The sequence below is a fragment of the Marmota flaviventris genome, chromosome 3, assembly GCF_047511675.1.
Source record: "Marmota flaviventris isolate mMarFla1 chromosome 3, mMarFla1.hap1, whole genome shotgun sequence".
Lineage (NCBI taxonomy): Eukaryota > Metazoa > Chordata > Mammalia > Rodentia > Sciuridae > Marmota > Marmota flaviventris.
Window position 1 is genome coordinate 173937590 of NC_092500.1, and position 72089 is coordinate 174009678.

At 51.3% G+C, this 72089-nt stretch overlaps 1 protein-coding gene and 1 long non-coding RNA gene across 4 annotated transcripts; both read left to right on the forward strand.

Annotated features, from left to right (window-relative positions):
- Positions 1-19279: 19279 nt before the first annotated feature.
- LOC114079319 (beta-defensin 103A-like) lies at positions 19280-29086 on the forward strand. Of its 3 annotated transcripts, XR_011706950.1 has the most exons (5): positions 19280-19441; positions 19973-20003; positions 25544-25654; positions 27232-27368; positions 28876-29086. XR_011706950.1 is itself a non-coding variant. In XM_071609259.1 (4 exons), exons 1-4 carry the CDS (start codon positions 19309-19311, stop codon positions 25914-25916), a joined length of 318 nt encoding a protein of 105 aa, XP_071465360.1. In that variant the 5' UTR covers positions 19280-19308; the 3' UTR covers positions 25917-25948. The 3 variants fall into 3 exon arrangements, 2 of the variants coding, with proteins under 2 accessions (XP_071465360.1, XP_071465361.1); XM_071609259.1 differs by lacking the exons at positions 27232-27368; positions 28876-29086 and adding an exon at positions 25874-25948; XM_071609260.1 differs by lacking the exons at positions 25544-25654; positions 27232-27368; positions 28876-29086 and having other exon boundaries at positions 19973-20890.
- On the forward strand, positions 26096-26949 carry LOC139705059 (uncharacterized). Its single transcript, XR_011706949.1, has 3 exons — positions 26096-26323; positions 26427-26658; positions 26836-26949. It is a non-coding gene; the product is annotated as an uncharacterized lncRNA (long non-coding RNA).
- Positions 29087-72089: the final 43003 nt, after the last annotated feature.

Sequence of the window (72089 nt, forward strand, 5' to 3'; positions counted from 1 at the left end):
CCCAATACCTGGGCTGGAGCCTAGTTCCACATTCTCCACTGAGCATGAGCCCTGAGCCGCAGTCCCTGACCTGGGCCTTATGTTCCTCAAGAATTAAGTGAAACTCCTGGGCTAGAGCTCTGAAAGCCTGCCACAGCTCACCGCCTGTGGGTACACAGTCACTCTACCTCTGTGGCCCTGGTAGGTCACCATCAAGGGAAGTGACAAGAAGGACCCACCCCATCATCTTGCCCCCGTTGCACTGTTGGGTGAAAGCTGACAAGGAGCCATAGCAGAGGCCAGGATCAGACAGTGCAGATTTGCACAGGCCCTATGCTACAGGCACACTGTACTGTTTAATATTCTTAAGATGGAAACTGGGCCTATTTGTGAGGAAATGTTATCTTGATCGAATGTGAAATTTCTCTCGATCATCTGTGTGCCTCAGTCATATGTGGTAGACAAGAGGCACCTGTGGCGCTTGCCACAGAACAGGCTCCAGGAGTTCTGGCTGAGGTTCTCCAGAGGCAAACAAGGAGCCAAGGTAAGGAAGAATAGGGCGTATTTGGAAGAAGGCTTTGGAGCTGATCTCATGCTTTATTTTATCCTATGAATAATGCCTCTGGGTCAGGCTCATTCACAACCTGAATGAGCCCCAAGGACCAGATATAGGGTCTTGTTCTGTCCCTCTGGGGGTATTGGGAAAGTTAGCTTAACTCCATAACATCAGTTTCCCAGTATGCAAAGTTAAAAGATGTCCTGGAGTGGTTCCAAGAAGATATGAATCCCCAAGTTCATTTTCCAACCCAGAAACATCCTTGGCCAGAGAACAGCCCGTCAATACCAACGTTTGCCGCCAGAGGGCGCGCGGCCACCGCCAATGCCGACACAGGCTGTGGCCGCGCTGTGCGGAGCTGGCCCAATTGGCCGGAAAGCCCGGCGGGGAAGGCAGCAGAAAGCCACAACCAAGCGTCTCAGCCTCTCCCCTATTCCTTGGATAAGAACAGTAGTGACTCGTTATCTCTGCCCTGCACAGAGTAGCAAAGCCCTGTAGTTTGTGGAAATGAGTTCAGTTCAGACGGAGACCAGCAGGATTTAAAGCATCTGTGCGCTACTCTTACTGGCACAGCAGGGCCCAGGCAGAGGAAGAAAGCAGACGCTCCCCCTCCCCTGTTTTCTGGGGTTGTGACCCCCATGTGCTGAGCATCCTCAGACACCAGGAGTCAGCTTGAGGGCAGCAGAAGCATTGCAGGATTTGTGGGTGCTCACCAGGCCTGGTCTGCCCTTGGTTGTGGGCGTGAACTGCCTCTGCGGTCTGTGCCAGAGATCCAGATAAGATCAGGAGTTGTGTAGGGAGAGAAAGCCGAGGCTGTTCACTCAGCCCACCTTCAGCCCCAGGTCCACCTTCAGCTTGGGGACTTTCCTGCCCTGCCCTGGCTCTAAGACACTTTGAGCAGTGGCCAGGCATCTAGGAAGAGCTGCAGGGAAAGTGGGGCTTTGCAAGCCTCCTCTTTAACACACTATTGCCACCTTTCTGATCTAAGGACTGGGCGACCCAGGGACATTCCCCTGAGACTGGCCACATGCTGGTCAAAGCCCAAAGCCCAAATCCCTGTCTTTTGTCTCACAACCTCCAGACTTTGCTGATCCCCCTCCTCCTCTGTCCCCTTCCCCTTCCCCACTTGGAGTTCCCTGTAAAATCCAGCCAGCAGATGGACAAAGCCCTGAGCAATTCCCCCCCCCCTCATGCGACCTCACAGTGCAGCCTGCAGATTCTCAATGGAGCACATGATCCATGCATATCCAGGGATAATGGAGGCAGCAGAATTAAAGAACAAGGATCAAGAAGCTGAAAAGTGCCCACCTGTATCCCCAGCCTCTGATGGAGCACCTGCCTCTTACAGTGTCACCTGCCTCTTATCAGGTCCCCGATAGGCAGCACAGTGCTGTTCAAAGAGCCTGACCAGGGATCAGAACACCCAAGTCCCTCCTGAAGCCACAGTCCTCTTTGCCACTGGAGCCTCACAGGCCTCCTCTGTAACTTGAGCAGAACTGTTGAGTTTGTTGATTTCAAATGACAAAGCATGAGGGAGACTGTTGGTGAATGATGGGGGGAGCACCAGGTGGAAGATACGGATGACTCTGTTACCGTTGGAACCTTCTTAAATCAGATGAGACACAGCAAAAGTGATTTGGAATTATTTTTAAAGGTGGAAAAAGCATATCTCCCATTTGAATACCATGTGTAGAGTGATTTAGTGGTTAAAATACACACATGCATACACAGGTACACCTTTACAGGGGGAGATTCACTATACAAGGGTAATCTGAGTGGATTTTTAAACCACCCACATGTGAAACAGACCCCCATTCAAACTCAATGTCTTTAACCTTTGAGACTAAAGCTGAATTCTGCAGACCAGGGCAGCTGCATCTGTCTTCTTGGAATCTTTGATAGACCAGAAATGCAGAAATGTAATGGGCTTGTCCCATCACCCCCCTGAGAATGATATATGTCACCTGATCCCAACCCATGTTAATGCTGTGGACAGAGAAGCAGCTAATCCGGTGCAGACTCCTCCAAGCCACAAGCAGACAGAGTCAGGCAGCCTAGCCTCCCCTGAGCCCAGCCAGAGTCAGCCCAGCCAGAGATGGCACCTGTCCTGTGGAGGCACTGCAGTGACAAATGGACGAGATGTTTTTTACAGAGGGAAATACTCCTCTCAAGAGACCATAGCTCATACACTTCTAACAGCTCAAAGTATTAAAATTCCTCTTTTGGAATTGCCCTCAGAAACCTCTCCATATGGCACAAAAAGGTCTCTCTTGGAAAGTACAGCTTAACACCAACACTTATTCTCAGTCAAAGAAAGTGAGACCTCTGGGACTCAGGAAGAGCACTCACACCCTCAGCCACCTCCTTTGCTCCAGGGAGAAGAAAGAGTTCACTGGAGGGCCATAAACGAATCTCTAAACTCCTGCCGGTCCTCAGGGAGGTTGGATGCCATCCAAGCACATGGTTGCATGTTGCCTCTTCATGGGATGCCAAGCATGTGTTAGATCACCTGCAGGTTACTCCCAGGTGACATCACTGGAGGCTGTCACATGTCTCACCTGCAGGGAAACATGCCTGTCTCAGCTAAGTCCAGAATTCACACTGAGTGGTCTGCTCCACAGATGGGGCAGCAAGAGCAGAGTGACCTCTCTGGTTACCCACAGGGAGGCCTCTGGGGGTACACAGAGAATCACTATAGCCTGGGCTGGGGCCATGCAAGACTCAGACTAGATACGCCCAGTATCCAGGGCAAATGAATTCTGGTACTAGCCTCCAAGGGACCAGGCACATTCTCCAGGAATACCCAGCACCACCCTGTTGGTCAGCTTTATGCTACTATCATAAAATACCTGAGATAAGTAACTTATAAAGAGAAAAAGTTCATTTTATCTCATGGTTTTGGAGATTTTAGGCCATGACCCAGTGGCCCTGTCACCTTTGGGCCTGTGGTGAGACAGCACAGGCAGGAGCATGTGGCAGAAAGAAGGGGCAGGGCAGAGTCCCAGAGTCCCCTTCAGGCATTTACCCCAGTGACTGAAGGCCGCCCAGTAGGCCTCACCTCCCAAGGGCTCCACCACCTCCCAGCAGTGCCACCCTGAGGACCAAGCCGGAAAGACACAGACCTCTGGGGAACATTCAGGACCCAAACCACAGCAGCTGCTGGGGCCTCCTGAACAGTCTGTCTGCTCCAGCTTCTGGGATAAGATTCATCTCAGTTCATATTGAACGTGCCACCAGGCAGATGAGACCCCTGAGGTGGAGAGATGTGAAGTCACCCCCTGGAGCCACACAGCTTGGGCAGAGCAGCTCTGTTCAGATCTGCCAGGGAGTCAGCAGAGATGCTACTTTAAGGCTCAAGAAACTTGCTTGAGACCATAGGACAAGTCACTGATGGGCCCAGATGGGTTACCAGTCTGCCCCGCTGTCCCTAAAACAGAGGCCTTGTGGTGTTCATGCACAATGTCACTTCCGGCTCTGTCTTTTTAATAAATGGAGATGGTAAGAGTCACCGTGGTCAGAGCATTGATAGTCGAAGACCCTGAGTCAGGAATTGCTTTGCATGTCACACGCTGCATCTGCAGTGGGGTGCGGGTCATCACCCGGACTTGAGAGAGAAGGAAATAGGAACTTAACCAAGGTAAGAGCTGCTCAGGACTGCACGGCTCATACGGTGCAGTAGGAGCTGACGTGACCCTCCCTTCTCTCCTTGGTGAGCATGTGGGAAAGGACTCAGGTTCCTGCCGAGCCTGGGGTATTCCTAGATTTGCAAGGTGGGAAATGAGCTCTGGGCTTTATGCTGCTATGACCCTGGAGAGTCACCTCGAGGCATTTAAAAGTCACCCTAGGACTAATGGATAAGGGACCTGTCCTGTCTTAGAAGAGAAGATGTCCACAGGGGCCCGGCAGGACAGTTCTGGAAAGCGGGGGATGTGCTTCTGCAGTAGCTGGGCATCGGGAGCAGCTGCACTGGAGACTCCACATTCCCAGGCGCAGGCTTCTCTGCCATTCCCACCTCCACGAGCTTGGACCTCCTTCATATTTCCCCATTGAGAACTGAAGGGCCTGCAGGCCTTGCACCGCTACCCTCTCGGGCCTGGACCTTGGTGGGATCTGCACGTGCAGCCAGCAGCAGAGGGAGCAGGTTTCTCTCAAGCAGGGGAATCTCTCTTCACTTCAGGAGAGGCAGGCTGTTGGGTGCAGGAGAGGAGAGGGAAGGCGGGTGCAGCAGCAAGGCCAGCAGCCCGGGGGCCCTCCGGGTGGGGCCTCCCAGAGTGGGCAGCTGGTTCCCAAGCGGGTCCAGCCTGGCAACGGGGCATGGCAGAGAGGAAGACTGAGGACCCCAGGGAGCGAGCCTAGGGGTGGGGGTGGGGGCGTCTGCAGACAGCAAAGCCAAGCTTTAGGAGCCCTAGGCGGGTGGGAACTGAGGTGGCCTTGAACCGAACCCCCTCCTCAGCAGCTAACCTGACCACCACACAAACAGCCTGAAGCTAGCCACAGGATGCTCGTGGTGCTAGGGGCTGGCCCCAAGTTCCCCAAGGTGGCCTCCGAGGCCCCTCCTAGTACTCCCACCTGCTGCTGTTGCCGGGTAAGTCCAGCCCAGAGTGTCCTGAATGTCCAGGCTGCTTCATTTCCCACACCTGGCTGCTCCTGCTCCCCATGCCTGGACCCTCCCACCTTCCCTCCTTCACCCCTAGGTCTCAGCTTTGGCCGCGGCTCCTCTGAAAGGCCGCTTTCAAGGCCCGGGGTGGCCTTTCTCGGCAGCTGAACCTCTAGCCAGCATCTGTCACTGCCCAGCGACTATCTCCCCTGGTCGTTTACCCTCCCCAGACACCCAAGGCACCCAGAGCTGCGACCTGCACACCATGCTTTCCTGACACTGAGCTCCACATCTACTTTACATTTGTGGAAAGAAGGAAGAACGGGAGGGAGGAGGAGGAGGAAGTCATGAAGGATGGACCTTGAGAGCCAGCCCCCGTGGTGGCCTCTGGAGGGGTGACTTGTACCAGCTCCACCAGAAGTGGGGGGTGGGGGAAGGACCCTGCCCTTTCTGCCTGCATCCAGTTGGCTCAGCACCTGGAGCAGAGGGAGGGAGGGAGGGAGGCTGTGGAGGGACACACTGGCTGCTGGCCAGGTAGGGACAGCCAGCCGAGGGGAAGGCAGAACAGCGAGCAAGGAAAGCCTGGACGCTCCCGGCTGGTGCAGGGCGTGGACGGGGAAGCAGGAAAAGGGCTGAAGCCAGAAGACGGCATTTCTGCGCCTCTGTGTCTTCCTTCCTCGAAGGAGGGAGTGTCTCTCCCATTCCTTTCACAGGACTCACGTGTGCTCCCTCCAGGTGAGGCAGACACCGCCGGCCGCCGTCAGCATGACAGGGAGCACAGGAGGGAGGACCACCCAGGGACTGGAGTGCAAGTCCACATGGTGGGACGGGGAGGGTCCTTTCCCAGCGGACAGACACCATTGAATGAGCCAGCCCAGGGCTTCCTGGAATCCACGGTTGCCTGGCCAGGTGACAGCAGAGAGTCATGGTGACTCAGAGGACAGGAGGCTTGAAGCTGGGTGTGGTGCCCTGCACGGGTGAGCATGACCGAAGGAACTAGAAAAGCCTCGCATTTCACTCATGCCGTCACCGTCACCGTGTGGTTATAGGGAGGGGCCCGGAGGGGTCCAGGAGAGCTCCTTCTCTAGGCTGGCTCAGCATCCTTGCCCTTGGGGAATCCACCCTGTGGTCCTGCGGCCCTCCATCCCATCTTTAGGATCACTGTGGCCAAGGCCCTCCATCAGGACCTGACTGAGTGACGTGCCCGTGTGGCTCCTGAGCTATTTTTACTAAGATGCCTGAGTGCGCTCATTGCGTCTCCAGAGCCGAGAATCATCACCTGAAGTCATCATGGTCCCAGCTGCTGAGGGTCTTGGGTGCCTGCCCTGTCCCTGGAGCTCCCTGTGGGCCAGTGGGTGCTACCCTTGCCAGTGGCTTATGGAGGACAGTGAAGGCTCTGCCCTTGCCACACGTCCCCAACCTGCCCACACTCCTGCCCCAGACCCGTCTACCTGCACCGACACACGGGTGTCTCCCTGAAGTCTCTGCACATTTCTGTAGAGAAAGGCAAACAAATTTTCCATATTGGTTCCTCCTGATTCTAAAAGGAAACTCTCTCTGCTGAAGTCCTGTAAAAAGCCACTTTTCCCCCATGTGCTCGCTCTTGTTCTTGCCCCAGAGTGTCCCTCCTCCTCCAGCCGCCCTCATGCTCTCCCCCGATCACTGGGAATCTACACTTCTTCCACAGTGCGGCTCACCTCTCTCCTGACCCAGCACCGTTGAACAGGCTGGAGCGGTCACCAGGAGCAGGTGCAGGACAACCGTGAGCTGTTAGGGACCCTCCAGCTGCGAGAACCCAGGCCTCGTGGGGCACTTTCGAGAGTGGTGGGGGCCCAGCCCCTCGGGCTTCCCTCAAGCCTGCTCCCCCGCGCATTCATTTAGCTCACAAACCTGTTGGATGGAGCACCTGTGCAACTCCCAGACAGGTGTTTGGTTTGAGGATCGTCCCATCATAACTCACAGTGAGGAAGGAAATATTTCCCTGATTACTAACATGCTTCTCACTCCCCAGGAGCTAGGAACCCATTGTTCAGGAAGCAGCCCTTGGTTTCCCTTCCAGGTGGGCTGGGATGATTATGGCACCACACCGTCATCCTCTCTGTCCCTCAGGAGGCGTTGAAGTGGGAGTCAAGATCCAAAGAAGTGAAGGTGTCTTCCTGAGGAAGATGAGGAGGGTGAACCCGGGGAAGCTCAGACCTTCCAAGAAGAGCCAATAAAACACAGTGTAGGGAACAAACTGCCCCTCGCTTATTTTGTGAAATAGCCTCCGTGGAAAGAATGGGCCTCTTAAACAGGGGCTGTCTCCCTAGGACAGAGAATGGCCACACGGCTGCCTGCCTGTGCTTGGGAAAGACACGATGGAGCTTGAGAGAAGAGGAACAGAGCAACCTCCATTCCCACTCTCAGAACCTCCCACCTCCAAACAACAGACTCCAATATCTTTCAGTGAAAGATTGAAACACATTTTTGGCTTGTTGATGCTCAGGGGTATGAGGAACTCATTACTCAGCTTAAAGATGGCAGCTAGTGCTGAGGTTGAGCACCTAGGCCATGGCGTGATGTTCTTCATACACAGAGATGGAACCTCAGTACCTTGAATTCATCGGCAACTCGTACTAGTCCACGTTTGCTGCTATGACAGAGAGCAAGGGGGCGGAACACATCCCTCTAGACGGAACCCATGAAGGCACTGGTGCGCTCAGAGGCAGAGACTCCATGGCCTCCTAGCCTCCTGTTGGGCCCCACCTCCCAGCATTGCCATGTTGGGGTTCAAGTTTTTAGCATAGGAACCCTGGAAGACACATTTAAGTCAGAACACAAAGGAACCGTGAAACAGGAAGAAACCGGGTGTGTGATCCACCCCTACATTTCCAGCAACTGGAGCTGAGACAGGAGGATCCAGGTTTGAGGCAACTTAGCAAGGTCCTGCCTCGGAATAAAAAGGACTAGGGTCCATCTCAGTGGTAGAGCACACCTGGGCTCAATCCCCACTACCAGAAAGGAGAGGGAGGGGAGCACGAGGAGGGGAGGAGAAGGAAAGAGAAGAAACAGGAAAACAATGTCAAAGTGTTAATAAAAATCTTCACCTATCATAGTTACACAGAATGTGAATGGTAAGTCCTCCAACCAGAAGACCCAGAGTGACGTAATGATTTGAAAAGAACAACAGGATCCATTTACATCGAGACTCAGGCTGAAGATGAAGAGATGGAAGACACCCCCAGGCAAATAGAAACCAAAGGAGAGCAGGGCCACAACACTTCTATCACACCAAACAGATACTAAGCAAAAGCTGTGCAGGGGGCACAGAAGGTCATTAGGCAATGATTAAGGGAACTTCATCAAGAGGATAAAATGATTGTACATTACTAAAGCAAGTGTTAGCAGAACCAAAAGAAGATATAGACAGGTTTTCAAGATATAGACAGGTTTTTAGTCCCCTACTTTCAACACTGGTTGGACGTATGTGGGACTAGCGTTATGGAGAGCAGTATGGTGGGTCCACCATGAACTATAAACAGAACTGTCCTGTGACCCCGCAATCATATTTCTGGGGTACTTTTCTAAGGAATTGAAGTCAGTATTACAAATAATTAATTGCACTCTTATGCTTGTTGCATTACTGATGATGACCAAAATATGGGAACTTCAATGTGCCTTAACAGATGAAGTGATAAATAAAATGTGATATATACACACAAGGGAATATCAGCCATGGAAACCAAGAGAACCATCCCATATGCAACATCACGCATGGACCCAGAGAACATGATCCTATGTGACAAGACAGCCACAGAGACAAGGACCGCATGATCTCACTTACATGGAGAGTCTAAAGCCGTCCAACTCATAGAGCAGAGTGTGGGCAGGGAGGACCAGGCCAGATGGCCAGAAGCAGGAGGCCGAGCCCGAGAAGGGGGGGGGTACAGTGGGAGTCAAAATAGAGGAGCACGTTTGGGATATACCAAATAACATGTTTGGCCACGCTGTATGCTCTTCTGTCCTATTTCTTAGTTGAGCAAATGTGTGGGGTTTTGTGGTGGTGGGTAGGCAGGGGTCTGGAGCCTCTCTCCACGTGTGCCCAGGGCAGAGGCCACATTAAAAGAGCCGGACAGTGAGACTCTAAAGAGGAACTCCAGGGAGCCGAGTGGGCCAGCCTCTGACACTGTGCACCTGTCTTGAAAAAGACCCAGTCTGGAGAAGCTAACGGAGACCAACAGGTCAGAAGTGACCCACCCTGGCTATCCCAGGGCCCTGACCTGCCCAGTGGGCACAGGATGTTCATGGCGAAGAGGACCGGCAACCTTTGCCCCTAACTATCAAAATCCAGGCCATTATCAGAGTTATCCTTCTCAAACATGTTCAGTGTTTGAGAACATAGGATACTCGATTGATTTTCCCCCAGATCGTATAGGCTGTCATCAGGCACACAATTGAGCATGTGTCGTGAGCTATGCACACATGTGTACGGCTTTCAGAGTGTGAGAACAGCCTTGGCACTAGGCCACGGCTTTTTGGTTTTGCTTTTGTTCTTTTAAACATTTTTTGTTGTTGTAGATGGACACAATATCTTTGTTTTATTTATTTATTTTTTTATGTGGTGCTGAGGATCGAACCCACATAAAAAAGGGCTCAAAACCACTGAGATACAACCCCAGCCCTAGGCCAGGGGTTTTTAAAAATGCACATTTCTTGTGAAATGTTTACAACAAAACACAAATATACTCTCAAAACAAAATTTCAGTCATTATAATTTAAATATATATATATATAAAATCTCATATGTGTATTCCCATACATATATGACTAGAACACATTCTGCATGAGCTGATAATTCTAAGCCCTCAAAAGAATGTGAAATCTGGTGCAAACTACATGGATAAATAAAATATATATGTACCACATGACAGTAAGGTGGAGACGGGGTGAGGAACAAGAAGAAGCAAAGGGAAAGAGAAATCAAGTATTCACTATGATTGTGAACAAGAATAACTTAATCATGGAAGAGGCCACTGAGGACTCAAAGGAGGTGGAGAGCTCTAGTTTATATATCAGGGACAAAGGAGGTTCCATGTGAGTTGAGTGAACTGTGTAACTCCGTGCATGCTGTGCACGGCTGGTGAGTGCATGCCAGGTGTGTCTACATATCCATGTGGGAGGAGGGGGTGTGCACAAGTGAGTGTGCGTGTCCCTGTGAAGGTGGAGGGAGGGACTCTGGATCTTCTAGATGTCACAAGCACACTGACTGTATGTCCTGCTCAGGCTCCAAGCTAGACTTCCCTGTATCAGTGTAGCAGAATCTGTGGGTTGAGATCTTATGATAGCAGCATTTTACATGAGGCCCATTGAGGCAAAATTGCCCCTGCCCTGGCTCCAGGACACAATCAGATGGTAAAGAGCAGCATTGCTCTGTCTGAGATCTCAAGGTAACATCAAGCATCATTTAAGTGCCCCCTGAAGTCCACCAGAGCCAGAGAGAGAGTAATCAGGGTGTTGAGGCTCTCATCTATAGAAAGGCCAGAGATGTTTTGCTGATCATTAGTGTTACCATGTAGAAATGTAAGTCCTTATGGTTGAATCATTATATTTTTCTGAAGAAAGCCAAATCTAGAAATCTAGATTTTTATGCAAAATATTTAGTCTTTTAAATGTTGACAGTTATTACCAAAATATGTTGATGGGCACCCACCAGTGTCCAGTGAATGACTCTGGATTAGATGCAGGACTCGGCCTGACTCAAGGATCTGAGAAGACTAAAATTCGTAATAACCTCAGGATTCCATGATTCCCATCCCTTTTGTAGGCAAATGGGGAAATGGAAGGCCAGACCAGTTCAACAGCCAGCCTAAGTTCACAGAGCAAATTGGTCAAAACACTGGGACCACAAGACAGTTCTCCAAATCTCTTCTATCACTTGTGCTGTTCCTTACTATGTAAGTTATCCACTGTTGCTCAACAAATCACCTCCAAAACTTAGGGCCTGAAAACAACCAACACTGGTTCCTCTCTGGGGTTCGTGGATAACAGGGATGGCCCAGCTGGGCCTTCTGGACCAAGGTCAGCCGTGAAGCTAAAGTCAAGCTGTCAGCTAGGGCTGCAGTGCCACCCGGAAGCTGCACAGGAAGGGCATGCAGCTAAAGTCAGCTGCTGACAGAGGTGAGATCCTGCAGGATATTAGAGCGAGGGCTGTGTTACTTGCGATCTGTTGCCAGACCCCTCCTCCAGTTCCTTACCGTGAGGGCCTCTCTGTAGAGCAGCTCCAGTCATGGCTGCTGGCTTCTCTCAGGAAAGTGAAAGAGAGACAACACCCCAAACTGGACCCTCGGTCTTTATAGAATCTAGCCTCAGAATTAGCATCTTGGCACTGCCACCAGATTGTAATTGTTAGGAATGACTCCATGAGCCCAGCCACCATCCACAGGAGCAGAGATCACCGGAGTCTGGCACAGAGATTGCTAACCCTACGCACTGCCTCATGAATGCACGCCAGCAATCAATAAGCATGGCCTACGGGCAAAATCCAGCCGCCACGTGTTTTTGTAAATGAAGTTTATTGGAACAAAGTCACGGCCATTTGTTTACATATTGTTATGATTGTCTTTGCACTGACCTGACCCTGCAGAGCCGAGTACTCACAACAGAAGCCACATGGCCACAAAACCTGAACACGTGCACAGGCCTGCCCTCTATTCAAGAGGTTTGCTAACCCTATTCGATGCAATCCTAAAGCTCTTTTTTTGAAGAAAATGGAAGAGCAGATTGAGATAAAGATGCCAAATTCATCATTTGATTGAATTCTCTCGGAGCACCAGCATGGCCAATGTCATGGTGTACACCTCCCTGAGGCGGTAAGCTGGGAATTCCCAAAACAGAAGGAGCGCTGTGGTCTGCATCAAGAGGGAAGGAGTGGCTTCACTTCCCCAAACGCTGTATCATTTGTTCTCCACCAAATGAGGTTCGTTTACCTTCACATTGGGAAACCACTCTTCCAAAACTTGAGATGAAAAGGTGAATGTAAAACTCAGCTGTAGTGGCCTCAAGTGGTAGAGTGGATGGTTAGCACAATAATCTGTGATCCAGGGGATTCTAGGTTTCAGATTCGAATTTCAGAAAGTTATTTCCAACTTCTCTTGGCCTTGGATTCTATTTTTGTAACACACAGATCGCAGCACTAACTCCAGAATAATAACTGCAGGGCCAGGCCTGGGAGAACAGCTCCGCAGATGCCAGCCATCCTAAAGCATTTAGCGATTCCCTGCTGCCTAATGTGGTAGGGAACCAGTTCATGGCAAGCGCCAGTTCTGATTAAGTGACAGTGGCATAAGTCCTATTTGAAAAGAAAATTCCCCTGGGCCCCCAGGATACATCATGACCCTCACCCACATTCCCCACCCATGAATGAGCTGACCCCATGGCTGTTGTACCTTAAGGTGTACTTTAAGGTACGGAGTCCTCTGTACCTTAAAACTCCTGTCCAGGGAAGCAGCCAGAAGGCCGTGGTGTCTAGTGGCCACAGGTGCTGGGTGGTGGGTCTTCACTGGGGCCAGGAGTGAAATGCAGTCAATGAATAAACAGACACATGTGGCCACTCCTTTCCATTTGGAATGACGCGATTGCTGCCTGGACAGCAGGAGAATGTCCTTGGAGTGGCCTTATATGGATTATATCTCCCTCCTGACTTCACCCTCAGGATCTGGGGAGTCAGCCCCGCTGGCCGGGTGAGATTCTGAAGACTGTGGGAAAGGCCTGGGGCACCACATCAGGCTAAGGCTTCAGATTCCTGAACGAGTTGGAGCCTGTTAGAAGGTGGGGTGACTGCAGCCAGGCTCTCTCTCCAGATCACGCCTCCATGATAAAGGGTACCACTGTCCACGCTGTCCCCAGAACAGAACCCTCCCCCTTGACGCCTTGACCACCACGTCAACGTGCCATCCCATCCTGTAGAGGCCTGGCTCTCGTGCCCCTCTGTTCATCCCCTTAGAAATGTGGCAGCCTTCTGTTCAGCCCTTGGGCTCCTTAGTCGTGGTCTCAGAACCCTCTAACCTTCCTCCCTCTTGTGTTTGCTGTGAGCTTCTTTCTAAAACATAAATCTGCTCAGGTCGCTCTGTTGTTGACCCTTGGTTGAACCTGCATTGCCTGCTGAGGTTCCCTCTCCATTCCTTACTCTTCTAGAATGCTTTCTTCTTGACAATACTTGTCCCAAGTATCCAAGTTTGGAAACATTTACTTTCTCGTTCACATAAGGAAACAAATGAAAGTACCCCTACACCTTCTAGAGAGGCAGTGAGAGGTGTCCACAGGTCCAGACCACGTTCATGAAGGAGTTTGGCAAAGGCTCCAGCTGTGAGGCAAAGCATGCTCTGCATGACTCCTGGGTAGGGCAGGTTGGCGGGTGGCCGTCCTCAGTGGAGTTTGACACTTGGCCTGGGCTCTGTAACCTGCACAGACCATCATGCAGAAACAACAGACAGGATGGAGACTGCATGTCAGCAGTTAGGAAAAGAGGAAAATCTGAAAGAATCCAATTCCCAGCCTCCATCACCCAGCAACATGGGGAGTGAGGGTGACGTTTATGAGACAGGCACAATCTTACTCTAAGCTGAGGTGATGGTGAGGCACTGGATGTTATTAAGGTAGTGATCTTGGAGAGGATGAAAGATCAGCCAGGAAAATCTGGAGTGGTCCTGACTAGAGATGAAGATGGAAGTCATCAGAGGTCTATATAATCCACCTCCCAGGCTCTGTGTGGGGCGAGAAGAGGACCAGGAATTAGGTCTCTAAATTCTTCAAGAGAAATTATGCTAAAGCATGGAGTGCATTACCTCCTTCTCTAAGCTGCCATTTCCTTATCTGTGAAATGCAGATAATAATATCAACTTTCACATGACTCACATGAAATAAATGCACATAAAGTGTTCAGCATCGTGCCTGGCACACAGAATTTGCTGAACAAATATTAGCTGTGATGACAGTGAGGAGAAGGAAGGGGACAAGGTCCACCTTCTTATTATCATAGTAATGTCAATCTCTCTCTCTCTCTCTCTCTCTCTCTCTCTCTCTCTCTCTCACTAGGGATTGAACCCAGGGCACTTAATCACTGAGCCACATCCCCAGCCCTTGTTTTTATTTCTTATTTTGAGACAGGGTCTCACTAAGTTGCAGAAGCTAACTTTGAACTTGTGCTTTTCCTGCCTCAGCCTCTGAAGCCACTGGGATTACAGATGTGTGCCACTGCACCTGGCCAATAATGTCAAATTCTTGAAGCTGTCCCATTTGGGGGACTTTGGAGATAGGAGAAGAATGAAAAAGTCCATGAAGAATCAAAGACAGGCATCAGAAGTCCAGGAGAACATGGAAAGCATAAGTCTTTATTTTGCTACCATGTCAGTGTCTACCGGATCTTCCTTAAACTTAAGACTTGGAAATAGTGAGGAGCACAGAGCCCAGAAACAACAAGATGTCTACCTGTGTCAGTGCCAGGTCCACACGCCTGACAGCCAGTGTCCACAGTGTTTCCTAGATGATGAGCTGAAGAGGAACAGGTTTTGAGAATGAGTGTCCTCACAAGTCACATGCTGCAAAAAGGCAGAGTCAGATGATCCCCTGGATTGGAGGTGCAACGTCACTGTTGAATTTGGAGGAGAGCTTTGAATGGGTTCATTGAGACAGATGCCAGGAAGCCACACATTAAGGGGCAGGTTTGGAAAACAGGTGATCAGAAGAGACCACCGCACAGAGTAGAGACCACTATCAAGGAACTTGACGGTGAATCAAAGGAAAGAATGAGGCAGTGGTTTTAGGAGAAGAAATGGGTCAAGGACAGGTTAGTTTTAAACAAACAGCTGAACTGTCATGGGCCACGTGAAGGAGCCCCTGGGGAAGAGACAAGAGGGACATGGGTTGTGGGGCCCACTGCAAAAGTGGGTTCCACAAGTGCGAGCTGACTCCTGGGAAGGAGACCTGCTCCACCCTGAGCAACGCAGGAGCAACAATAGGTGGACGTGTGAGCTTATGAGGAAGATTCCAGAACACGGAGGCATGATTGGGAGAGCCGGCCCCTGCTCCCCTCTGTTCCTTTAAAGTTAAATTGCCTGGTGGGAGAGAGAGCAGGGAGCCCATCAAACCACTGAGCCATGAGACTGGGGATGGGCCACGTCCTCTCCCAGAGGTGGGTGCCCCTGTGGCCTGGTAGGGCCACGTCCCTTCCCTGCTGGGACCCTGTGTGCAGCAGCCAGCTCTAGTGCACACTCCCTCTTCTGCTGTCAGTTTGCGCAGCATCCCTGGGGCCTGCTGAGCCGGCCTCTGTCCTCAGCCACTCAGAAAGCCTTCTCGTCCTGTGCCCTGCCGGAGTCAACCCGAGTGTGTCCACAGGGACAGACACGTTCTAAGAGCCCAGCCTGACTGTAGCATGAGGACTCTGTGTCACAGCCAGGTGAACAGGCGCCTGCAGTGGTCTCTCCTCCTCCGCCAGCTCCAGGTGCAGCAGGCACTCCCGGGGGTCCCCCTGGAGACACGTGTCCTGACTCTGCTCTCCAGGAGCCCTCAGAGGTGCCATTCCACCGGGAACTTTCTCTCCATTTTCCTTGTTCTTGTACTTTTCTCCCAGGTAGTATCAGGTGAGCATGGTGTTCCCTTGGAGGAGGGTCAAGGAGAGCACTTTGGGGGGATTTGGAGCAGTGATCTGACGAGGCACAGGGGGAGCTCTCTGCGGAGAGGTGGTGCAGAAAACAGACGTGGAATCCCTTTGCCCATGTGTCCTCCCTGCCCAAAGCTCAGCAGCCTCTCTGTGTCTGCCAGACCCCTGCATGGGGTCCTGGGGGAGCCTGTCACCACTGGGGAGGCAGCGAGTCAGACAGGATCAGAGCAGTGCAGTGCAGAACAAGGAGGTGACACAAAGTAAGAAGTGGTGGGTCCAGGGACCTTGAGCATCATCTCTCTATGTTAGGTCTTCCCTCTTAAGGAAAGAAGATGAAAAATTGTGGTGTAGGGTAGGGATGGCTGTGCTGTTTGACCAGTCCCAATCCTCAGGGACTCTCAGTGGGAGACCCTGAGAAGATAGCCCTGTGGTTCTCCCCAACGGTCCTTGAGTCCGCGGATCTTGACGACACCTGGGCTGAGCCTCTTCCCTTGTGACTATGCCAGGTTGCCCTGGGAACCCCAGGAGAACAGAATGGCTGGGACCATCAACATCCCTGGGCACCGAGGCCTATTCCACACCCCCAGAGTCACTGACATGATTCGCAGGCAGGCAGTGTAAATACCTTTAAGACCAAAGATTTTTGAAGAAGTGACTATCGGGCTCATCAGCTTAATTGCAAGCACAACTCTCTCAGGCTTTCTTCTTGGTCTTCATGTAAGGAATTTTTGATGGAGTCAAAATTTTAGATGATTAAAACCTTAGTCTAGTTTTTTCTTAATTCATGCTCCCTTATCTGCTGATGCAAATGCTAACTTGTCTGCCACCCTCCCCACTAGACTTGGGCCAAGCTCGGCTTTTCCCTGTTCCTCAGACTGGTTCTGTGCTCCCCACCTCTGCTGATCCTCCTGGAGAGAACACTGGCTTCTCTGCCTGCCCCACCAGATCCACCACATCCTGGGTCCTGTGACTCACGAGAGCCGGCCCTGTACTCTGCTCTTGTCCCTTCTTTGCATACCCTCGCCTTTCTATCTGCCCCCACCCATCTCTCTCCCCGTCTCTCTCAGTGGTTGGAGCACAATACACAACATCCAATAGAGTGTTCCAAATCCAGTGGTATTTGCAGGAAACCAAAGGAACCTCTACGTGCATTTCTGCCTGCAAGATGAAGAAATGCCAAGAAAGTTTGCTGGGCAGAGAACACATAAGATACATAAAATATTAGTCCACACTCAGAGGGTTGGTGGGAGCAGACGACTCGTTTACCCGGTGGGAGGTAAAGCCTGTGCTTTCCTGGCCCGCTTCCTCCTGTTGTGAACTGGCTCTGGACTTGGGTTTAAAGGCAAGTCCCCTCTAAAGCTGCAGTCCTCGCTGAGGTGCCATCAGGAGACCTGGAACCACAGCAGAGCACAGAGCAGGGTAAACAGGCCCAAGGGTCTCCAGCAGCTGCCGGAGGAGCCAAAGGGAAAAGAAAGGCCATTTTTATTTCCTAAGAAGCTTTTATGAAGCAGTGGTGTCGCCCTAGAAGCGCCCTCTCCCCGCCCAGTCTTCAAAGAAACTTGTTCAACCACGGGTTGGCCTGTGGAGGTCTGGTCCCTGCAGTGATGTGAAGGTCTGATGACTCTGGCCCTGCACTCTGAGCCAGGAGCTGGTTAGATCTTGTGCCACACCCAGCCGCACCTTGTGTAAAACATAGTAAGACTACAAAATCAGCACCCATCCCACCCCACCCCACAGTCACCTGCTCCTTCCATTTCAAAGCATCTCCAATTGTTTGTCTGCAACCCTGAACGTAAGAGCAAAGTTAGGTTTTTAAATGATAAAGTGTCTACACCCCCAAAGTCCTCTTACATCTGCTGATTAAAATCCACTCTTCAGCACGAGCCTCCTTTTCCCTCCATCTGTGCAGCCCTGTGCCTAAACCCTCGCCATGACCCTCTGCCCCACCCTTTGTTATCTGACTGTCTGCCCGTCGGCAGAAGCTACCTGGAGCCCCTGGAGAGGAGAAACCAGGACTTGCCCCTGAGTCTCAGCATGTGGGTCTCTCACCCACACTGAACACGCATGCTGGTCTTCACCTGTAAGAGATGCTCGGGGTTGCTCACTGAATCTGCGGGATGCACCAGTATCCTAACACACTCCTGGACCTCACACCCAGAGCCACGGTGGGTCCACTGGGATGGCAGCCAGGCAACAGGACGGCTTCAGCTCCCAACTAAATAGTCGATTGGCAGACACAACCCACTGCTTAGACTCCTCAACATTTAGGTCTAATAGCTAAAAAAAAGAAGAAGAAATTTTCCCCTCAAACTCTGACTTCATACCCAGTGAAAATCATCTGATCCCTGGACGTTTTTGAAAGCTCCTGAGCCAAGAATAGCACAGGGACTCTCCTCCACAGGAAAGAGAGGCAGCTATTCAACATTATCACAGCATTGTCCTTCCGAGGAAGTGAGATAAAACACCTTCCTTATAAATTTGGGTAGTTTCACAACCATGATGAAGTACGAGATGTGTTTTACTCTCTGTAGCACCATAAGGGGTGAAGGCAGGGGCTCTTCAGCACAGTCCATTTGTGAACCACCCTTTGCCCACTTATCCCACTCGTTGGCATATACCCAAGGACTTAAAATCAGCATGCTATAGTAATAGAGCCACATCAATGTTTATAGCAGTTCAATTCACAATAGCTAAACTATGATAAATGGAAAAAGAAAATGTGGTATATATACCCAAATGGATCATTACTCAGCCATATAGAAGAATGAAATTATGGCATTTGCAGGTAAATCAATAGAATTGGAAACTATCACCCTAAGTGAAATAAACCAATCCCCAAAAAAAACAAAGGCCAAATGTTCTCTCTGATATGTGGGTGCTAACTCACAATAAGTGGTATGGGGGGATAGAAGTTCACTGGATTAGACAAAGAGGAATGAAGGGAAGGGAGAGGGGTGGGAATAGAAAAGACAGAATGAATCGGATATAACTTTACTATGTTCATATATGAACACACGACCAGTGAAACTCCATATCACGGACAGCCACAAAAATAGGAAGTTATATTCTATGTATGTATGATATGTCAAAATATATCCTATCATCTAGAAAGAACAAATAAAAGAATATTTCTTCTTTCCTCACCACCTGAGGCCAGTCCTACCCCCCAGATCTGAGAACGTCCAGAGCTGGATTGATCTGGTTCCAAGGAGGGCCTCAGACTCTCTGTCTTTTAAGAAGATGCAGGAAATTAAAAAGTACCACAGTGCAGATAGGTCGACCCCAAACCAGGAACCCTGGCACCACTCCCAGGAGAAGACAGGTCCTGCCCACACCAGCCCCGCCTGTACCCACAGCCTGCTCGAGCCAGACATGACCAGGCCCCTGAGCCTGGAGGACAGCAGCTGTCCCCATGTCCATAGCAAGCTTATCAGGCTGGTACCAGCTCCTGGGTGAGTGGGTGTGACCTGTGCAGAGAGAGATGACACATCGGGAAGTACGTCATCTTGTCATCACTGTGACATTACAAGAATTGCAGCCATGGCTTACCTCTTTATAAACGTGAACCCGTGCACCTTTCAGTCCAGCCTCAGCCTGCTGCGAAGCCGGTCAGCCATGCGGATCCTGTACCTGCTGGGCGTGTTGCTCCTCTTGTTCCTGATGCCCGTTCCAGGTAAGTCAGGTGGGAAAGAGGGGCTGAGAGGACCAGTGTCAGCGCATCCAGGCCTCTCCATTCTCCAACATTCCCTGGGTGGGACCAGGGGAATTGTCTTTGGCAGCTGACCAGTCAGGGCCAGCCTCACAGCAGGCTCCTGCTCCTGCTCCCTCTGCTAATAGCACCTCTTCACCCGCCTCCTGGTGGGAGGACTGGTAAGGAGATGTGGGAAAGTGCTACTCAATTTCAGCCTCGGAGGAAACCTGGGCTGGTTCTGTGAGCAGAAGCAGAGGCTTCTGGTTCACTAAGCTTAGTGGTCAGAGGGGGTCGGCCCAGGACACTGCACGCACAGAGATCTGCAGTTTCCCCCCAGGGGACATTGACTACTGCCTGCTGGGCTCCGCCTTCCCTTCACTCTTAATTTTATAGCCAAGCGGGGAAGGAAATAGAACCCTGGAAGGCAGCGAGTGACTGAGGAACTCCTTAAGCCTGGAATTTGTCCCAGGACCCCTCCTAGAGCCCCCTATACCTTCTATTTTTCCTTTGCAGGTCACAGCGGGATCATCAGCGCAGTACAGAGGTACTATTGCAGAATACGGGGTGGCCGGTGCGCCATGCTGGGCTGCCTCCCCAAGGAGGAGCAGATAGGCCGCTGCTCTCTCCGGGGTCGGAAATGCTGCCGCAAAAAGAAATAGGGATCAGACGTGAGGAGAATGTTGGGGCGATCCCTCCTTCAAGTTTATAAAGCTAAAACCAAATTAAAATTTTTTTTCAAAAATTTAGAAGCTTGATTTTTTTTTTTTTAAACACTCTGGTTTTGTGGAAGTTGATACCAAGCAGGCAACTGAGAGAGGCTAATGACACCTTCCATTAAATACATCAGCTTCTGCACCGTGTTTGATTTTCGTGGGTTTTGGACCTCGGCAACACTGGACTCTTTCTGGAACATTCCTTTGCTCCCTCATCCTCCATACTCCTGGGCTTTACTGTCCTTCTTTCCAGGACTTCATCTCTCTGAAGCCACCTCTAAAACCTTAATGCATCCCTCAGGCACCAATCCAAATCCTTCCAGAAAGTTTCTCCTCAGAGACGGGGACCCTGAGCCTCCTTTAGTATACCCTTTGCTTTCCTGCTGCCCAGGCCTCTGAGCTGTTGGCCTCAGAACTGGCATGAGCTCACTGCTCCCACCTGTCTCCAAACGCTAGCCGCCCGTGTCTGTCTCCTCCCGCCTGCTGCACCCCGGGCTCTGACGTGAGTGCTGCCTCTGAAGGTCCCTCGGTGTCTCCCCCTGTCCATTTGCACACTGTGGGTCCCCACACGGGTGGTAGGACTGTTGGTAAAGCGCCCTGAGCATGGGGGCTGCTCGGCCAGCACTGGCTGGACCAACGTCCATTCATGAGCTTTGGATGATCCACTGTTTAAGGATCCAGCATCTGGAGTGATGGTCTGTCCTCCCTGACCCCAGTCCCCCAGGCTAAGCACTATGGTGGAACAGCAAGACTACTGGGCTCTCAGGGATAGGGGAATGAAGACCCCTGAAGCAGCCAACACCCCACCCACCGTCCATCCAGGAAGCATTGCTGAGTGCCCTCCAACAGTCCAGAAGAAGGGGCCAGACAGAAGGTGAGGACAGGCACCATCCAGTGGGGGACGTGACTGCAGGCAGAAGGAAGCAAGAGGAGCTTATGACTGGCCGACCTGCTACTGGGCAGGGCCTGCAGGTGCCAGGAGGGGGCTTCACCCTGCCCAGCAGTGCAGCCGGGAGGAGACTGAGGTCATAACTATGGGCACAAGACCCCTTCTGCAGGGCAGAACTTCCTCACAGGTGCTGTTGGGGAAGGGGGCTTCAGTCAGCCACAGGAAAGCAGAAACACCCAAGGTTTTAGATGAAGTCCAGGCACACACAGGGCTGGAGGCACACACAGGGCTGGAGGCACACACAGGGCTGGAGGCACACACAGGGCTGGAGGCACACACAGGGCTGGAGGCACACACAGGGCTGGAGGCACACAGGCTCCCACTAGCACCGGCCTCCAGTCTCCCCTGAGGGATGCCATCAGCTGCGTGGAGCTCTCCAGGGAGCCTCTGCAGCTGCTCTAACCCGGAGCTTCTAGAGATGAAAATAAACATCTGAATTAAAATATACTGAGCTGGACAAATGGTGTGTGACAGTAAGGATCAGTAAGCCAGCATCTGTTTTAGCACAAACAAATGAGAAAGTGAAGCAGAGTGAGAGTAAAAGGAGAGACTGGGAAAACCTTAACAGAGGGCTGAGTGCAAACCTCACCAGCCCAGCCTCGGGCTGTGCTTGGAGTCAGAGGAAGCCAGAGGAGGAGACAGGAAACAATGGCCTGCTGTTGTCCAGCTCTGGTGAGACTGTGACCCACAAAGGGAGGACTCAAAGAAATAGGAGCAGAATGAACAAAGACAGCCACACCAAGCACATCAGAATCGGAGTATTTTAAATGTGACAAAAAGAACATCTTACAAACAGCTCGAGAAGACACATTGCTCAGAGAGAGGATCAAGCACGCTTCCTACCAGGGTCCACAGGAGCCGTGTGTGGCCCCAGTTCCACACCAACAGGAGCGCTTCACAAACCAAGCAAAGACCCCACTATCTCAGCTACACCCAAAAGACACAGGAATCCCTCCCGGGAAGTCCTGCACCAGGAAATGCAGGCGTGGAGGAGAGTCTCTGCAAGATGGAAGGAGCAGGCTGCCCACATTCCAGACACCTCAGGAAGGGAGAGATTGCAGCAGGTGAGAAACAAGAGCCAAAGGCACGCTGTCCATCAGGAAGAATAGGCCACAATGACACCCATTGTGCTGTGTAATTAGTAGGCACTAATAAAGACCCACTGTGCATGTCAAATACAAGGACAAAGTTAGGTCAAAGCAGAAAGGATAGAACCAGACATATAAAAACATTAATCTAAAGAAAACATTGGTTAATTGATTAATCTTGGTTTAATTGGTTAATTGGTTGATCTATTGGTTAATTGATTACAGATCAGAGCAGACTTTAGAACAAGCAGTGTATTACCAGAGATAACGAGGGTATTTTTTCTAAAGATAAAATGGTTAAATCACAGGAAAAAAAAAAGCAAATAATCAGTACACATCTAATAGAATCTAATAGAAATTGTTAAGAAAAATTGTGGAAATGAGAGAATAAATAAACAAATTAAGAATTGCAACAGGATATTTCAACATTTTTTTTCGTTGTAATGGATGGAAAAACAGACAGAATAACAGTAGAGAAGCCTTGAATGACAGTGTCACCCAGTGTGACCTTTGTGAAATTCATAGGACACTCCACTCACTAACAGTAGAATGCATTAAAAGTCACCCAGTACGGCCCACCCTGAGCCAGGAAACAAGTCTCAACAAGCAGAACAGTTTAAAACCATACAAAATATGGTGTCTGGACACAGTGGAACCTACAAAGCTATTGATAACAGAAAGATATCTGGAAAAGGTCCCAAATATTTGGAAATTAATCAACTTACTTCTAAATATTCAAGAAGGAATCACAAGAGAAATTAGGAAACATTTTGCACTGACCGAAAAGGAAAGCAGGACACTCCAAGGTCTGTGGGAGAGCAGCTGAGGTGCTTCTTAGAGGGAATTTCATGGCATTAAGTGATTTTAGGTAGAAAGGAGAGAAACTCCCTAGTTGACAGTCTAAGTTTCCTCTAAGAAATGAGATGTTAAAACACAAAGCAAATAGAGGCAGGTGGGAAGAAAATGGGCGCGCAAAAGAGAATTTTTAATAAAAATGAAGCTTATTCTTTGAGATGATGAATAAAAATTTTAGAACTCTCATTAGGTTCATTAACAGGAAAAAATAATTACAAAATCCTTGGTGGCGTGCATATACCTGGGGTGCTTATGAAGCTTGCACATAGCTTGGGGCAAACAGGAAAATGGGAATGGCTGACACGACATACAAAGAATCGCCACAAGGTGGCAGTACCTCGCACCGTTGTTCCTGGCCTTCAGGAGGCCTGTCATGCTCTCAGCCCACCCGTCAGCTCAGGAGGCTGGAGAGGATGACAGCAATACCAGGGGAGGCTGGCGTCCAGCAGGCAGCTGTCACTCTAGCCGAGGGGCTGTGGGAGAAGGAAGGGGCGGCGAAGCGGTCAGGACGCCAGGGCGATTTCATTAATGTGCACCAGGCACATCCGTAGGAGGACTTGGAAGAATGGCGGCTTTCAGTTCTGATCCCACCTCTGAGGCTTAGCAGCTAGGTGACCACGGGCCTTCACCTTTCCAAGTCCCAGGACTGTCATCTGTGCAGCTGAGCCGTGCCTACCTGGCAGGTGCACGGAGGAGGGATGAATGGCATATTGTGTCTGAATGTGGCCATAAGAGCTATAGAACTGGCAAAGCTCCGAGCAAAATGAAAATGCACAAAAGAAAGTGATGTTAGAGGAGGATGTAAAGCGTTTTCCTTCAAAAATGTAATTTGCAGAATGAAATAGGACTCCCATTATAGAGGAACGATAACAGAAACTGAAAATTGAAAAGAATATTTTGGTGTCGTAATTTTAGTACAACAAATACTACTTTATATTAATAAAGTAGTATCTTGATTGATAATATAATTTTCCTGGCCGGCTTTCCTGAAAACTCATTTATTAGGTCATCAGCATTTATACTTTGAGCAACATTGTTGTTATTATTATTTTTAATTTTGAGAAGAATCTGCTAATGCAACTGTGCTGGAGTAAAGAGGATCTGACAGCTGTAACAATGTTGAGATGAAGCTATTTTGAAACATAAATCTAGATCAACCAGTCATAGAGGTGAGAGACTTTGCTTTTGAAAGCCTGCCAACTGGAATGGAGCTGCACTCCCTCCTGGGGCCCTGAGCCCCTCTGCCTGGGAGGAACAGCCTCAGCGCCCCCTTCGGTTTAGGGAAGAGCTTTGTGGGTGCAGCACTTATCTCTCCTTTAAGGAGCAAGACACAACTGTACTTCTCAGCCCAGGCTGGATGGTTACCATTGCACACCCAGCCTGGCTTCTTCTTGAGCTTAGATAAGCAGTCAGTTAGACTCCACCTAAACTGGACACTTCCCCAGGCCCCATAGTCGCTCCATCTCTGGCTTTTGGTGAGGGAGCCATGTTTGTGCTGGCCTGTGGTCTTACAGGTCAAGGCCAGGAAGTGACCCTGCCTTTGAGAGTGCCTTACTGAGCTGGGGTCTCTATCAAATGAGCTTCATCACCAAGGGAGCAGCACAGCCGCAAAGGAGGCATCTGGCACCAGGTGCTGTCAGTCACAGGAACCCCTGGTGGGAACACAGCACCCCCTGATGCAGCTGTCCTGGGGACCCTGAAGGGTACTCTTCCCCAGGGACACAGGGTGATGTGTCTCTCAGTGGTTTCCCTACTTCAGATCAACTTTTCCTCCTTCTCGAGTAGGTCTTCACAATTGCACAGAGATCTAGGCAGAACAGAAAGTAAGCAGACAAAATGCTACTGGTGGTTCTCTGGGGTTGGGACACAAGTGGGAAATCACACTTTTGTACAGGTGGACTTTTAAATGACAGTGAGTTATGTTTGTAATAATTGCAAGCACATGACTCACTAGAAAAGGGTGAATAGGATTAATGCCAAACAGGAAAAAGACGGCAGCCATTAACTTCCTCAACCTCAGAGCCCAGTGAAGCCCCTTCCTAAGTATTATGGCATTCTATAAGACTGCTGCTCAAAAAAGAAAGAAAAATACAGAGAGAGAGAGAGGGAACCATCTAACTCAATGTGTGACTCTAGATTAAAAATAGACTAGGAAAAAATATCAATAGATACAAAACCCCTAGGGGAAATGCAAATATGGAATTATTCTCTCACATGTGTAAATGGTATAGGGATTCAGGTGAGAATTTTCCCTTGTTCTTAAGAAGTGCATGCTGAGAGAATCAGGTGCTGCACCACGATGTGTTATGAGTTGGATCTTAATTAAGTGTCCCCCAGACGTCATGTGCTTGGTCCCCAGCCTGATGTACTGTTATGAGGTGGTGGAACTTTTAGGAGCTGGGGTCTAGCGGAAGTCAGGTCATTGGAGCCATGACCTTGAAGGAGATATTAGGACCTGCCCCTCCCCTCTGCTTCTCAGATACCATGAAGTGAGCTTTGTACTGCCAAGGGCTTCCTGCCATGACATTCCACCTCAAGACAGTCCCCCAAACGATGGAGCCATCAACCACAGACCAAAGCCTCTGAAATTGTGAGTCAAATAAACCTTTCTTCCTTTTGAGTCTCTCACATATTTTTTCACAGTGACAGAAAACTGACCAACACATGATGTTTGCCTCTTGTCATCAAAAAACTAAGAGAGATACATCTAATATATATATATGGATATATTGGGAGGGTACCAGGGATTGAACTCAGGGTCACTTGACCACTGCGTCACATCCCCAGCCCTATTTTGTATTTTATTTAGAGACAGGGTCTCACTGAGTTGCTTAGTGCCTCATTGTTGCTGAAGCTGGCTTTGAACTCGTGATCCTCACCCTCCTGAGCCACTGGGATTACAGGTGTGCGCCACTGCTCTCAGCTCATCAAACATTTTTTTAAAAAAATAAACAATTCAGGCTAAGCATATTCAAGCTTTTTAATTTTTTTTTTAATTCAGTGTTTTCCGTATGCTTCCTTAGCCTGGAAGAAATACTCTGAGTGTTGAGTGAGTGACATGCTTCTCTACACAGTCCAGAGGAGGGGCGTGCTGTTGTGGTGACCAGAGCCTGAGCATTGATGGGACCTCCTTCACGGCTTCACCAGCGTCCCAACCCAGGCCTCTGTCTCACATGATCCAGAAGTCATCACTTCTTGCCAACACAGCATTGTCACCAGCGTCCTCTCAAAACACCTTGAATTAGGGAATAAGACAGAGGTGACTAGAGGCTGGGACAGGGACGGGGAGGGGAAGAGAGAGAGGTCGAATAGCAGGGACAAAATACAGATAGGACAAGTGAGTCCTGGTGTCCTGTTCCCAGGAGAGTCGCTGGAGAAGACAACAACAGAAAGTGGGTAGACTTCACACTCCACACTTCAAAACAGCTCGAAGACGTTCCCAACGCAGAGAGATGATCAGTGTTTGGATGGATGTGCCAACCGTCCTGCGTTGACCATTGCATGGATTGACATGTCACCCTGGACCAGGGAGAGCCCAGACACAATGCTGTCCTCCCTGTCTGCCTCTGTGGAGTGAAACACACACCCACCTGAGTCAGTGCCCGTCTTCCCGGGTAGATGGGGACTTTCAGGAGATGTCTCATGTGGATCTCACTGTCCTGTGATGACCTGGGACAATGGGGCTCCCTTGTCTCTTCCTGAAGCCCTGACACCCTCCTGCCCACCCCTGGGAACTCTGGGTTCAGCACACTCTATTCTATTTCATCATAGGACCTGACCATGCCCAGGGATGGATAGAAAGAGGTGGAATCCGTTCCTACTGTGGCCTCAGACTGTCCACAGACTATCAGGAAACAGAAAGTGGGTAGACTTCACACTCCATGGAGCAGGCAGGTGACCTCTAGGGCTCAAGCCCATCTGTGCCCTGTGAGGCAGACCCAGCTCCGGACCCCCTCCATCCAGGGACCTAAAGGAGTAGGCAGTGGCAGCTCTTGGTCCCAAGGGTGGAGGACAATTCCCTGGGGTTTCCCACATCCTGATTTGCATCAGGACAACTGGGTGTGCCTTATTCCCTAAGGGCTATTCCTCTGACACACCAGGAAAGATGTCATTTTAATCCCGGCAATTACAAGGACCAGAGCCAGTAACAAATTGTATAATTTCCAGGAACCGGGAGCCCGGACCTTTATAAGGCCAAGCTCTGGGCGCTCTCAGCAGCGTCTGCTGTGGGTCCACCAGCCTCGCCATGAGGATCCGGTTCCTCCTCCTCGCGTTCCTCTTGGTGTTCCTGCTGCCTCCTCCAGGTGAGATGGGCCAAGGGGAAGAGGAGGGGACACAGAGAAGGCAGGAAGTCTCTCTCCTTCCCCGTCCTCCACCCCGTCCCTTCGGTCTTTCTTCCTCTCTCCCTCCTTCTGCCTGTTTCTGCCCCTGCTCCTTCTCTTTCTCCTTCTCTTACTCTCTCCTTCTTCTTCCCTCTTGATTCTCTATCTCCTCTCCTCCCTTCCTCTCCTTTCCTCTCATCTTTCTCTTTTCTAAACACAGTTTTTTGGCCAAGTAGCTTGTGTGAATTACTTAACAGAATCAAGACCATTTCCTACAACTGGAAAGGAGTTGAAGAACCACAGGGTTCCACTCACAGCCATTTCCAAGCAGCTCTGCGGCTGGTAGATCCAGACCCTTCCTTGGTCCTCGAGCTAGCACTGCTGAGACCAGGGAAGCCTCCCTAAGGCCACTAGTTGTTTTTTTAATCAAATTCGGATATCTTGCTTTTAGCCAAAGAAGGAAGCAGAGGACACCGTTTTATAAATCTTTACATGAAAGAGTAGAGTTTTTCGGTACCTAGATAATCCCAGAAATTAATTCTGTGGGCTTGTGGTTTAGGAACCTCCCGGGCCCTGGTCTTTTCAGACGGGAGGCCCCGGACGACATGCCCTTCGACATACAGGGCTGCCCTGGCCCAGTGCAGGTGCAGCTCTTGGAAGCAGCTCTCTCAACTGTGTGCCCAACATTTATATTTTTCTTGATACTGTGAAAATAGAATAAAAAAGAATGAACAGGGAAGAGAGGCAGGTGGAGAGAAGGGACAGAGAGAAGAAAATGAGGCAAGATCTGAGTCAACAAATCCGATAGAAATGATGTTGAAAACACCCCTCATTTTATGAATCCCTTGTGTGAGTTCTGGGTTACAGTGGAACAGCGGGATTCTGAGAGAGCAGGGTCAAAGCTGTATTCTGTCTTGGAATAGATACGGAAGGGTGGAAGAAGGCATGAGAGTAAGACCAGGTTTTAGATCTTAGAAACAAGGACACAGGTTTATTTTTACTGTTTTGTTTTCAACTGTCAGTTACTTTGGCGTCAAGTTCTCATTGAACAAGTTCTACTCTCTGAGCTGCATCTTTTTCTCCCTTCAGTTCAGATACTTAATAAATTAACTGACATGGAAAACAAAGGTTGAAAATGGGGACCTTCCTGCCTTACCTGAGCCTAACACTACTGGCCTAGGTAGAAGCAGATGGAGTCTCTCTGAGGCTGAGGCTGCTAACTGTGGTGTGCCCACTGGGCCCAGGTCTTCCGGCCGTGCCTGCCTGACCCCATCTGGGGGCCCCCAGCAGGCTCCCCAGGTCAGAGCCTCAACATTTCAGCTGGAGGATCAGAACAGACTCAAACAGCCTGGAGTCAAGTGGTGTGATCCTGAGGAAGAACTGGGCGGGAAGGAAACCTGCCGGACTCACTCTGCTGATGGGCGTGGGCTCCTGTCCTTCAACACAGGGCCTCGGTGCTGACACTCCTTTGCCCTTTGTTTTCTTTCAGTTTTTCCTAAATATATCAGCAATCCTGTCAGCTGCGTCAGGAATGGAGGATTGTGTAAGGCTGCCTGCCGTGGACATCTGAAGAAGATCGGCACCTGCGGCATATCAGGGCCCAAATGCTGTCGGGTAAAGTGAGGAGGCCCAGAGACCACAGCAACAGAAGTGGACCAGACCTCTTCCAACCCCAGCCACATTAAAGCATGTGTTCAGAACCTTGCCTTCTAGTGATATGGTGACCCGACCGACCCGTAGTCATGTCCTGGGGACACGCTGTTAAGCTCTGCATACTGACAATCAGGACAGTGCAGGGGGCTTCTGTGTCTTTCCAGGGACCCCTGAGTGCATCTGTCTCCATGATACCCCCATCTTCCCCAGTGACACTGCGTGCTTTGCTCTTCCTGCCCCCCTCCCCTTGCATGCTCTGACCTACTATGAAAACAGCCCAATCCCTCTGTCCCCACTCAAACCCGCTGGCTCTGGAAGCCAGAGCAGCACCCTTGCACCTCTGCTCTCCGCACCCTGCCCTTGGGTCCTGCTTTTGCTCAGCTGGGCCTGGTGCACGTACAGGTAACACTCTAATTCTCTCAGGCCAACAGGTCTCTGTGTGTGGACTTTGTCTGTCCTTTTATGCACTGGTCATTGAGGGGAGGCCTTGCTGCATAAGTGATTATGAACAGAAGGGCGCAGTTGAGTTGGACAGTGTTTCCTGCCGTGTAGATGGAGGGTGATAAGGTCAAGAATGGGAAAGCAGGTTCTCACCAGAGACACAGGAAATGACATCAGTAAAACAGGGGACAGAGGAAGAGGGAGCCAAGGTCCAAAGGAGAGACCAAGACAGGGCAGCAGCCAGACACTGCCGAGCCTGACACCCTTGCCCAGGGTAGGTCCTCGCTGGTGGATCCTGTGGGTGCCCCACTGTTTCTCCACCTGAACGCTCCCCTGAATGTGCTCCTAATTCTGGGTGAATGCAGCTCGATTCCAAAATAATACCTACAGTCTCAGGATTGAAAAAAGAAACGACACCTTGTTACAGTAAAATCATTTTTATCAGGATAGGTACATCTGATAACAGGTGAGATGAGAGAGACACTGCTGTGGGTAGAAACTTAAGTACCAAAAAAAAAAAAAAAAATCCACACTCAAGACAAAATATGATGAAATGTTTTTTAAAAAACTAAAATCAGTGCTCCAAATCCATGATTAACACAATATCCAAATATCAAACCAGGACAGGATCTACCTTCAGTTTCACTCTGCAAACCCACTCACCTCACTTTGATCTCAGGCCAGCCACGTCCCATCTTTAATCATTTACTTTTGATAACTTATGACATTTTTATTTATAATAAATGTGTTGTTTGCCTGGTTTTCAAAAGTACGTATTTTTGACCACAGAGATGAGGTGAAGTTTAACATAGTACATAAAGCAATCACTTTTGTGTTCTAGGGGAATGGAAACTACTCTTTTGAGAAAACACTTTACTAGCTATTTTTTCTTGTAAGGAGGGACGCCTGAGTGCAGTATAAGACAAGATAAAATTAAAAAGCTAAATAGCTCTACATTCCCAAAAATGAAAGGGCTCTTTGTATTTCCACTTAGAATCAGGGCCGAGGGAGGCTTGGGCCATGAAGATTAAAAATGAAAGTAGTCGTTTGGGTTCCAAAGGAACGAGCGTGAGGCGACGTGAGGGAGGTGGACAAGGGAGGCCGGCTGGCTGGGGAGCTCCAGCTAGGCTGAAGCCCCTTCTCCAATCTTAACATTTCTGTGCAATAACTACCTACAAAATACTTGCAAAATCTTCTCTCACTCAACAGTTTGTGGTTGGGAAATCTTGGAAACAACCAGAGATCCTCAGTCATGCTTGGGGTAAAGGCATGAGGAAGGAGAGCAGCGGCCAGGGAGTCAGGGGACCCAACCACGGAAGGCTCTGCAGGAGAGGAGAGCAGGAAGGAGTGTGGACGAAATAGAGTGGACCCAAGTACGGAGGGGAAATCCCGAGGAGCACTTGGATATCTGCCTTCATGTATGAAGAGTGGGAGCTGGGGGGGGGAGGGGATTTAGATATGGAAACAGGAGAATCCTAGGGTTTGGAGCAACCAACCGCAGGCTGCTTTCTTAAAAAGCCATCATGTATGCCTTCCCCTAACTCTAAAGCCATTATGCCATGGACTGAAAGAAGAAAATCACACCCACCTCACTGTGTCATGAGGAAGGAAAAAAAGAAGATAATTCATTATTTCTATGAAGTTCATCTGGCTACTCATGCCAAATCAGCTCTTGATCTTTGCTCCAGTTGTTTAAAAACCAAATGTGCAGACTGATAAGGCGAGGTACCACAGCCCTTGGATGTCCTTTGGTCAACTTATCTGTCACTGTGATCAAGAACAGTTTTAAGGAGTAAAGGTTTATTTGGTGACTTACTGTTTCCATAGACAGCCCATTTCATTCTTCTGGGCCCGATACAAAGCAGAACATCATGGTGGAAGGGTGTGGTGGAGGAAAGTGGCTCAGAACTTGGCACCAGGAAGCAGAGACTACTTAGCTCAACAAGGACAGAGGCACAGCCCCAGGGACCCACCTCCTCCAGCCACACCCCACCTGCCTACAATCACCACCCAGTTAATCCCTATCAGGGGATTAATGCACTGATTGGGTTAAGGCGCTAACAACCCAATCATTTCACTCTCAACTTTCTTGCATAGTCTCACACATGAACTTTTGGGGGACACCTCACGTCTAACCCACAGCAGTGTGTATCCTGGTTGTGGTGTTCACAGGTTGTTTTTTTACGATACTGATTGCTACTTTGGTGGGTTTTAGAGTATCTCCAGCCAGCCTACTCCTCAGGACCTACAGCTGTTCACCCTGTCTCCAACCTTCCTCCTTTCATGACACCCTCACAGGTATTTTATGCTATTTTCTGTATATTCTAATATTCTCTCTCTCTGTAAATTTGGTGTGGAGATTTTTCCATCCAATTTGATGTATTCCAAGTCTTAGATCCTCTCTTTGGCTGTAGCCCAGGTGCTGTTAAGCCTGACTGTTATGATATTCAGTTCAGCTGTTATCCTTTAAGTTCTTGAATCATCATTTATCATTTTTAAAATCAGAAAGGAAAATCAGCAGACATGGAGATTTCCAGCCATTCTGAAGACCCCCCAGCTCCCCTGGGACTACAGACATCTCACTCTGACTCCCGTCCCTGAATAAGGGGGCAGCGTTGCTTTAAAGAGGGTAATTTCAGGTGAAGCCCTGGATGAGAGGAAGATAATGACAAGCCACTAAAGAAATCGAAAGACTGATTATGTAATTACGGGGCAACTGGGGTGGGGGTGATGACATCACAGGAACTTTAAAAAGAGACCTGTGATGGAACTTTAAACAGATTCTTCTTAGGCTTCCTCTCCCAGATGAACAACTTAGAATATAAATATTCTTTGTCTTTGTTTTATTAATACTAAATTATTTGGATTGACAGATTTAATAAATAAAAACACAGGACACCCAGTTCAATGTGAATTTCAGATAAACAGCCGCTAACGTTGTGTGATATACCTCCTACAATAGTTGGTACTGAAACAAGTTGTTTGGTGTATCTGAAACTGACATGGGACTAGGCCTCCTGTATTTCATCTGATGACGATATAAATCACCAAGATTTCTCTCTGTAAAGACAGTTTTTTGGCCAAAGTATTTATTTATCACTCAGCTGAGTTGGCTTTTACGAGGTGTGGTAATGACTGCCCAAGATGGCCACCACCAATCCATGGGGTCTGGGGACGTGTCCCACGAGGCCACTGAAACGTCAGGAAGCAGAGGGAACCAAACCTGCTTTCAAAGGGGAGATCGTCTTGGATTATCTGGGTGGGCCCAACGGAACACGGGGATGACTAAAGATGGAAAAGGGAGGCGGGGCCATCAGAGTAAGTCGTGGCCGCAAGGAGGACCCACTGGCCGCAGCCAGCTCTGAAGACGGACGCTGCACCCTAAGGAATGGGGGTACCTCTGGAGCTTGAGAAGGCAACAAGGCCAAACAAAACTCGGATCTTACAGTGTCCAGGAGAGGGCCCTCCACATCTCAGTTTGGGGGGTTTTCATCCCCCAAACTGCAGTGTAATGAGTTTGTGTTGTCTCAGATACCTACACTAAATTCATGGCAATCAGTTACCGCGGCAACAAGAAGCACTAGTTACCTTGGCAACAAGAAGCACTAGTGCCACGAAACACTAGTTTCTCCTGGGTGTGGTGGCACATGCCTGTAATCCCAGCAACTCAGGAGACAGCGAGAAGAGGATATCAAGTTGGAGGCCAGCCTCAGCAACTTAGCAAGGCCCTCAGCACAACAAGGAGATTCTGTCTAAAAATAAAAAGACTGGGGATATAGTTCATGGTAAAGCACTCTTGGGTTCAATCCCCAGGACCATACCCCCCCAAAAAAAAACATATAAAAAAAACACCCACTAATTTCAAATCACGTGCTGAACAAAAAAATCATTTGCACAAAAGATCTAAACCAACATTTGTTTAACGGAGAAAAAAACTTGTACAAAATTTTATCTTTGTTTTCATAGAAACCTCCAAGGCTCAAGTTTTCCTCCTGCTTGGGTGCCCCTGAGCTCAGTGTTATATGAAGGACCCATTTATTTCATTTGTGGTTTGGAATTTGTCATGAACAGGTCCAGACTTGGGTGGAGGTAGAGGGCGGGTGATTTCACATCTCCAGAAGATCTCACCCCAAAAGCAATTACCCAGTAAATGTGACAGAATAAATCTCTGTAGCACTGTGGTTTTCTTATGAATCATCAATAATTCCTTGTTAACCCATCACATACCCCCAGAGGGCTATCCTAGAAGTAGCACACCCAGCTGCTGCCTCACCAACAATGAATTGTCCTCAATACCTTCAAATGCCACCAGGTCCTGGACATGAATGGTCAGAACCCCCAAGAACCCCAGGTCATAATGCACATTCCTAGAGTCCATATCTACACGGAAAGTGTCAGACACTCTGAAATGGTGGCTAGCCATTTGGTTATTTTATCCCAACCTTTTCTTTCTCTGAAGATAAGAAATGAGAAACTATCCTAATTCAAAATATAATTCACACTCTGTTTCACAAGTCTTATTTTCATAAGATGCTGGATTTAAGAATTTTAATATTACATGAAAATCCAAGTGCCATGGGGTCATTTAACTGTGGGAGGTAACTCTCTTTTCTTAGGAACAAAAATTAACCCACTCTGTGCCATCCGAACTCCAAGTATGTGCATGGACACTCTTGGTCTGACCAAGTCCTGATTCCTGTCCAGGTTGTACTGACGTGAACAGAATTTGGGCTTTATTCTATTTCATTCTGTTTCCTGTCACTTGGGAGAACAGGGAGTAGCTTAAAAAAAAAATCTACCCTTTGAAACAAATAAAATCCAGGCTACATGTCATAAGATTGCTACCAGACACAGAAATAAAAACAGCCCAGCCGCACTCACTCCATATCTACTTCCAGAATAATCTGTTTGAGGGCAAGTTCCTAACACTCCAAAGGAAATAGGCACGTGGTTTCTGAGGCATGTGTCCTTAAGAGGCTCAGTGACGTGCCATGTTCCAGAAGCAATGATGCTATGCTTTCATTATTGTGTCACTGGGACAGAATTGAAAAAGACGGCTGGTCCCGTAACCATGCTCCTTCAATCTGTGTGAATTACAATAAAAGGCACCTTGCTCTTGGTCCTGAGCTCCTCCGGGGTGCGCCAGCATTGGTGACGAGGGTTCTTTATCTTTTCTTCTCCTTGCTGCTTCTGAGAGATTGAGAACTGCAATAGCCGGAGGCCACTCTGCAGCTCACCTGAATACAACCCCCTTAGCACTGAGGGTGCCCGAGGTCTTAAAGGACTTCTGTTTTTCCTAGACTCCCCCTGATGGACTGGACAGCTTAGAGGGCCACCCCTCTTTTTCACCTGTGCTTAAGTCCTGAGCCATGTGCCTCTTCAAATGGTGGTCGAATCCACTTTATTTCAAGGACAGAAATTCAGGCTATCCTTTGACAAGCATGTCCTTTTATATATAATTAAACAGTGGAGGTTCTCTAGTGGGCCACCTAGAGACTCACAATGTGACCAGGGCACCTCAGCCTGCCTCTAGTAGCCCTTTGCTGGTAAGGCCCCGCGTGGTGCCTCCGTCCTGAAGCCACCCTGCTGAGCTCTTCTCCATAACACCCCTTGAGCCTCAGAGGGTTGCCATCCCTTCCTTTATCCTGTCTCAGCATTTACAGTAATGGAGGTGGGTGGGAGGACAGGGAAATAGAGATTAAGGAAGATATGAAGGAAAGAGTGAGGGGAAAAAGAATGAGAAGACAGAAAAAAGAGCAGAAATAAGGAAGGTCGTGAAATCTCGATCACTGTATTGTGCCCACCTGCAGCCCCCAGGTGACGGGGGTGACGCACTGGGCACAAAACACCTGCTCCCTCCCTGCTGCACCCGCACTTCCCACCGTGTAGGCTCCACTACTCCATTTCCCAGGTGACTTGGGGACAAGGGATGAACACAGACCTTTCCTTGAGTCGGGACACGCTGTCCTGGTTGCAGCCACTGCCTTCCTGCAACCTCCAGCCTGTTTTCTCCAGGTGGGGACTGACGGGCTCGCTGGGCACCCTGGGCACCCTCTCCCTGAACCCACCTGAGGCCCAAGCAGTTCCTTTTCTGCAGGAACAAGCCTCATCAGAGGCACAGCAGCCCCAGTCCCTGTGTCACAAAGTCAGACAAGGAATCACAATTCCCTGCGAGATCACTGTGAGCAGGTGCCCCATCCTTGGAGGATAAGCACTCTCCCAAGGATTCACCAGGAGCCCTGGTTATTCAGGTCTGAGTCTTCCCAGGGTGGCTCTAGTGGCTCTCAGATCTCTTCCCATATCTCTTGCCAGATAACGACACACCACCATCGTTCCCCCGCTGGTGCCACAAAAACAGAGGCTTTTGTATACAGAGGCGCCCTGTCACCTGGGAAGTCACAGAAGTGTTGCAGGAGTGTTGGGGATGCAAATCAAGTCAAGATGGCGCCTGGCAGTTTGCCAGGAGGAGTGGTTTGTGAAGCAACGCCAGCGAGCCATTAAGATGATGAGGATTCCTTATTGGCTGACTGCTGTAACTGGATGATGTTGATGGAGTCAAGCTGTGTGTGATCAGTTAGGTATATATACCTCTGCTGTCCCGCAGAGGAGCGGTTCCGCTACCTTAGGAGCCCGCTGCTTTGAGTTCTCACTCAGTTCCCGCTGAGTTCACTTGCAATAAAGTATTTCCTGCTTCAGCCTTCAGCTTGCTTGTCACCTCCCGGTTATTTGCCCAGCCGGACTGCGGCACGGGAGAAGATGGGAACAGGGATAACGGGGCCACTGCTGAGGTCACAATGGAGGGAGAACAGTTTCTTTCTGGTTTATTTCCAAAATGTCAGCTCAATTAAATCACTTCATTCAAAATCAGAGATCCTGACCTCTTGTGACTGGTTATTGTGTGGTGTTCCTTGCAGGGCAGCCAGAGATCCTTAGCAATTTTGCAGCTACCTACAAATTAGTACCCTTTGCATTGGCCTTTGGAGCCTCCACAGCACACAACATTTATGTGGGTTTATGATCTATTAGCCTCTATAGATGTCTCAGCAAGCTGGACCCCAGTCTTCCCATGTGCCCTTCTTCTTCCTATCACCTGTGGTTACTTCCTTTTGCTGCCCCGGCTACAGGCACACCACCTCTTATTCCAATGGGCGTGGATCAAGACCCAGTTCACATCCCACTCCCTTGATGGAGCCATTCCCATCCCACCACACAAATGACATCTCCCTTCCTCTGAGTGGCACATGGTTCTGGTCCTCACGACAGATGCCCCTTCCTCAGCCCTCACTGCACACTGGGGCTCACTTTAAATCTTATATTCAGCTGCACAGTCCTTGAAGGCCAGGACCCCGTCTCCATCCCATTACATTACATGACACTGAATGTTGAATTGCTTAGGTTTTTCTGAATAGATTTGTGGTTTAAATCAAACACATTAGAAAGAGATAATGTCTTCATGAAACACAATTCAGTGAAGATGACAGCATGGGACTCTGGGAGACTGCAACAGGGGTCAACAGGACCTCTCTCCAGAGTTCAGCAGTTATAAAATCCACATCTATGCAATTTTAAGCATTTGGCTGCAGATTTTTAACATAGCTCTTTACACAATATACACACTATAAACTATTGCATTCAATCTGGTTCACATATGATCTTTTGAATTCTCCAGAACTTCTCAATAAGGAGTCCATTCTGACAGATTGGGAATACCTCTTCTGGGCAGACTAATCCTTGTAATTCAGTCCTTGTTCTAACAGATTCCTGGTGCAGCAGAGGGGAAACAAGATAGAAAGAAAGGGAGTTACTTTTTATCATCACAGAGCCTACATGGGAGGGCCTTTACTCATTCAGTGAAATTACATTAGGATTAAAATATCAAATTCATCCTCCAGTGTGACAGAATGGTTCCATAACCCTTCCGTGATTCCTGGGGAATAGGTGAATTTAACAGTTCCGTGATTCCTGGGGCATAGGCAGATGTCGAACTTCCATTTAAGGAGAAGATGAATCTTTCGTTTAAGCAAACACAGCAGCCATTTGTTTTTGAAAGATAAGGCCCTTGGGTCATATGAAAATATGGAGGTCAATGAAAATAAGAGCTAAATATACATTTTTAAAAGTAAAACTGTAGTTGTTTCTTATGAGGCTCTTACGGAGGCCACAGGACGCTCCCAGGAGGGGTGACAGGGAGGAAAATATCTTTCCTCCACCTCCTGGGTTCTGGGTTGGGGTGTCAGAAATTAAATTGACAAAAGACAACAAGAGTGAAGAGATGACTTTCGTGTGTGGCACTCACCCGCCCAAGACAGACCGAAGGAGGAGGGACTGGAAACTGGGGCTGGATCCTGGGGCTCACAAGGCCTCCCAGAGAAGGACACTCAGGAGAGAGACAACCGGAAGGGAAAGGTGTGTGGACTTTTAGGGGCAGCAAGCTGTGGGCAGAGGAATAGAGGATCAGTGTTGCTTCCCTCAGGGATGCTATGCTGATGCTCTCTGTGGCCTCTGAGGCTCAGGAGTCCAAGTCTACCTTTAGGCAAATGGGGTGGAGCACTTTTCTTGACCTTTGCTATTTCTCTTTCATTTTTCTTCAGTTAAAAATAATCCTTATACAAAAATGGCATATTGGGGGGATGGCAGTTTCTGATCCCCTACAGGGAATGCTGAAGGAGAGATACTATCTAGGGTAGGGTCCAGTTGAGGAAGTGACAGAGAATGGCATGATCCTCTAAGGAGGAACTCTCGTGTCCTTGGCATTTTTTTTTTCTTTCTTCCATGCAGAGACTGACACCCAACCCCATACACCACTTCCCAAAGCTCTGTTCCAATGCTCTGTTATTGTGGGACCACACCAGACATCAGAAGGAGGAGGAAGAAACAGCTCAGGAGAGGGGGTAGGATGGCCAGAGGGCTCAGGGGACGCATTCCTTAGTGCTCAAAGGCAGGATCAGGTGAGTTTTAGCATGTACTGGGACTCCCCCAAAATATTAGAGAGTTGCCTACCTGAATTCATCAGGGACAGGAGCATGGCTGCATGATTCAGAGGCAAAAAGAAAGAACAACCCTAAGAGGTCTCTGAGCTGGGTTCACACTATTTATAGAAGCATAGTTAAATGATATTTGGAAGAAAGCAGAAAGCACGGTGTAAATGACCCATGAATTTCAGCTCTTAAGGTTTCAATACTATTTTTATTATGACAATTTACTTTGTGCAGAAAAGGAGTCAAAATACACGAGTTATTTCAATCTTCTAAATTCCGTTTTCTCATCTAGTAAATGGGTAAAACTAAATACATCATAGTGTTTTTATGAGTAAGACAAAAGAAAACCCATGTTAATTTATTTTAAAGACTGCAGCCAATTCTTCATTTTATTGTGTCTGCTAAGCTACCTCTTACAGAATTGGCCCTAAGTAAGGAAATCCTCATTAGGATTGGTGAGAAAGGGCCACTTAGACATGTACCTGTTTTGCATCTGTGGACTGTCATGAAAGAGAGGAAAAAGAAATAAAAAGCAGCTCTCTGCTTCCTGTCTGAGGCCGGGGTCTGCAGCCTGCGAAGGGCTGGTGGGGAGAGTGGGTCTGGACTAGTCCCACGGCCAAGTGGGGCTCCTTTATGAATGGTCCTGGCATCTGGCTGTGGTAAGTCAGCTTCAGACTCCTCGAGGTAGAGCTGGTCTGGAATGGTCAGGGTGGTCAGTCTGGGTTTGATTTGTTCCTGGAGCCTTGATCCAGGTCCTCTCAGGTGTGCTCATCTGGAAGCCTGCCCTTCTCCCCAGGACGGGGAGGCCTTTGTGTCTGCCTCAGCTGAGTGTGTCAGGTGTCACTGAAGGACATGTGATATCATGAGGATGGGAAAGCTGCCACATGGCTCTCTGCCCACCAGGATACAGGCCCTGGGGGCCCTTACACGCCACAGAAGCCCGGCTTACCCTGATGTCACCGTATGTGAGAGGCCTCCTGGAAAGACCAGATGGAGAAACAGGAAAGTGCCCGGGAGCCGCTGTTGGAATCCCCTCAACACAGGCTTACCTGCATGCCAGTCTGGAGATCTCAGCCCCACTACCACCTGATGACTCATGAGTGTCTCTTCTACCCACACAACAAACTGAGCCCAACTTATCCCCAGGACCACAACAGATCATCATAAAGTAACTATTTTTTAAAAGAGTTAGGTTTGGGGTGGTCTATTTTGTCATGTGACAACAGAAACACCCCGGCCCCTTCTCCACAGCCCCTGCCACCCACCCTAACCCTAACCCTAACCCATGATGCATCCATTCTGACCACCTTTCACTGTCTGTCACACGCTTGCTTGCTTGCAGCTTCAGAATCACTCTCAACACAGCACCCCTGAAAGATTCAGTCATGATGGCCCAAGAATCAAGCCCTTGGTCCTCCTGGACTAGAAAGTCTCTGCTGTGTCTTCCAGCTCTAGCGCTCTACCGGTTTTCCCTTGCCAAGCAGAGGAGACAATTCACAAATCATGGGGGCAAGGAATTCAAAAGGGCAACAATAGCAAATAGGAAACTGTTTCTGTCAACTTTACACAAACACTGCATGTCTTGTGTGCCAGGTACTCCAAGAGGTAGCAAGAAAGCAAGAGAGGAGCGTTGACCCAGAAAGGTCCACTCTGGAGATTGTATGCTGCTCTTGTGCCTATGCCTGCATGGTTCCAGTGGACACTGGACACGGGCATTCCTTAAATTTTAATTAATGAAAAATAAAGGAAGATTAAAATTCAGTTCCTCAGTCATATTCAAAGTGCCCAACAGCCACATGTTGGCTGCCATATTGAACCTCACAGATACTGAACATCTTCATCATGGCAGAATGTCCTCTGGGACCCTGCTGGTCCCTCTGGTCTTATTTGACGAAGTGAGGCAGAGTTACAGAAGCTATGAAAAAATGGAAATTTAGTGCCCTTTTGAAGCCAAGCCAGCACTGGGATTGGGTGTGGCTGTGGTGGAGAGCTTTCCTAGCCAAACCAAGGCCCTGAATTCAATCCTTAGCATGTAAACAACAATCAAGACAAAACTGCAGTTACCTTAAATGTTTACATTTACATAATAATCCATAAGTCTTCGTTTTACTCTCCCTAGAGAACATCCTGAAATAAATGTTTTTGATTTTTGATGTCAAATCCCTTCAGTGTTTCTTTATGGCTTTTTGTTATTGCTCTTGTTAAACTATTTCTTAAGAGCTAGGCACAAGGGCATGTGCTTGTAATCCCAGCAATTTAGGAGGCTGAGGCAGGGGGATTGCAGGATTGAGGCCAGCCAGGGAAAATTAGGGAGACCTTAGCAACTTTGTGAGAACTTCAAAATAAATAAAAATCACTGTAGATGTAGTTTAGTGGTAAAACAGCTCTGGGTTCAATCCCAAGTACCAAGAAATATAAATAAACAAATAAAATACAATCTTTATTTCTTAAACCAAGTCTTATTTCACTACTTAAAAATTATGTGCAATGAAAATAAGATACAGTACTAAAGCTCTAAACCTTAGATGTATGTAATGAGCACAGACAAAATAACTGAAAGCTGGTAATTTGTTGACAATCACGCACATCTTCATGTATATTCACACAAATGCCCATGGTGCGTCTGCCAGCTCCTCCCCCTCAGGAGTCCTGGGCTCTGTGTCACGTGAAAGTCTCCTGCTTCTACTTTGAACCCTGAGGTTCATTCTGCAGAGGTCTATCTTCAGGCTGAGGTGCAGGGCAAGCTGTGCTCTGTGACTTCCCAGGACCCTGGAAGACTCTTGTCCTAAAAGTCATCTCCCAATACATTTGAAGTAGACTAACATCTACTAGCTGTGATCATATTTCAAAGATTGTATTTTCAAATTACAAATCTTCCTAAGGCCCTTAATGGTTTCCCATAGCTCAGAAATTAAACTGAACAGGTAACATGGCAGAGACGGCCCCTCCTCTCACCCCCTTCTGCGACCTACGTTCCCCTCCGTGGTTCTCCTCCACCAGCCTTGGCTCTTCCACCAAACACGTGGCCCCCTGCTCCTTCTGTGGAAGCCCTTCCAGTCTCCATCCCATTTATGTCTGTGACCCTCGGCCTAAGTCACATCTCTTGGGAAGCTGCCCCGGTCCTGGGCTGAACGTGGTCTCAAAGAACAGTGTCCTGGACCTTCAGAGCACTTTCCTCAGCTTTTCTTAGGCATTTCTTCATGGGAACACTTGCTTGATGTTAGGACTGCCATCTGCCATCTCTTTACAGCCACTCAGACCTCCTCAACGCCAGGTACCCGGGCTGGCACACAGAAGCCATCCAGTAGTATTCACAGAATAAAAATGAGAAAGAGGAAAGGAGAAGAAGAAAGGAAGGACGGAGAAGACGGGAGGGAGGTAAGCCTAGAGTTTAACAGAAGGCAGGACTGGAGAGAGCTGCAGCCTGCTCAGTCCCAAGACTCTAAAATCAAAACCAGTTTAAAACCTCGAGGCTTGACCTCATGCCCCATGAGTCATGCAGGGTTGAAAGGGGAGATATTGGTGGGAGGGAAGGGGGGATACGATGGAGCAGGGGACAAGGGACAAGGCGGTGAAGAAGGACGACAGTCAGCATTGGCACAGGTTCCCATCCAAGTGCTGCCCTTGCCTGCGGGGCCCTTCTTCCATAGCAGTCATGTGTCAGGGGGCTGGTGTCACCCATGTCTCGAGGCCTCCTTCTGTTTGTGAAGATAGTGCCCCTCTGATGCCCACGTGCTCTTTAGAAAATGCCAGCAGACACTGTCACCGCCTCTTTCCTGATCTGTCCATTTTCTCCTTACCTGGCAGAGTGTGTCTGTGGAGGGGCAGGGAGGCCAGGTCACGGTTGGCCAGCGTTCCCAGGCCTCCAGGACCCCAGAGAGCAGCAGAGTAATAGGCACCCTGGGCGGCCGCTCTCGTCAGGTGGGCTGCTCACACGTGGGCTGCCTCCCGCAAGGCCTTTGCTGTCCCCTCTTCCTCAGTGTTCCTGCTCTCCTGGGGCTCACAGCCCTATTCTCATTCTTAGAGTTTCAGCATTTCATTTTCCTCCCTGTTCTGAATTCTTGTTAATAATTCATTTTTCCTTTTATGCTTGTAGCTTCTCATCTCCTTGTTATTTATTTTATCTCCTTTATTCTTCCCTTTGAGTTTATTTTATTTTTTAAGAGAGGGAGGGGGAGAGAGAGAGAAAGAGAGAGAGAGAAAAAATTTTTTAATATTTTTTTTTAAGTTTTCATCGGACACAACATCTTTGTTTGTATGTGGTGCTGAGGATCGAACCCGGGCCGCACGAATGCCAGGCGAGCACGCTACCGCTTGAGCCACATCCCCAGCCCCCCTTTGAGTTTATTTTATTGTCTTTTAAACTGCATCCGATTTTAAGTATAACTTGAGTTTACTTTTTATTAAACTTTTATCATCTTTATGATTAGAATTTCCATTTTTTTCCTGAGCTTGTAAACCTGACCTGTGGAATCGGCTAGTGTTTTACGGTGACGGCATTCCCTGTCTTTTGACTCCTGCGTGGGCAGAGGGAGCGGGCTCTGGTTTCAGGACACAGGGAGTTGCTTTCCTATGTGAATCATGGAGCTGATGAGTCACTCCTGTGCTGGGAGCAAGGCCATGCTTCCCACTGGGCTCTGGAGCGTCTTCTCCCCCTCACTCACGGATGGGCTCCACGGCGCCTTCTCTCCCCTGCTCTGCTCTCATGCCCCTCTCCTGGGTCTACCAAAACTGAAACCCCATCGACAGTGCTTCACCCTTCAGCCATTGCTGCTGCTCTTTGCTCAGCTTTTCAGGGAAACCCACAGCCTCCGCTCCCTCCCTGCCTCCTTCCCCTGGATGTCACTCAGGCACTCAGGCCTGACTTCTGTGGAAAGGTCACAATGCATCCTGCTCATCCCTCCCTCTGCCCATTGTTGGCCTGACCCCAGATTATGTAATAATGAGCACCTGCAGGCTCCCCTGCCCCAAATGACAGGCCACACACACACACAGCCTGCCAAGGGTGGAGGAACCAACAGCAAGGTAAGCTTCAAGAGAGATCTTGTGCCACAGAAGGGATGGGAGGTAGCCCAGGGGATTGCTTTCCGTACCAACAGAGGAGTTGGGAATGTGGACCAAAGCTCTCAGCGTATACTGTGATAATTATCACCATAATTATCTCACCTGTTTTGTCTCAATGTTTGTGTCTCCCTGAAATTCCTACATCAGGATGTGATTTCCAGGGCAGTAGTAAGAGGCAGGGCTGGGGGAGGGGAGCAGACAAGGCAGGCAGCCCTCATGAGCAGAGCTGGCTCCCCTAAAAAGGGTTCCCTGTCCTTCTACCTCAGGAGGACACAACCAGACACCACCATCCTTGAGAACAGGCTGTCACCAGACTCGAATCTGCTGGTGCCTGGATCTGGGACTTCCCAGAAGTGTGTGCGACAGATTTCTGTTTACATATTTCCCAGTGGAAGGTGTTTTGTTATAGCAGCCTACACGGACAGAGGCATCATCACCATCATTATGAAAGTGCCACGGCTGAGGTTCCTCACAGCTTCTGTGTGGAACCAAGTGTGCCTTCTTAAGCAGTTTACTGCAAGCTCTTCTCCTCTTTTAGGTCAAGATCACTGAACTGAAATAGGTTGCTACTCAGAGAGATCCAGATGCCGACCGAGTTCCAGACATGTAGACATTTTATCCCTAACTTGCTCTGCACCAAGAGGAAATGCCAGAAACACACTCCGTTCACTACCAAGAGTGCCAGGGAGGTGGTCTAAGGAAAAGGGTGAAGGAAGCATGGGTCAGCGAAGGTCAGAGGGACCGCAGGCTGGGGAGGACCCAGGTCAGCAGGCAGGTGTGCTCAGAGAGATTGTGACAGTGAGCAGCTGGCACAGCCCTCAGGCCCCTCAGAGCTCAGTAGGTGATGCCTGGCCCAAAATATCAAAGAAGCCACAGCCTTGTTCTAAAAATGATCTGACATCACCAGGTGAGATGAGGGTTTTCTAAGAGACGACAGACCTATTTTTACACCCAAGGAGAGGAAACAGGAAAACCCTCTTAGGTCCTCCTCTGAGATTAACAGTTAAGGGTAGCAATACCGTCTGTACCAGGATGGACGTGTTTCTGACCTGACTGTGAAGCCTCGTATCTCAGATTGCTGACATGGCCACTCACTTTCTCTAATCATATTCTCTCACCTTCTTTGGGTTGAGAAAGAATGAATTGGAAAGACAAGGTAGCATGCCACCAACCATGACTGTGTCCTGGAAGACCCCATGGTCAGTCACTGTGTTGATGGCCATTTCCAGGGTGGTGAAGGGCATTTGGACAGAGGGTGATTGACTCCAAGGCCCTGGCTAATTGACAGCATTGAAGTCAGAAACAGGTGATCGCTAATGGAGAGTTCTCTTAGGGACATGGCAGCAATAAGTCCCAGGTTTATGTCTCCTCCCACAGTAACTACCAATAATTAACCCTTGCCCTCTGGAATATATTCGTCTTGAGATAATAAGGTATTTGGTGACCCTGCTTGGGGAGCACCAGCGCTTACCCATTCAGTTCACTACCACCTACCCTGGCACATGCTTTGGTAGGAAAGGGTAACTGAAACAACCCTTAATTCATGACACCTCACTCATCCTCTAAGTCTCACACTCTAATTTTTAAACGTGAGAGCTCCTGTGCGCACACGCACACAGACACACAGACACACACACACACAAAACACACACAGTATATCTTCTCACAGTTAAGTTCTTTCATTCAGCAAATATTCTTTTATTTGGCAAGAAAAATTGTAAAGTAAGCATAGGTTTTGGGAATGGATGACAAGGTTCAAATCCCCAGCACTGCATGTCTGACCTGCCTTGACTTGCTTAAAGAAAGTGTGCATCCAAGATGGAAATCACATGAGCTGGGCCCCCACTTTCAAGGTTCTGGTGCATAGAGGTTTTAAAAAATTCTTAACAGGAGAGATAGTTAGAAGATATTCTGTATCATTTTATAAAATATGGAAACCTATTAAGCTATTGTAACATTTAATAAGTGAAACTCAATGGGGAATTATATGTATGTCTACAATTCTGGTTCTTTCCTAAGACCATCTTTCTCTCATACCAAAATGATCAAGATTTTACTACTAGCCTCTAATTTCATGGGCTTAAAAAGGCATAATTTGTCTTCATTTAGTTTTAAATTTCCGTATTTTTCTGAGCTATTCCAGCACTTGATGAAGGAAACCAACATCCTGTGTGATTTCAAGGACCCATAAGTTGCCTAAAAGCCCCTCTCACAGTTGAGGCTGAAACTCCCCACAGTGATCCTAGATGAAGCACCCCTCTGCTGACTCCACAGTGGGTAAGAAGTTGGCATGTCGTCATCGCCAACGAGCAGAGGAGGAAGAGGAGCCTTAGAAGTTAAGTTATTTGGACAAAACTCCTCAACTAAGGCATGGCAGAGCAGACACTCTGAACCCAAGCTCACCAGTCCCCACGGCTCTTTCCACTGTTGGGCACATTTCTTTGTCTCCACCCACCCCCTGAAACCACAGCCAGTCTCTTTGATGCCCGTATCTCAGACACACTCTACCTTTGACGCTCAGCAGTGGTGTGGATTATTGATGTCGGGTGACACTGTTAGATAAATGGGGAAGTCTGGCTCCCTGAGTTCCCTCCCCCTCTCCCTCATTCCCTCCCTCCTCCCTTTCTTCTTCTTTTCCTTCCTTACTCCCTTCAACCTGCTATTTAAAAAATAAAAATAAAAACAAAAATAAAAAACAAAAGTTATCACAGACAGGCCACTTATGAACAACAGAAACCGTTTCTCACAGTCCCGGAGGTGGAGGAGTTAAGATCAAGTTGTGGGCAGTTGAGTGTCTGGTGAGAGTCAGCCTCGGGTTCACAGCTGGCACCTTCTCACCCTGTCCTCAGATGGTGGAGGGGAAATGAGCTCCTCTGGTCCTCATTCAAGGACACAGATTTCCATTCATACGGGCTCTGACTCTGTCACCCAGTAACTCCACAGGACCCCACTCCTGGCGCCCTCACCTTGGCCATTAGCATTCAACATTGGGACTAGAGCACCTCCTTTCTTACCTTTTCTTTCCTCCGTCCATCCATCCATCCATCTTATCTATCATCCATTCATCCACTTATTCATCCGTGTATTAATTCCTCCATATAAGTAACTTATTTTTTTGAACAAATATTTTATGGAGAGGAGAAAGAGATGAAGAGGGTTGTTGATGTTTTGTTTGTTTATTTGTGCTGCTTAACCCTTTTATCCCAAGACCACCTTGATATAATGCCTGAAGTAAGAAACCCTCTGGCTCCTGATGTGTCACCCACTGTGGTCTCTGCGAGAGCTTGCCATGGTACACTCTCACTTAGCAGGGGGGTCACTCATGTAATTCAGTAGCAAACAAATTATTGAGAGCGAGTAAGGATGAAACAGAAGGTAATTTCCACTTATAAAACAATACCTTCTTTTACCTGCTTCTGAAAGGGTTTATGAGGTTTTGTTGGTTCGTTGGCTTGTTTTCCTACAGGGAAAGCTGAGGAGTGCAGAGGTGCAGGGTCATGCGGCAGGGATGAGTCAAGGAGTGACCCCCCAAACCACGGCTTGGTGATGATTTCTTGTAAAAAAGCAAACAACAAACAAACAAGAGTCATAATCTGGAATGAAAAGCCATTAGCAAATGTTACCTTAGGGCTGGGATTGTGGCTCAGCGGTAGAGCACTCCTCTAGCACAGGCGGGACCTGGGTTCGAACCTCAGCACACATAAAAAAATAAAGGCATTGTGTTGTGTCCATCTAAAAAATAAATATTAAAAAAGAGTCAGTCAATTTATTTAAAAAAAAAAAGAAAGAAAGAAAATGTTACTTTACTCCGAAGCCCTTTTCTTTAACAGTCAATTTTTTGTGGAGCTCAGTAATCTTAATCCCACAGAAGAAGCATTCACAAATTACAGGGAGACCCTAATTTGAATATCTCCGCTAGGAATGTGAGCTTTCCCTCTCAGGTCAATTCCTCAAACTCTTCCAGATCCTCCTGTCATTGATGAGCACTGAAGACAGAGCCACCCACAGACCCTGCAGGCAGGCCTTCCAACAACCATGAAGCCGCTGGCTCTCGTCCTCCTCCTTCTGGTCTGTCTCTTCCATGGGGCCTCAGGTAAGCCGGCGATCCACCCGGCAGGGTGACGTGGCTGGTGCCGTGGAGGCCGCAGTAGGCCTCATGGATTCGCAAGCCAGTGAGGTCTTGGGAACAACTAACTGGTTCAAAGCTACAGAGATGGCATTAGAGACGCTCAAACTTTAGCATGAGTTGGTTTAGTTCCAAGGACAATGCTTGTATTATACCCAACAGTCCCAGAAAACAGATTTACTTACCATGAACAGTGAGTGCTTTGAGTGTGAACGTGACCCGTGCAATACTTGGGACATCCTTATTCTGAAAGACTCTCACCACTAATCTGAACTTCAAATCTGACTGGGGCCTCCCCATTTTGCCTGTGACCCTCTGCGTGTTGACTCAGGGAGGTGGTACCATCATGGGAACCACGTCCAAATATTGGCATCTTACAAGAGCAGAATTTTTGCTCATGCTGTGACTCCATCCAGGCCACAGGGCACTCTGTTCACTGTAGCAGATCAGACCTGGCTGGTGGTGCAGCTGCCACCATGAACGCAGCTGGTCACTGCAAAGGGAGGAACTCAGAGGAGTCCCTGTTGGCATCTGAGGGCTCCAGCCCTGAACGGACTGATCACTTCTGCTCAAAATCATGAAGTAAGACTCATGGCTGTTCCCAGCTCAACAAAGATTAGATGTCAGTCCTACTTTGTGTCAGACGGTGGTTGGACCTGTTTGGTGAACAGCCTAATGATGATGGATGGAAGGACAGACAGACAGATAGACATAGGCATATATAGATAGCTATATATGCATGTGGATGTAGACAGATATGAGTGTATACCTATATATCCACACATACGAGTGTGTGGGGCCACCTGTCACCTCCAGCTCTCAACTTCAGGTATTATTTGAGTTCTCTACTCTCGCTGCTGTCCACACTGTTCGTTCAACCTTCTTGATCTCACAGAATTTTCTTCCCAGACAACACACAGGAGCACTAGGAGTCTGGTGCTCATCCTGTGCCAGGCACTTAGAGCCTCACAATTCCTGAGGAAACACTCGCTGCAGAGACCATGGCAGGCAGGGTCCGTGGCCATGTGCTCCTCAGCGCTCTCATGCGCTCAGGGCTTATGGCTTCTCATGAGCTGCACCTGGGTCAGGCTTTGCCTGCGGGCCAGGGTGCTCTAAGGAGCTTGCTGAGAGAGGAAGCAAAACAGTCCTAACCCTGGGCAGTCTCATGAGGTGCTTTTTCTAATCCGAAGTTTCTGATCCAATAAGGAAAGAGACTGTAGGCCACAGTAGGTCACAAGTGTACTCTGTGAAGGACAAATAATAGGTCCCTCGGGCTCTGAGGGCCATGTGGTGTCTGCCGTAGCAGCACATCTCTGCCTTTTGCGGGAACTCAGCCACAAAAATATGTGAGCAAGCGAGTGTGGCTGTCTTCCTACTAAACGCTACTTAAGTACACTGAAATTGGAATTGCATAGACTTTTCAAATACTGTTCTCCTGAATTGCTTCCAATAATTTACCAATGTGAAAAGTACCTGAAGCTCCAGGGTTGTACCCAAACCAGCCAGCATTCATTTGGGCCGTGGGAGCAGTTTGCCCACCCCTGCCAAGCAGGACGAGTGGTAGTGTCTTTGGCTGCACAAGATTAGACTTCATTTCTTCATCCCTCTTTCCTTTGCAGGATATGAAAAGAAAAAAGATCTTGAATGTGAAAAGTTGGGCGGTGCCTGCAAACACCAGAAAACCCACGGCTGCACAATCCTGGCTGCGGAATGCAGAAGCCGAAACAAGCACTGCTGCAGGCTGTAGCGGCAGCGCCCCATGGGGGCCCCACGTGCCGCTGCCCACGAACTCTCTCTGGTTTCTGCTCAATGAAGACACCACACATCTTTCTGAGGGTGAGCTCCCGTAGCAGGCTGTTGAACTACAGAGGGGAGAATTCAGGTCCTAGGTTTTGTCACACCACTAGGGAAATGATTGATTGGGGCATTTTCCTTTTCTAAGTGTTAGTTACTCTGCCTATAACCACACAACTGAGTGTCCCCCGAGATACTTGTAAACTATGATGTGCCTACAGATCTGTGGACTTCGGGTAAGGGCGTTGACTGTGAGTTAGGTGGAGCAGTGGCACGTAGACACGACCCACAGGACCAGGGCTCAGAGGCCACCGGAACCCGTCTGTGGACTGATGGAGGACCAGCACTTGGAGACACCTGATTATTTTCCTCTCCAAAAACAACTTTCGAATAGTGAGATTCCTTCAGAATCGACTTCTTAGAACACAAGAAACCCTTTTCAGCCCAGAGAAGGTTTGAACTTTGCAGAGAGTGCAGCACAGGGAAAGGGTAGCTTTTCAGAGGAGAAACGCCACCTTGGCCAGAGGATCCAGGCTGCCTTCGGCTATGGTTTGGGGACGAGGGGTCCCGCAGAGTCTCACGTGTGAGACAATGCAGCAGACTTCAGGGGTGAGGCGATTGGGGCATGAGCGTTGTGGCCTGGTGAGTGGATTAATCCACTGCTAAGGGTTAACTGGGTGGTAACTGTAGGTAGGCAGGGTGTGGATGGAGAAGTCATAGTCTTTTTCATGTCCCACTGAGCATATAACATCTTTGTTCCTGAACAGATTTTTGTCTTCCCTCTTCTCCCTTGGTAATGGCTGATTTCACTTGATAATGAAGTAGGACGTATCATGAGAAAAATATTGGAGTGATTTATTGTGGCCTTCCTTCAACCAGAAGCAAACTTCCCTTAGCTTTCTTAACTATGATATCATCCCTGAGGAATTAGGAGGAAAATGAGTGCAGAGATATTAGGTCCATGTTAAGTGACAAGCTATTAGTGATCAAATCAAAACTACCATCGGGAACCTGGCTCCCTGCCCGGGCCCCTCACCCCTGCCAGATCCTTCGCTGGTCTCTCTTTGTGGCCATTGGCTGTCGTGGGATCCAGTGAAACCTCTTGCACAATGTGGAAGAGTGGCAAGTTGGCCAAGGAACACGTTCCTCACACCAGTGATGACTCTGACATTTAAGATTGAAATGAGAAATTCTGTGATGTTAATTAGCTGATTATAAAATTCACAGTACACCAGGGAAATGTGCCAAAATAAACAAGAAGGTTTTTATAAAGAGAAACAATAGTGTCTTTCACTATCTGTCATTATAATTAAGATATTCAGGCTCAAAGTATGGAATGTTGATCAGGAATAGAAAAAAAATCCTTGAGACAAGGAACATCACCCTCAGACCCATGTGAATGTTGGCATCTGACTGGGGAAAGGTGACTTGGCTGTCACTGGGGACAAGGGCAGTGGGCTGTTTGATAATAAATCAGGTTAGCTTTCATGACTGAGCAGTTGAAGAGAAAAGATGTTATATGCTCAGTGGGACATGAAAAGGACTATGACTTTTCATTCTGTACAGTTTTTAGATTTGAATGTTTATGAAGAGTAATTATGCATTACTTACATAACTGAAAAATTAAGAAGCCTAGTTTTTATTATTGAAATTGATAAAATGTCAGAAGGATTAAACAGGTTTTAGTATAATATATGATACTAAAGTGCAATAATAGTAACATTTATATTATTAGTAAAGGTGTGTAAAATCCTCCCTGTGATGGTGAATTTGTAACACCTTTTCTATAGCCACATTTATTTTCTTAAATATTTGGAGGTCACCTTGTTGAATGATCACAGATTTAAAGCTCTCCTAGTTCTCTGACTAACTGAGATGTCTGTCATGATGCATCATCCCCCTTTTAACCTAGTAAGGTTCTCAGATGCCTTCAGCAGGCTCCGGTTTTGCAGAAAACTGACCTACACTGGCTTCCTTTTGGTTCTGGAATCTAGTTCTTTTCCTTCACTTCCAACTTGTCCAAACTCATAAACTTTCTGTGTCTCTTAAATGGTGCATAGATAGAATGGGTTATTTTACACACCTGATAGTCTCCATATTTCAGTTTTGTCTGTGCCCATGTACTGTGGTCACCAGCCAGGTGTGTCTGTGCACATATACTGTGGTCACCAGCCAGGTGTGTCTGTGACCATGCCCCTTGGTCACGAGCCAGAAATGCCTGTCTCCATGCTCTGTAGACACCAGCCAGGTGTGTCTGTGCCCCTGCTCTGTGGTCACAAGCCAGGTGTGTCTGTGCCCATGTACTGTGGTAACCAGCCAGGTGTGTCTGTGCCCATGCTCTCTGGTCTCCAGCCAGGTGTGTCTGTGCCCCTGCTCTGTGGTCACCAGGCAGGTGTGTCAGTGCCCATGTACTGTGGTCACCATCCAGGTGTGCCTGTGCCCATGCTCTGTGGTCACCCGCTATGTGTGTCTGTGCACATGCTCTGTGGTTACCAGCCAGGGGTGTCTGTGCCCATGCTCTGTGGTCACCAGCTAGGTGTGTCTGTACTCATGTACTGTGGTCACCAGCCAGGTGTGCCTGTGCCGATGCTCTGTGGTCACCAGACAGGTGTCCCTGTGCACATGCTCTGTGGTCAACAGCCAGGTGTGTCTGTGCCCATGCTCTGTGGTCACCAGCCGGGTGTGCCTGTGCAAATGATCTGTGGTCACCAGCCAGGTGTGTCTGTGCTCATGCACTGTGGTCACAAGCCAGGTGTGTCTGTGCCCATGCTCTGTGGTCACCAGCCAGGTGTGTCTGTGCACATGCATTGTGGTCACCAGCCAGGTCTGTCTGTGCCCATGCTCTGTGGTCTGCAGCCAGGTGTGCCTGTGCCCATGCTCTGTGGTCGCCAGCCAGGTGTGTCTGTGCACATGCTCTGTCTTTACCACCCAGGTGTGTCTGTGCTCATGCACTGTGTTCACCAGCCAGGTGTGCCTGTGCCCATGCTCTGTGGTCGCCAGCCAGGTGTGTCTGTGCACATGCTCTGTCTTTACCACCCAGGTGTGTCTGTGCTCATGCACTGTGGTCACCAGCCAGGTGTGTCTGTGCTCATGCACTGTGTTCACCAGCCAGGTGTGTCAGTGCCCATGTACTATGGTCACCAGCCAGGTGTGCCTGTGCCCATGCTCTGGGGTCACCCGCCAGGTGTGTCTGTGCACATGGTCTGTCTTTACCAGCCCGGTGTGTCTGTGCACATGCTCTGTCTTTACCAGTCGGGTGTGTCTGTGCACATACTCTGTGGTCACCAGCCAGGAGTGTCTCTGCTCATGCACTGTGGTCACCACCCAGGTGTGTCTGTGCCCATGATCTGTGGTCACCAGCCAGGTGTGTCTGTGCACATGCACTGTGGTCACCAGCCTGGTCTGTCTGTGCCCATGCTCTGTGGTCACCAGCCAGGTCTGTCTGTGTCCATGCTCTGTGGTCACCAGCCAGGTTGTCAGTGCACATGCACTGTGGTCACCAGCCAGGTGTGTCTGTGCACATGCTCTGTGGTCACCAGCCAGGTGTGTCAGTGCCCATGTACTGTGGTCACCAGCCAGGTGTGTCTGTGCTCATGTACTGTGGTCACGAGCCAGGTGTGTCTGTGCCCATGCTCTGTGGTCTCCAGCCAGGTGTGTCTGTGCCCATGCTCTGTGGTCACCAGCCAGATGTGCCTGTCCCTATGCTCTGTGCTCACCAGCCAGGTATGTCTATGCCCCTGATCTGTGGTCACTAGCAAGGTGTGTCTGTGCACATGCTCTGTGGTCACCAGCCAGTTGTGTCTGTGCACATGATCTCTGGTCCCCAGCCAGGTGGTCCTGTACACATACTCTGTGGTCACCAGCCAGGTGTTTCAGTGCCCATGGACTGTGGTCACCAGCCAGGTGTGTCAGTGCCCATGGACTGTGGTCAGCAGCCTGGTGAGCCTGTGCCCATGCTCTGTGGTCACCAGCCAGGAGTGCCTGTGCCCATGCTCTGTGGTCTCCATCCAGGTGTGCCTGTGCCCATGCTCTGTGGTCACCAGCCAGGTGTCTCTGTTCCCATGCTCTGTGGTCACTAGCCAGGTGTGTCAGTGCCCATGTACTATGGTCACCAGCCAGGTGTGCCTCTGCCCATGCTCTGGGGTCACCCGCCAGGAGTGTCTGTGCACATGCTCTGTCTTTAACAGCCCGGTGTGTCTGTGCACATGCTCTGTCTTTAACAGCCAGGTGTGCCTGTGCACATGCTCTGTGGTCACCAGCCAGGTGTGTCTGTGCACATGCTCTGTGGTCACCCTCCTGGTGTGTATGTGCCCATGCTCTGTGGTCACCAGCCAGGTGTGCCTGTGCTCATGCTCTGTGGTCACCAGCCAGGTGTGCCTGTACACATGCTCTGTGGTCACCAGCCAGGTGTGTCTGTGCACATACTCTGTGGTCACCAGCCAGGTGTGTCAGTGCCCATGTACTGTGGTCACCAGCCAGGTGTGTCTGTGCCCATGCTCTCTAGTCTCCAGCCAGATGTGTCGGTGCCCCTTCTCTGTGGTCACCAGGCAGGTGTGTCAGTGCCCATGTACTGTGGTCACCAGCCAGGTGTGCCTGTGCCCATGCTCTGTGGTCACCCGCCAGGAGTGTCTGTGCACGTGCTCTGTGGTTACCAGCCAGGTGTGTCTGTGCCCATGCTCTGGTCACCAGCTAGGTGTGTCTGGGCCAATGTACTGTGGTCACCAGAAAGCTGTGCCTGTGCCCATGCTCTGTGGTCACCAGACAGGTGTCCCTGTGCACATGCTCTGTGGTCACCAGCCAGGTGTGTCTGTGCACATGTACTGTGGTCACCAGCCAGGTGTGTCTGTGCACATGCACTGTGGTCAACAGCAAGGTGTGTCTGTACTCATGCTCTGTGGTTACCATCCCTGTGTGTCTGTGCCCATGCTCTGTGGTCACCAGCCGGGTGTGCCTGTGCAAATGCTCTGTGGTCACCCGCGAGGTGTGTCTGTGCTGATGCACTGTGGTCACCAGCCAGGTGTGTCTGTGCCCATGCTCTGTGGTCACCAGCCAGGTGTGTCTGTGCACATGCATTGAGGTCATCAGCCAGGTCTGTCTGTGCCCATGCTCTGTGGTCACCAGCCAGGTGTGTCTGTGCCCATGCTCTGTGGTCACCAGCCACGTGTGTCAGTGCCCATGTACTATGGTCACCAGCCAGGTGTGCCTGTGCCCATGCTCTGGGGTCACCCGCCAGGTGTGTCTGTGCACATGTTCTGTCTTTACCATCCCGGTGTGTCTGTGCACATGCTCTGTCTTTACCAGCCAGGTGTGTCTGTGCTCATGCACTGTGGTCACCAGCCAGGTGTGTCTGTGCCCATGCTCTGTGGTCACCAGCCAGGTGTGTCTGTGCCCATGCACTGTGGTCACCAGCCAGGTCTGTCTGTGCCCATGCTCTGTGGTCACCAGCCAGGTCTGTCTGTGCCCATGCTCTGTGGTCACCAGCCAGGTGTGCCTGTGCCCGTGCTCTGTGGTCACCAGCCAGGTGTGTCAGTGCCCATGCTCTGTGGTCACCAGCCAGGTGTGTCAGTGCCCATGTACTATGGTCACCAGCCAGGTTTGCCTGTGCCCATGCTCTGGGGTCACCCACCAGGTGTGTCTGTGCACATGCTCTGTCTTTACCAGCAAGGTGTGTCTGAGCTCATGCACTGTGGTCACCAGCCAGGTGTGTCTGTGCCCATGCTCTGTGGTCACCAGCCCATGCTCTGTGGTCACCAGCCAGGTGTGTCTGTGCACATTCACTGTGGTCACCAGCCAGGTGTGTCTGTGCCCATGCTCTGTGGTCACCAGCCAGGTTTATCAGTGCCCATGTACTGTGGTCATGAGCCAGGTTTGCTTGTGCCCATGCTCTGTGGTCACCAGCCAGGTGTGTCTGTGCACATGCTCTGTGGTCACCAGCCAGTTGTGTCAGTGCCCAAGTACTGTGGTCACCAGCCAGGTTTGCCTGTGCCCATGCTCTGTGGTCATCTGCCAGGTATGTCTGTGCACATGCTCTGTGGTTACCAGCCAGGTGTGTCTGCATCCATGCTCTGTGGTCACCAGCCAGGTGTGTCTCTGCACATGTACTGTGGTCACAAGCCAGGTGTGTCTGTGCCCATGCTCTGTGGTAACCAGCCAGGTTTGTCTGTGTCCATGCTCTGTGGTCTCCAGCCAGGTTGTCAGTGCACATGCTCTGTGGTCACCATCCAGGTGTATCAGTGCCCATGCTCTGTGGTCACCAGCCAGGTGTGTAAGTACCCATGTACTGTGGTCACCAGCCAGGTGTGCCTGTGCCCATGCACTGTTTTCACCAGCCAGGTGTGTCTGTGCCCATGCTCTGTGGTCACCAGTAAGGTGTGTCAGTGCCCATGTACTGTGATCACCAGCCAGGTGTGCCTGTGCCCATGCTCTGTGTTACCAGCCAGGTGTGTCTGTGCACATGCTCTGCGGTTACAGCCAGGTGTGTCTGTGCCCATGCTGTGTGGTCATCAGCCAGGTGTATCAGTGCCCATGTACTGTGGTCACCAGCCAGGTTTGTCTGTGCCCATGCTCTGTGGTCACCAGCCAGGTGTGTCTGTGCACATGCTCTGTGGTCACCAGCCAGTTGTGTCAGTGCCCAAGTACTGTGGTCACCAGCCAGGTGTGCCTGTGACCATGCTCTTTGGTAACCACCCAGTTGTGTCTGTGCACATGCTCTGTCTTTACCAGCCCGGTGTGTCTGAGCACATGCTCTGTGGTCACCAGCCAGGTGTGTCTGTGACCATGCCCCTTGGTCACCAGCCAGAAGTGCCTGTCCCCATGCTCTGTGGACACCAGCCAGGTGTTTCTGTGCCCATGCTCTGTGGTCACCAGCTAGGTGTGTCTGTACTCATGTACTGTGGTCACCAGCCAGGTGTGCCTGGCCGATGCTCTGTGGTCACCAGACAGGTGTCCCTGTGCACATATTCTGTGGTCACCAGCCAGGTGTGGCAGTGCCCATGTACTGTGGTGACCAGCCAGGTGTGTCTGGGCACATACACTGTCGTCAACAGCCAGGTGTGTCGGTACTCATGCTCTGTGGTTACCATCCATGTGTGTCTGTGCCCATGCTCTGTGGTCACCAGCCGGGTGTGCCTGTGCAAATGCTCTGTGGTCACCAGCCAGGTGTGTCTGTGATCATGCACTGTGGTCACAAGCCAGGTGTGTCTGTGCCCATGCTCTGTGGTCACCAGCCAGGTGTCTCTGTGCACATGCATTGTGGTCACCAGCCATGTCTGTCTGTGCCCATGCTCTGCGGTCTCCAGCCAGGTGTGCCTGTTTCCATGCACTGTGGTCACCAGCCAGGTGTGTCTGTGCCCATGCTCTGTGGTCACCAGCCACGTGTGTCAGTGCCCATGTACTATGGTCACCAGCAAGGTGTGCCTATGCCCATGCTCTGGGGTCACCCGCCAGGTGTGTCTGTGCACATGCTCTGTCTTTACCAGCCAGGTGTGTCTGTGCTCATGCACTGTGGTCACCAGCCAGGTGTGTCTGGGCCCATGCTCTGTGGTCACCAGCCAGGTGTTTCTGTGCACATGCACTGTGGTCACCAGCCAGGTCTGTCTGTGCCCATGCTCTGTGGTCACCAGCCAGGTGTGCCTGTGCCCATGCTCTGGGGTCACCAGCCAGGTGTGTCTGTGCACAAGCATTGTGGTCACCAGCCAGGTCTGTCTGTGCCCATGCTCTGTGGTCACCAGCCAGGTTTGTCTGTGTCCATGCTCTGTGGTCACCAGCCAGGTTGTCAGTGCACATGCACTGTGGTCACCAGCCAGGTTTGTCTGTGCACATGCTCTATGGTCACCAGCCAGGTGTGTCAGTGCCCATGTACTGTGGTCACCAGCCAGGTGTGTCTGTGCTCATGTACTGTGGTCACCAGCCAGGTGTGTCTGTGCCCATGCTCTCTGGTCTCCAGCCAGATGTGTCGGTGCCCCTGCTCTGTGGTCACCAGGCAAGAGTGTCAGTGCCAATGTACTGTGGTCACCAGCCAGGTGTGCCTGTGCCCATGCTCTGTGGTCACCCGCCAGGAGTGTCTGTGCACATGCTCTGTGGTCACCAGCCAGGTGTGTCTGTGCCCATGCTCTGTCTTTACCAGCCAGGTGTGTCTGTGCTCATGCACTGTGGTCACCAGCCAGGTGTGTCTGTGCCCATGCTCTGTGGTCACCAGCCAGGTGTGTCTGTGCCCATGCTCTGTGGTCACCAGCCAGGTGTGTCAGTGCCCATATACTATGGTCACCAGCCAGGTGTGCCTGTGCCCATGCTCTGGGGTCACCCGCCAGGTGTGTCGGTGCACATGTTCTCTCTTTACCAGCCCGGTGTGTCTGTGCACATGCTCTGTCTTTACCAGCCAGGTGTGTCTGTGCTCATGCACTGTGGTCACCAGCCAGGTGTGTCTGTGCCCATGCTCTGTGGTCACCAGCCAGGTGTGTCTGTGCACATGCACTGTGGTCACCAGCCAGGTATGTCTGTGCCCATGCTCTGTGGTCACCAGCCAGGTGTGCCTGTGCCCATGCTCTGTGTTCACCAGCCAGGTGTGTCAGTGCACATGTACTATGGTCACCAGCCAGGTTTGCCTGTGCCCATGCTCTGGGGTCACCCGCCAGGTGTGTCTGTGCACATGCTCTGTCTTTACCAGCCCGGTGTGTCTCTGCACATGCTCTGTCTTTACCAGCAAGGTGTGTCTGAGCTCATGCACTGTGGTCACCAGCCAGGTGTGTCTGTGCCCATGCTCTGTGGTCACCAGCCAGGTGTGTCTGTGCACATGCACTGTGGTCACCAGCCAGGTCTGTCTGTACCCATGCTCTGTGGTCATCAGCCAGGTGTGCCTGTGTCCATGCTCTGTGGTCACCAGCCCGGTGTGTCTGTGCCCATGCTCTGTGGTCAACTGCTAGGTGTGTCAGTGCCCATGTACTATGGTCACCAGCCAGGTGTGCCTGTGCCCATACTCTGGTGTCACCCACCAGGTGTGTCTGTGCACATGCTCTGTCTTTACCAGCCAGGTGTGTCTTTGCTCATGCTCTGTGTTTGCCAGCCGGGTGTGTCTGTGCCCATGCTCTGTGGTCACCAGCCAGGTTGTCAGTGCACATGCACTGTGGTCACCAGCCAGTTGTGTCTGTGCACATGCTCTGTGGTCACCAGCCAGGTGTGTCAGTGCCCATGTACTGTGGTCACCAGCCAGGTGTGTCTGTGCTCATGTACTGTGGTCACCAGCCAGGTGTGTCTGTGCCCATGCACTGTGGTCACCAGCCAGGTCTGTCGGTGCCAATGCTCTGTGGTCACCAGCCAGGTTTGTCTGTGTCCATGCTCTGTGGTCACCAGCCAGGTCGTCAGTGCACATGCACTGTGGTCACCAGCCAGGTGTGTCTGTGCACATGCTCTGTGGTCACCAGCCAGGTGTGTCAGTGCACATGTACTGTGGTCACAAGCCAGGTTTGTCTGTGCTCATGTACTGTGGTCACCAGCCAGGTGTGTCTGTGCCCATGCTCTGTGGTATCCAGCCCGGTGTGTCTGTGCCCGTGCTCTGTGGTCACCAGCGAGAAGTGCCTGTCCCTATGCTCTGTGCTCACCAGCCAGGTGTGTCTGTGCCCCTGCTCTGTGGTCATCAGCCAGGTGTGTCTGTGCACATGCTCTATGGTCACCAGCCAGGTGTGCCTGTGCCCATGCTCTGTGGTCACTAGCCAGGTGTGTCTGTGACCATGCCCCTTGGTCACCAGCCAGAAATGCCTGTCTCCATGCTCTGTGGACACCAGCCAGGTGTGTCTGTGCCCCTGCTCTGTGGTCACCAGCCAGGTGTGTCTGTGCCCATGTACTGTGGTCACCAGCCAGGTGTGTCTGTGCCCATGCTCTCTGGTCTCCAGCCAGGTGTGTCTGTGAACCTGCTCTGTGGTCACCAGGCAGGTGTGTCAGTGCCCATGTACTATGGTCACCAGCCAGGTGTGCCTGTGCCCATGCTCTGTGGTCACCGGCTATGTGTGTCTGTGCACATGCTCTATGGTTACCAGCTTGGGGTGTCTGTGCCCATGCTCTGTGGTCACCAGCTATGTGTGTCTGTACTCATGTACTGTGGTCACCAGCCAGGTGTGCCTGTGCCGATGCTCTGTGGTCACCAGACAGGTGTCCCTGTTCACATGCTCTGTGGTAACCAGCCAGGTGTGTCTGTGCCCATGCTCTGTGGTCACCAGTCGGGTGTGCCTGTGCAAATGCTCTGTGTTCACCAGCCAGGTGTGTCTGTGCACATGCTCTATGGTCACCAGCCAGGTGTGCCTGTGCTCATGCACTGTGGTCACAAGCCAGGTGTGTCTGTGCCCATGCTCTGTGGTCACCAGGCAAGTGTGTCTGTGCACATGCATTGTGGTCACCAGCCAGGTCTGTCTGTGCCCATGCTCTGTGGTCACCAGCCAGGTTTGTCTGTGTCCATGCTCTGTGGTCACCAGCCAGGTTGTCAGTGCACATGCACTGTGGTCACCAGCCAGGTTTGTCTGTGCACATGCTCTGTGGTCACCAGCCAGGTGTGTCAGTGCCCATGTACTGTGGTCACCAGCCAGGTGTGTCTGTGCTCATGTACTGTGGTCACCAGCCAGGTGTGTCTGTGCCCATGCTCTCTGATCTCCAGCCAGATGTGTCGGTGCCCCTGCTCTGTGGTCACCAGGCAGGAGTGTCAGTGCCCATGTACTGTGGTCACCAGCCAGGTGTGCCTGTGCCCATGCTCTGTGCTCACCCGCCAGGAGTGTCTGTGCACATGCTCTGTGGTTACCAGCCGGGTGTGCCTGTGCAAATGCTCTGTGGTCACCCGCGAGGTGTGTCTGTGCTCATGCACTGTGGTCACCAGCCACGTGTGTCTGTGCCCATGCTCTGTGGTCACCAGCCAGGTGTGTCTGTGCCCATGCTCTGTGGTTACCAGCCAGGTGTGTCAGTGCACATGCTCTGTCTTTACCAGCCAGGTGTGTCTGTGCTCATGCACTGTGGTCACCAGCAAGGTGTGTCTGTGCCCATGCTCTGTGGTCACCAGCCAGGTGTGTCTGTGCACATGCACTGTGGTCACCAGCCAGGTATGTCTGTGCCCATGCTCTGTGGTCACCAGCCAGGTTTGTCTGTGCCCATGCTCTGTGGTCACCAGACACACCTGGCTGGTGACCAGAGACAATGGGCATAGACACACCTGGCTTGTGACCACAGTGCATGGGCACTGACACACCTGGCTGGTGACCACAGAGCATGTGCACAGACATAACTGGAAGATGACCACAGAGCATGGGCACAGGAAACCTGGCTGGTGACCACAGTACATGGGCACTGACACACCTTGTTGGTGACCACAGAGCATGTGCACAGACACACCAGGCTGGTGACCACAGAGCATGTGCACAGGCACACCTGGCTGGTAAAGACCGAGCATGTGCACAGACACACCTGGCTGGTGACCACAGAGCATGGGCACAGACAAACCTCACTGGTGACCACAGAGCATGGGGACAGGCACACCTGGCTGGTGACCACAGTACATGGGCCATAACACACCTTCCTGGTGACCAGAGAGCAGGGCCGGAGAGAAACCTGGCTGGTGACCACAGAGCATTTGGACAGGCACACCTGGCTGGTGACAACAGTGCATGGGCACAGACACACCAGGCTGGGGACCACAGTACATGGGCACGGACATACCTTGCTGGTGACCACAGAGCATGTGCACAGAAACACCTGGCTGGTGACCACAGAGCATGGGCACAGACGCACCTGGATGGTGACCACAGAGCATGGGCACAGACACACCTGGCTGGTGACCACAGAGCATGTGCACAGGCACACCTGGCTGGTGACCACAGAGCATGCGCACAGACACACCTGTCTGGTAAAGACAGACCATGTGCACAGACACACCTGACTGGTAACGACAGAGCATGTGCACACACACACCTGGCTGGTCACCACAGAGCATGGGCACAGGCACACCTGGCTGGTGACCACAGTACTTGGGCACTGACAGACCTCGCTGGTGACCACAGAGCTTAGGCACAGAAACACCTGGCTGGTGACCACACAGCATGGGCACAGACATACCTGGCTGGTGACCACAGTACATTGGCACGGACACAATTGGCTGGTGACCATAGAGCATGGGCAGAGGCACACCTGGCTGGTGACAAGAGTGCATGGGCACTTACACACCTGACTGGTGACCACAGAGCATGAGCACAGACATACCTGGCTATTGACCATAGAGCATGTGCACATGCACACCTGGCTGGTGAACACAGAGCATGTGCACAGACACACCTGGCTGATGACCACAGAGCATGTTCACAGACAAACCTGGCTGGTGACCACAGAGCATGGGCACAGACACACCTGGATGGTGACCACAGTGCATGTATACAGACACACCTGGCTGGTGACCACAGTGCATGAGCACAGACATACATGGCTGTTGACCATAGAGCATGTGCACATGCACACCTGGCTGGTGACCACAGAGCATGTGCACAGACACACCTGGCTGGTGACCACAGAGCATGTTCACAGACACACCTGGCTTCTGACCACAGAGCATGTGCACAGACACACCTGGGTGGTGACCACAGAGCATGTTCACAGACACACCTGGCTGGTGACCACAGAACATGTGCACAGACACACCTGGCTGGTGACCAAAGACAATGGGCATAGACACACCTGGCTTGTGACCACAGTGCATGGGCACTAAGACACCTGGCTGGTGACCACAGAGCATGTGCACAGACATAACTGGAAGATGACCACAGAGCATGGGCACAGGAAACCTGGCTGGTGACCACAGAGCATGTGCACAGACACACCAGGCTGGTAAAGACCGAGCATGTGCACAGACACACCTGGCTGGTGACCACAGAGCATGGGCACAGACACACCTCACTGGTGACCACAGAGCATGGGGACAGGCACACCTGGCTGGTGACCACAGTACGTGGGCACTAACACACCTCACTGGTGACCACAGAGCATGTGCACAGGCACACCTGGCTGGTGACCTCAGTACATGTGCACAGACACACCTGGCTGGCGACCACAGAGCATGTGCACAGGCACACCTGTCTGGTGACCACAGAGCATGCAGAGCATGTGCACAGACTCGCAGACACACCTGTCGGGTGACCACAGAGCACGGGCACAGGCACACCTGTCTGGTGACCACAGTACATGGGCACTTACACACCTGACTGGTGACCACACAGCATGTGCACAGGCACACCTGGCTGGTGACCACAGTACATGTGCACAGACACACCTGGCTGGCGACCACAGAGCATGTGCACAGGCACACCTGGCTGGTGACCACAGAGCATGCAGAGCATGTGCACAGACACACCTGGCTGGTGACCACAGTGCATGTGCACTGACAACCTGGCTGGTGACCACAGAGCATGTGCACTGACACACCTGGCTCGTGACCAGAGAGCATGGGCAAAGACCGAGCTGGCTTTTGACCACAGAGCATGTACACAGACAACACCTGGCTGGTGACCACAGTACTTGGGCACTGACAGACCTCACTGGTGACCACAGAGCTTAGGCACAGAAACACCTGGCTGGTGACCACACAGCATGGGCACAGACATACCTGGCTGGTGACCACAGTACATTGGCACGGACACAATTGGCTGGTGACCATAGAGCATGGGCAGAGGCACACCTGGCTGGTGACAAGAGTGCATGGGCACTTACACACTTGACTGGTGACCACAGAGCATGAGCACAGACATACCTGGCTGTTGACCATAGAGCATGTGCACATGCACACCTGGCTGGTGACCACAGAGCATGTGCACAGACACACCTAGCTGGTGACCACAGTGCATGGGCACAGGAACACCTGGCTGTTGACCACAGAGCATGGGCACAGACGCACCTGGATGGTGACCACAGAGCATGTGCACAGGCACACCTGGCTGGTGACCACAGAGCATGGGCACAGACACACCTGTCTGGTAAAGACAGACCATGTACACAGACACACCTGACTGGTAAGGACAGAGCATGTGCACACACACACCTGGCTGGTCACCCCAGAGCATGGGCACTGGCACACCTGGCTGGTGACCACAGTACTTGGGCACTGACAGACCTCGCTGGTGACCACAGAGCTTAGGCACAGACACACCTGGCTGGTGACCACACAGCCTGGGCACAGACATACCTGGCTGGTGACCACAGTGCATGTGCACTGACACACCTGGCTGGTGACCACAGAGCATGTGTACTGACACACCTGGCTGGTGACCACAGAGCATGTGCGCAGACACACCTGGCTGGTAACCACAGAGCATGGACACTGACACACCTGGCTGGTGACACACCTGGCTGGTGACCACAGTGCATGTGCACTGACAACCTGGCTGGTGACCAGAGTACATGGGCACAGACTCACTTGGCTGGTGACCACAGTGAATGGGCACAGGCAAACCTGGCTGGTGACCACAGAGCATGGACACAGGCACACCTGGCTGGTAACCACAGTGCATGTGCCCAGGCCCACCTGGCTGGTGACCAGAGAGCATGGGCACAGACACACCTGGCTGGTGACCACAGTGCATGGGCACTGACACACCTGGCTGGTGACCATAGAGCATGTGCACAGACACAACTGGCTGGTGACCACAGTACATGGGCTCAGAAACACCTGGCTGGTGACAACAGAGCACGGACACATACACACCTGGCTGGTAACCACAGAGCATGTACACAGACAACACCTGGCTGGTGACCACAGAGCATGGGCACAGACACACCTGGCTGGTGACTACAGTGCATGAGCATAGACACACCTGGCTGGTGAAGACAGTGCATGTGCACAGGCACAAGTGGCTGGTGACCACAGTGCATGTACACAGACACACCTGGCTGGTGACCACAGAGCATGTGCACAGACACACTTGGCTGGTGACCAGAGAGCATGTGTACTGACACACCTGGCTGGTGACCACAGAGCATGTGCACAGACACACCTGGCTGGTAACCACAGAGCATGGACACTGACACACCTGGCTGGTGACACACCTGGCTGGTGACCACAGTGCATGTGCACTGACAACCTGGCTGGTGACCAGAGTACATGGGCACAGACTCACTTGGCTGGTGACCACAGTGAATGGGCACAGGCAAACCTGGCTGGTGACCACAGAGCATGCAGAGCATGTGCACAGACTCACAGACACACCTGGCGGGTGACCACAGAGCACGGGCACAGGCACACCTGGCTGGTGAGCACAGTACATGGGCACTTACACACCTGACTGGTGACCACAGAGCATGTGCACAGGCACACCTGGCTTGTGACCACAGTACATGTGCACAGACACACCTGGCTGGCGACCAAAGAGCATGTGCACAGGCACACCTGGCTGGTGAACACTGGTGACCACAGTATATGTGCACAGACACACCTGGCTGGCGACCACAGAGCATGTGCACAGGCACACCTGGCTGGTGACCACAGAGCATGCAGAGCATCTGAACAGACACACCTGGCTGGTGACCACAGTGCATGTGCACTGACAACCTGGCTGGTGACCAAAGAGCATGTGCACTGACACACCTGGCTCGTGACCACAGAGCATGGGCAAACACCGAGCTGGCTGGTGAACACAGAGCATGTACACAGACAACACCTGGCTGGTGACCACAGAGCATGGGCAGAGACACACCTGGCTGGTGACTAGAGTGCATGAGCACAGACACACCTGGCTGGTGACCACAGAGCATGTGCACAGGCACACGTGGCTGGTGACCACAGAGCATGGGCACAGACACACCTGGCTGGTGACCCCTGGCTGGCCACCACAGAGCATGTGCACAGGCACACCTGGCTGGTGATCACAGAGCATGGGCACAGACACACCTGGCTTGTGACCACAGTAAATGGGGACAGGAACATCTGGCTGGTGACCACAGTACATGGGCACTTACACACCTGACTGGTGACCCCAGAGCATGTGCACAGACACACCTGGCTGGTGAAGACAGAGCATGTGCACAGGCACACCTGGATGGTGACCGCAGAGCATGCAGAGCATATGCACAGACTCACAGACACACCTGGTGGGTGACCACAGAGCACGGGCACAGGCACACCTGGCTGGTGAGCACAGTACATGGGCACTTACACACCTGACTGGTGACCACAGAGCATGTGCACAGGCACACCTGGCTGGCGACCAAAGAGCATGTTCACAGACACACCTGGCTGGTGACCACAGTGCATGAGCACAGACATACCTGGCTGTTGACTGGTGACCACAGTGCATGAGCACAGACATACCTGGCTGTTGACCATAGAGCATGTGCACATGCACACCTGGCTGGTGACCACAGAGCATGTGCACAGACACACCTGGCTGGTGACCACAGAGCATGTTCACAGACACACCTGGCTGGTGACCACAGAGCATGTGCACAGACACACCTGGCTGGTGACAAGAGACAATGGGCATAGACACACCTGGCTTGTGACCACAGTGCATGGGCACTGACACACCTGGCTGGTGACCACAGAGCATGTGCACAGACATAACTGGTAGATGACCACAGAGCATGGGCACAGGAAACCTGGCTGGTGATCACAGTACATGGGCACTGACACACCTTGCTGGTGACCACAGAGCATGGGCACAGACAAACCTGGATGGTGACCACAGTGCATGTGCACTGACACACCTGGCTGGTGACCAAAGCGCATGTGCACAGACACACCTGGCTGGTGACCACAGAGCATGTGCAGAGACACACCAGGCTGGTGACCACCGAGCATGTGCACAGGCACACCTGGCTGGTAAAGACCGAGCATGTGCACAGACACACCTGGCTGGTGACCACAGAGCATGTGCACTGACACACCTGGCTCGTGACCACAGAGCATGGGCAAACACCGAGCTGGCTGGTGAACACAGAGCATGTACACAGACAACACCTGGCTGGTGACCACAGAGCATGGGCAGAGACACACCTGGCTGGTGACTAGAGTGCATGAGCACAGACACACCTGGCTGGTGACCACAGAGCATGTGCACAGGCACACGTGGCTGGTGACCACAGAGCATGGGCACAGACACACCTGGCTGGTGACCCCTGGCTGGCGACCACAGAGCATGTGCACAGGCACACCTGGCTGGTGATCACAGAGCATGGGCACAGACACACCTGGCTTGTGACCACAGAGCATGTGCACAGGCACACCTGGCTGGTGATCACAGAGCATGGGCACAGACACACCTGGCTTGTGACCACAGAGCATGTGCACAGGCACACCTGGCTGGTAAAGACGGAGCATGTGCACAGACACACCTGGCTTGTGACCACAGTGCATGGGCACTGACACACCTGGCTGGTGACCACAGAGCATGTGCACAGACATAACTGGTAGATGACCACAGAGCATGGGCACAGGAAACCTGGCTGGTGATCACAGTACATGGGCACTGACACACCTTGCTGGTGACCACAGAGCATGGGCACAGACAAACCTGGCTGGTGACCACAGTGCATGTGCACTGACACACCTGGCTGGTGACCAAAGCGCATGTGCACAGACACACCTGGCTGGTGACCACAGAGCATGTGCAGAGACACACCAGGCTGGTGACCACAGAGCATGTGCACAGGCACACCTGGCTGGTAAAGACCGAGCATGTGCACAGACACACCTGGCTGGTGACCACAGAGCATGGGCACAGACACACCTCACTGGTGACCACAGAGCATGGGGACAGGCACACCTGTCTGGTGACCACAGTACATGGGCAATGACACAACTTCCTGGTGACAAGAGAGCAGGGCCGGAGAGAAACCTGGCTGGTGACCACAGAGCATGGGGACAGGCACACCTGGCTGGTGACCACAGTGCATGGGCACAGACACACCTGGCTGGGGACCACAGTACATGGGCACGGACACACCTTGCTGGTGACCACAGAGCATGGGCACAGACGCACCTGGATGGTGACCACAGAGCATGTGCACAGACACACCTGGCTGGTGACCACAGAGCATGTGCACAGACATAACTGGTAGATGACCACAGAGCATGGGCACAGGAAACCTGGCTGGTGATCACAGTACATGGGCACTGACACACCTTGCTGGTGACCACAGAGCATGGGCACAGACAAACCTGGCTGGTGACCACAGTGCATGTGCACTGACACACCTGGCTGGTGACCAAAGCGCATGTGCACAGACACACCTGGCTGGTGACCACAGAGCATGTGCAGAGACACACCAGGCTGGTGACCACCGAGCATGTGCACAGGCACACCTGGCTGGTAAAGACCGAGCATGTGCACAGACACACCTGGCTGGTGACCACAGAGCATGGGCACAGACACACCTCACTGGTGACCACAGAGCATGGGGACAGGCACACCTGGCTGGTGACCACAGTACATGGGCAATGACACAACTTCCTGGTGACAAGAGAGCAGGGCCGGAGAGAAACCTGGCTGGTGACCACAGAGCATGGGGACAGGCACACCTGGCTGGTGACCACAGTGCATGGGCACAGACACACCTGGCTGGGGACCACAGTACATGGGCACGGACACACCTTGCTGGTGACCACAGAGCATGGGCACAGACGCACCTGGATGGTGACCACAGAGCATGTGCACAGACACACCTGGCTGGTGACCACAGAGCATGGGCACAGACGCACCTGGATGGTGACCACAGAGCATGTGCACAGGCACACCTGGCTGGTGACCACAGAGCATGGGCACAGACACACCTGGCTGGTGACCACAGAGCATGGGCACAGGCACACCTGGCTGGTGACCACAGAGCATGGGCACAGACACACCTGGTTGGTGACCACAGTACATGTGCACAGACATACCTGGCTGGCGAACACAGATCATGTGCACAGGCACACCTGGCTGGTGACCACAGTGCATGAGCACAGACATACCTGGCTGTTGACCATAGAGCATGAGCACATGCACACCTGGCTGGTGACCACAGAGCATGTGCACAGACACACCTGGCTGGTGACCACAGAGCATGTTCACAGACACACCTGGCTGGTGACCACAGAGCATGTGCACAGACACACCTGGCTGGTGACTAGAGACAATGGGCATAGACACACCTGGCTTGTGACCACAGTGCATGGGCACTGACACACCTGGCTGGTGACCACAGAGCATGTGCACAGACATAACTGGAAGATGACCACAGAGCATGGGCACAGGAAACCTGGCTGGTGACCACAGTACATGGGCACTGACACACCTGGCTGGTGACCACAGAGCATGTGCACAGACACACCAGGCTGGTGACCACAGAGCATGTGCACAGGCACACCTGGCTGGTAAAGACCGAGCATGTGCACAGACACACCTGGCTTGTGACCACAGAGCATGGGCACAGACACACCTCACTGGTGACCACAGAGCATGGGGACAGGCACACCTGGCTGGTGACCACAGTACATGGGCCATGACACACCTTCCTGGTGACCAGAGAGCAGGGCCGGAGAGAAACCTGGCTGGTGACCACAGAGCATGGGGACAGGCACACCTGGCTGGTGACAACAGTGCATGGGCACAGACACACCTGGCTGGGGACCACAGTACATGGGCACGGACATACCTTGCTGGTGACCACAGAGCATGTGCACAGAAACACCTGGCTGGTGACCACAGAGCATGGGCACAGACGCACCTGGATGGTGACCACAGAGCATGTGCACAGACACACCTGGCTGGTGACCACAGTGCATGAGCACAGACATACCTGGCTGTTGACCATAGAGCATGTGCACATGCACACCTGGCTGGTTACCACAGAGCATGTGCACAGACACACCTGGCTGGTGACCACAGAGCATGTTCACAGACACACCTGGCTTCTGACCACAGAGCATGTGCACAGACACACCTGTCTGGTGACCACAGAGCATGTTCACAGACACACCTGGCTGGTGACCACAGAACATGTGCACAGACACACCTGGCTGGTGACCAAAGACAATGGGCATAGACACACCTGGCTTGTGACCACAGTGCATGGGCACTAAGACACCTGGATGGTGACCACAGAGCATGTGCACAGACATAACTGGAAGATGACCACAGAGCATGGGCACAGGAAACCCGGCTGGTGACCACAGAGCATGTGCACAGACACACCAGGCTGGTAAAGACCGAGCATGTGCACAGACACACCTGGCTGGTGACCACAGAGCATGGGCACAGACACACCTCACTGGTGACCACAGAGCATAGGGACAGGCACACCTGGCTGGTGACCACAGTACATGGGCAATGACACACCTTCCTGGTGACCAGAGAGCAGGGCCGGAGAGAAACCTGGCTGGTGACCACAGAGCATGGGGACAGGCACACCTGGCTGGTGACCACAGTGCATGGGCACAGACACACCTGGCTGGGGACCACAGTACATGGGCACGGACACACCTTGCTGGTGACCACAGAGCATGTGCACAGAAACACCTGGCTGTTGACCACAGAGCATGGGCACAGACGCACCTGGATGGTGACCACAGAGCATGTGCACAGGCACACCTGGCTGGTGACCACAGAGCATGTGCACAGGCACATCTGGCTGGTGACCACAGAGCATGGGCACAGGCACACCTGGCTGGTGACCACAGAGCATGGGCACAGACACACCTGGCTGGTGACCACAGTACATGTGCACAGACATACCTGGCTGGCGAACACAGATCATGTGCACAGGCACACCTGGCTGGTGACCACAGTGCATGAGCACAGACATACCTGGCTGTTGACCATAGAGCATGTGCACATGCACACCTGGCTGGTGACCACAGAGCATGTGCACAGACACACCTGGCTGGTGACCAAAGAGCATGTTCACAGACACACCTGGCTGGTGACCACAGAGCATGTGCACAGACACACCTGGCTGGTGACCAGAGACAATGGGCATAGACACACCTGGCTTGTGACCACAGTGCATGGGCACTGACACACTTGGCTGGTGACCACAGAGCATGTGCACAGACATAACTGGAAGATGACCACAGAGCATGGGCACAGGCAAACCTGGCTGGTGACCACAGTACATGGGGACTGACACACCTTGCTGGTGACCACATAGCATGGGCACAGACAAACCTGGCTGGTGACCACAGTGCATGTGCACTGACACACCTGGCTGGTGACCAAAGCGCATGTGCACAGACACACCTGGCTGGTGACCACAGAGCATGTGCACAGACACACCAGGCTGGTGACCACAGAGCATGTGCACAGGCACACCTGGCTGGTAAAGACCGAGCATGTGCACAGACACACCTGGCTGGTGACCACAGAGCATGGGCACAGACACACCTCACTGGTGACCACAGAGCATGTGCACAGACATAACTGGAAGATGACCACAGAGCATGGGCACAGGAAACCTGGCTGGTGACCACAGTACATGGGCACTGACACACCTTGCTGGTGACCACAGAGCATGGGCACAGACAAACCTGGCTGGTGACCACAGAGCATGGGGACAGGCACACCTGGCTGGTGACCACAGTACATGGGCCATGACACACCTTGCTGGTGACCAGAGAGCAGGGCCGGAGAGAAACCTGGCTGGTGACCACAGAGCATGGGGACAGGCACACCTGGCTGGTGACCACAGTGCATGGGCACAGACACACCTGGCTGGGGACCACAGTACATGGGCACGGACACACCTTGCTGGTGACCACAGAGCATGTGCACAGAAACACCTGGCTGGTGACCACAGAGCATGGGCACAGACGCACCTGGATGGTGACCACAGAGCATGTGCACAGACACACCTGGCTGGTGACCACAGAGCATGTGCACAGGCACACCTGGCTGGTGACCACAGAGCATGGGCACAGACACACCTGTCTGGTAAAGACAGACCATGTGCACAGACACACCTGACTGGTAAGGACAGAGCATGTGCACACACACACCTGGCTGGTCACCACAGAGCATGGGCACAGGCACACCTGGCTGGTCACCACAGTACTTGGGCACTGACAGACCTCGCTGGTGACCACAGAGCTTAGGCACAGAAACACCTGGCTGGTGACCACACAGCATGGGCACAGACATACCTGGCTGGTGACCACAGTACATTGGCACGGACACAATTGGCTGGTGACCATAGAGCATGGGCAGAGGCACACCTGGCTGGTGACAAGAGTGCATGGGCACTTACACACCTGACTGGTGACCACAGAGCATGAGCACAGACATACCTGGCTGTTGACCATAGAGCATGTGCACATGCACACCTGGCTGGTGACCACAGAGCATGTGCACAGACACACCTGGCTGGTGACCACAGTGCATGGGCACAGGAACACCTGGCTGGTGACCACAGAGCATGTGCACAGGCACACCTGGCTGGTGACCACAGAGCATGGGCACAGACACACCTGTCTGGTAAAGACAGACCATGTACACAGACACACCTGACTGGTAAGGACAGAGCATGTGCACACACACACCTGGCTGGTCACCACAGAGCATGGGCACAGGCACACCTGGCTGGTGACCACAGTACTTGGGCACTGACAGACCTCGCTGGTGACCACAGAGCTTAGGCACAGACACACCTGGCTGGTGACCACAC

Excerpts from the sequence above, each read along its gene's own strand:
- LOC114079319 (XM_071609259.1), top strand. The coding sequence starts at position 19,309 with ATGGCTTACCTCTTTATAAACGTGAACCCGTGCACCTTTCAGTCCAGC. Across the intron at positions 19,442-19,972 it reads GTTCCTGATGCCCGTTCCAG|GTCACAGCGGGATCATCAGC; the intron begins GTAAGTCAGGTG and ends TTTCCTTTGCAG. Across the intron at positions 20,004-25,543 it reads ATCATCAGCGCAGTACAGAG|ATACCATGAAGTGAGCTTTG; the intron begins GTACTATTGCAG and ends TCTGCTTCTCAG.